At 41.2% G+C, this 72,089-nt stretch overlaps 1 protein-coding gene across 1 annotated transcript; it reads left to right on the top strand.

Moving 5' to 3' along the window:
- Positions 1-13,703: 13,703 nt before the first annotated feature.
- Positions 13,704-64,074, top strand: LOC148026116 (uncharacterized). The gene is made up of 7 exons (XM_087693374.1): positions 13,704-14,999; positions 16,277-16,415; positions 16,889-16,945; positions 17,043-17,134; positions 63,035-63,261; positions 63,418-63,594; positions 63,680-64,074. Exons 1-7 carry the CDS (start codon positions 14,002-14,004, stop codon positions 63,778-63,780), a joined length of 1,791 nt encoding a protein of 596 aa, XP_087549500.1. The 5' UTR covers positions 13,704-14,001; the 3' UTR covers positions 63,781-64,074.
- The last annotated feature ends 8,015 nt before the right edge of the window (positions 64,075-72,089 follow it).

Raw genomic sequence — 72,089 nt, 5'->3', positions numbered from 1 at the left:
CCGCACATGAGACAAGAGAAGAGAAGAGAAGAGAAGAGAAGAGAAGAAGAAAAGAGGAGAAGATGGAGAGCTTCACCTCCAAGATCCCTCACCCTCACACACTCACTCCCTTACACTCCCTCTCTCAAGCACACACAAGCAAGCAAAGAGAATAGAGGAAGAGAAGAAGACGAGTCCACTTTTGCCACACACCAAAGAATGACCTTCTCTATTCACTTTTTGGATTTTATACATGCCCTAAATCCCTTGGGCTCCCATCCCTCTTTTACATGACCGGCCATTGTGGCAAGGTCCTCTTTTCCATTTCCTTCTATTTGCCTTATCTCTTTACCTATGCCCGCCTACCTTTTACAATTTGCATAGGAGGGAGCTTGACGCTTTTTTACAATAGTTTTAGGGGCACCTTGCATTTAAAAATGTGTTTTTGCCTTTGACTTGATTTTTTAGGCCACCCTTGTGCTTTTAGCTATTCTCCATCCTGCTTCTTCTGTTTCATCCGCATTCTTGACTTCTTTTTCTTCCATCCTGCTTCTTCTGTTTCATCCGCATTCTTGACTTCTTTTTCTTCCGTCTCAAACTGAGGTTAACAAACGGGATAGTCCCTACAAAATAGTTAAAATATGTAAAAATAAGTCCACTGCATTATTAGCAATTTTATAGGGCATGAAATTTAACAATAAAGTTAATCTTAATAACATTAAATCTTATTATATATAAGTGTACTAACGAGAGAAATACCCTTGTAGATTTATACAATGTTGATTTGAAACCTGCAAGAGAGGTCGGCCAAACTAGTTGATGGGGTGATTAATCCCCTATTTGGAGCACTCATACCTCGAACAAAGACACTATCAAGGAAGGTTTGTTTGGTAGAGCAAATGGTATATGATGATTGAGCAAGAAGACGGGACATTTGTTTGAGAAATCAAGGCCTTCTACCATCATTGCTTGAGTATTCTGACAAGTATCCTTGTGGGTCTCAATGAAGAAGGTGGGATGGAGCCTTTGGTTCACCCTTTGAATATGTTAAACTTTAATTATCATAGTTATGAATAGAGGCATTGACAAGTATCCTTGTAGGCTTCAATGAAGAAGGTGGGATGGAGCCTTTGGTTCACCCTTTGAATATGCTAAACTTCAATTATCATAGTTATAAATAGAGGCATTGACTATGGCGGGCTATGTAAACCCTTTATGGACCTATACATTGTAATTTGATAGAGCATCAAGGGGTCCTAATAAGAAAGGGAGCATTGGGGTAGTCAGTAGAGATCCCCAGCATAGAGTCATGATGAAATTAGCTACCTACCTTGGGGTAGGATTTACTAATAGTATAGCAGAATATATATCCCTAATAATGGGACTAACATTGCTAAGAGAGGCTGTATTTGCCAATTATTAGTAAAGGGGGATTCCGAGTTGATATTGAATCAATTAAATGGGAGGTACACAATACAGATACACAATCCCAACCTTCATATGTATTATTACACTATTATAGACCTGATCGTAGCCAAGACCATCTACCATTGTTATCCTGGACCCATGGGCTCATTAGACAACATGTGATGTGTATGCCTCTTTCTATATATGTAGGAGATATGGATCATAATTTGATGCACCTAGTTTAGGGCTAGGAGCCCTATTTTCTCCTTAGAATGGAGAATCTTGTTGCATGTTCAGGCCTACTCCAAGGGGGGATGCAATATAAATTGTATTGATTTATTACTTTAGTATAAGAGAGTCAATTGTTTTGGATTTAAATTTTATCTTTTGTTAGGCCAAGAGGGCCATATATTTGGTTGGTGTAGGTGTGTTTGGTGGTTCTTTAGTTTAGTGCTACACTGGACAAGTTTGAAGAAGCACCTAGAGGGAGCCAATTCATGCATGGAAGCTTCTTGTGGCTAGTCTAGGTAGTGTCTTTCCTTTCCGAGTTCATTTCCCTTAAACAAAATGTGTGTGTATTTGTGGGGATGTTTCTTTCTTTGTTGAAAACCAATAGTCAAGGCATGAAGTCCCAAGATTAGGTTAAGTATGTTAGGGGAGGTTGTCCACCTCCTGCAAAGGCATTATCGGACATACACATATATGTCTTAGAGGTGGCCTTGGTGACCCTATCCTCTTCGCCTGCTAGGAAGTTGGTTCTATGAATCCCTACTAGTTGTGAGGTAGCTAGGGAAGCCTGAAAAATAAAAGAAGAACATGATAAATATGTCTGAAATACATACAATATAGAGATGTGTAAAAAGGGATTCTCACCCTTAAAATAAGAACATAAAGAGGACTAATCAAAAGAGCAGATGTTTATCGCCTTGCAAGAGCCTAGTAGATTCCTGGGGGAGACGAGTTAGCCAAGATGCATTGCCTTCGTGGGGGTAGCATCTAGCCAAAAGAAAATAAGAATGGTTGGAGCAAAAGTAAAAAATAGAAGGAAAAAAAGATTTAGTATCCCCTCACAAGAGCTTGGTACGTTCTTAGGTACTAAGACTGGACGTCCTATTCTCCTTGGGTCACAATATGCTCAACTCCTTCCTTTTTACACATCTGAGTACAACATAATGAAGAATAGAGAATGAGAAAAATGGAAAAATATATGAATTCAAGTAGACCATGCTACAGGAGTGCTTGCCTAGTAGAAGTTCCTGCTACAATTGTAGGCAAGTTGATTACCACAGGATGATCTTGTTGATAGATCTTTTAGTTAGTCTGTGCTAGAGCGATTGGTTAGCAACTGGCTCTTTATCTCTTTGTCACATTATGCTTAGCCTATCTCTTCTGGAATTCATGCCTTGATCTTTCTCAAGGGGTAGGGTGAGAGTTGTGTTCTGTGTTATGCTATATATTTTATTTGAAGTAGCTCAATGTTCACTATGTTTTATTTGTATGCAAATCAATCCATGAGTCCAATAGCCTAAGTCACTCTATCCGTGGTTGCAAATGAGAGGTACGACTAGGTGCCAAAACTAAAGCAGAGAATAAAGCATTTGTGGTAAAAATGAAGAGGCACTGGAGTTTGCTAAGCAAAAGTGGGTGGTTGAAATGCATTGGAAGAGTCCATTCATCAATTCAAAGTTTGTTAGACATCCCATTTAGAGAGGCAAAACCTTAGCATCACAAAGCAACTACTTGATCCAAAGGTCAAAAATAGTGTCAAGAGGTCAAGTCGATAGAAAGCAATGCCAAGAACACATCTATGTCTTCAAATCTCAAATCCAAGCTCATTTGCCCCTCCGATATTAAAAAAACCACTTGCTAGCAATAGAAGCAAGTCAATAACATATATTTGTTATTTAGGTAATTAAGAGAGCAAAAGCTCAAAATACTTCATGATTTGGGGGAAGGGGGGGAGGAGGGAGGGTGCATATTTTCAGTGCCCCCTCATTTCCCATGAAATTTGAGAGTTGGCAATTGTTGAAACTACAGGGAGTACTCCTGGCCATGATCTCCTGAATTTCTTCACTTTCGATCGCCACTTGAATCACTCAAAATGATGCACTTTGCAAAAAATTGAAAATCTAGTCTTTCTCTCTCGCCATAGTAGGTGTTCATACGAGCTGAGAGGGAGAAGGAAAAGGGATGCCATGACGTGATATGATGTCAATGCTTGCAAAATTTGTTGATAGTAGCAGGTGGTGAAAAGGGGAAAATGAGATTACATGTGCATGTGAATGATTCACACAATCAATGCTAAGGGAGAGAGTTCATTTGTGTCAATGGTATGGTGATATCGATGGCATGATCAATGAGTCCCACTCCAAGCACGAGACTATTTTCCAATGGAAAAAAAACATTATCATCTTGAATCAATGTGCCATACATATACATGATTGGAAGCTATTGAGATGTGGAAACTTATTGATGTCACTTTTCTCTAAGGCTTGGGTCAGCAACTCTCAATGGGCGTCAAGTTTTCTTTACTAGTTTCTTGTTGATACTATAGCATGCCTTACCCCACTTGGATATAGATTCAAAGTCAAAGAATTGTGCCCATTTTTGCTCAATTGGACACACATTCATGGCCCTTTTCACTTTGTGCATATGTTTTTAGATTGCATTAGCCGGTTTTTCAAAAGTGAACTAAAAGCTAGTGCCAACACCCTTGCCGCGCAAGGGCCCTAAAAGCTAGTGCCAACACCCTTGCCGCGCAAGGGCCTTCCTTCCAACATAAAAAATGTTACGACCTACATGGGTGTTGAGCCTAGCTCTTAAAATAGGATTACAATTGATTGTATGATTACATGACCACATATATTAATTTAAAAATTATTATATGTGCATCATGAATTATGTGGAAGGATTCAAATATTTTTTGTGCCTTACACCTTTGCCAAATTTGTGTTTTTTTGTTTGCCTCCTTATAGTATCCATCTTTGCCAGTTCTACCACTTTTCTCATTTTGTGATTAACATTGTATGTTATACTATTGATTCTACTATCTAACTCTTGCATATCAATTCTTCTTCTTAGCTATCACAAAAAGCATTTTCACTCACTCACACACACACACACACACACACACACACACACACACACACACACACACACACACACACACACACACACATGTAGCCTTTACATGCCATCCTTCATTTCTAGGCCCTTCTCTTTCAACTATGTTGATAGGCATTGTTTTGTCACTTTGCAAACTTTAGTTACAACTTGCAATTGGAACATTAGATTAAATTTCTTTGATCGAAAAAACATTATTGGGTAAATTTACTTATACCTACCTTGCCTACCTTGTACAATAGTATTATAAACTTATTTTGTCTATTTTAAACAAGCCTTTAAAATCTTTTAGCTTCTTAGGAGGTACAAGAACAAACTCCATATGATCAACACATTCCACTATGTAGCAAAAAATGGTTTTGAAAAGTAAACAAACTAATTAGAAAATGATCAACATTAAAACCAAATTTATGTCTAAAGACAACTACCACAATTTAAAAAACAAAGCATGTAAAAAATAGCTTTTCATATTAATCCAAATTTATTTAAACAAAATGGTAGCATTAAATAAAAATAGTAACTAAAGAATTTGTATCGCAAATAACACAATAACATATAAACAAGTCCTTAAATTAGCAACAACATCTTGTTTTTCTCTAACAATCATGTCCTTTTTTCGTTTATATTTTCATCTCAAAACAACACCACTTGAATACTATCAAATATAGAAAATACTTAAGTTACGAAGATGAGTGATTGGTTAACCTCTTTACCATCACAATAACATAATATAAAATTAGCTACCATATTTTTATATGTTGCTATTAATATATTCTTCCATTGTATTGATTTACATTCTTATTGCTTCAAATTACACCAATAATAACAAAATTGTTGCATACACAACAATATGCTTTCCTACTACTAGTCAAATCATATTATATAATTAAGTTACATTAATTATCATAATCATGATAATCATGATATGACAAGTAATCTATATATTTTTGAGAGCTCTACATATCAAAATAATGAATATATCATGGTTATTCAAAAGATCTCATTCCAAAATACAATGGGTATATATTGTGTGAACCTTGACATAGTGGTTGTTTGGTACCCACTTGAGGGGTGGTGTGATGAATGTACAAGCCTTTCTTTGAAAGAGACTAACCAAGAATTTGTCTTTCTCAAATCTTCAAATTTGGTGGAGATGGTCAAGAAATCCTTAGCTAGTCCTCACATTCCATGTTCTCCTTCACAAGAGGAAACAATGTTCACACATCCAGAAGCACCAAATTACATGTAGCAAATGTTGACAACTAAGCTCTATGTTGCATGCGAATGCCACAAACCACACACTCTTGGCCTTTTTGAATTAGAAGCAATACATCATTTGACTTCCAATGTGAGAGTAAGGCCATACTCCTTTGCAATCCTTCTAACAAAGGATGTACTTTCATGGTTGGATTATTTTTTATAATGTGGCATGATACCGTACCCAAATAGACAATGAAAAATCTAATATTGTTGGAAGGCATTGCAACTAGATATGGTAGGTTCAACAACCAAATCATCTAAATGAAAATGAGTAACATTTAAAACAATCCTTGGTAAGGAAATTTCACAAATCAAAGTATTAGGCAATCTTCCCTATAACAATTGAGAAAATATAAACAATTATCAAGAGAAAACACAACTCAGTTTTCCATTAAGTTTAATCAAATAATAGTAAGGGTGGATCCACTGTCTAAATCCTTGAAAATCATTTCTCTATAATTACAGGAAAGGGTTTAGATTATGTCGTCTTGTGCAAGTCTCATTACGGTTTTTGGGCTGAATCTATTAAACCATTTGCTCATTTGATCAATTGATCACCTAGGAAGCCATTGAATGACAAGATTCTTGAAGATGTAGTCTAGCAAGAAACCTCTTATGATCACTTGTGGATCTTTAGCTATGAGGCTTGCATGCATGTCTCTAAGGGCAAGTGAAACAATCTTGATCCTAAATCTAGAAGTGCATTCTTTCGTGCAAATACAAAGTACATTAAGGTGAAATATCACCTGATCAAGTAGGTTCTTGAGGACAAGTGGATTGAGCTTGTCAAGGTTCATATAGATGATAACCTTGTAGATCTTCTCACAAAGAATTTATCTTCTGAGTGCTTTGCACAATGCAAAGTTCCGATGAGCATTGGATAATATCTTCACTAGCTATTCTCCCTTAAAGTTGCATTGGCCTTTGAGCGTGGGAGGTTGTTGGGGTAAAGGATTATGGCCAAGGCTAGGCAGGCACCCCTTGTACTAGTACACAATTTACTATCATGCAAAAGCAAAGATAAAAGAAAAGGAATGAAAAGTCCCCCTAGATGCCTTGTTGATTGGAAAGTTTTTAGCAAGGCCTGCATAGCTATAACTATTGTATATGCATTTTTTATTGGCATATGATTATAGTTCATAGTTTTTAAAAAAGCCATGCTTCTCACATTAGAGATTTGATCATGATACATCATGGGTCATATTTCATGATTAAGAGCATCAAATACACTTTATGTTAGATATGTGGTGGATGAGACAAATGCAGTACAAGGTTTTGAAGCACTACAAAACTTGTGCTAACTACAAACTAGATCAAACTAGATAGGTTGAGTCCCTTTCCTTTTCTTGCAACCTTTTTGTATGCTAATAAGCATAATGGGGGTAGTGGATGGAGTGCCTTAAATTTATGAACCCACTTATCAAAGAGGATCCTCACGAGTCTTTCTTCCCTCAAGTGGTGCTTGTTGCAATTTGATCCTGTCATGACTAGTTGTTCTATGTTAATTGCTTCAGTGAAATGAAGTGTTGTTCAAAAGGACAAGACCATTGTAGGTCCATGCAAGAGCACCTCTTTACAACAAAATTGTACATTAGGGGAAAAGTCGATATTGAATTTCTAAGAATAATGAAGAAAGTACAAAGTTACAAGCTTTGCAAAAATATCCATAGGTTTTCCCAATACATTTTCAAAGTTTAATGCTCGTGTTTATACATGAATATAAGAGGTAAGCAATGGAGTTGTGATATGGGTAGTTTCTAAAGCGTGTTGATTTGATTAGAGGCATGATTGCAAGCCCTTGATTTGCTTGAGATATCAAAGGATGTCTATTTGCTCACCACAATTTTTGTGTATATGGTCTTCGCAATGCACAATTCTCAGAGTGCATGGAGATGCCTTTAAAAAATGTTTGTTATGCCATATTGTCTTATGGAATTATCATAAGGAACGGTAGTTCAACATATTTCTAAAATGTGTTGATTTGATTAGAGGGATGAGTGCAAGCTCATGGTTACCTTGAGATCGCAAAGGATGTCTATTTTCTTACCACAAATTTTGTGAGTATGATCTTTGCAATGCACAATTCTCATAGGGCATGGTGACGCCTTAAAAATATGTTTATTATGATGGCTTTGTCTTTGGCCATGTAAATTGAATAGGATGGTTTGATGAAGTCAAGAGGGGTGCAAGAAATGCATATTGTAAGGTGGTTAATGTTCTCATTTGTTTGTTGGTTGGAAGAATATTGTGAGATGTTTGGTTGTCTTTCATGAGTCTAAATAAGTTGTTTTTTATTAAATAATTTTTGAACTAAACCAAAGAAGCACCCGTTCGCATTAGCTCTAGGGTGACGAACCAATGGTCAAACTAGTTTGACATGTAAGAGCAATTAAAGGTCACTTGCTTTTGATCTCATGTTGTAAAGCAACCTAGAGAAGTCAGTGAAAAGTATATAAATTTGAACATGGAGAAAGAGGGAAAAACAAAAAGTTGGTGAAAGGCTGCCATGTTGATGTTGTCAAATCATTCAGTGCATGTTGCTCCCTACCATATTCACCTAAACCATTTTGGGCCATGCCCTCTTCAATTGCATGCCTTGGTCTTAGGTTTTGTGAACTCTCTAGCCAAAACCTATGAGTTGGCTATCAAGTTCCCCACTTGGCTTGTGAATCTATGTGCCCAGTGGGAATAGGTTCAAAAGTGATCCTCTAAATTATCTATTGTTTGAGAAGTTTTCTTCCATTATAGTGGCCATTAACTTTTGTCAAATTGATGAGTGTTAAACTTAGAGTGGATAGCTTGTTAGTATCTCTGATAGAGCTAGAACAACATAGCATTCCAAGAAAAGAAAAGAAAACACACCACACCCTAAAAATGGTAGGGACTGTCTTTCATTATTTGTGTGATCTTAGTCCAAAAAGTTAAGCTAATATCATCAAACACGAGTAACCACACTTTTGTGTACATGTTTCAAGTAACGACTAAGCTATTTAGTATTGCATCATCAATAGTGAATATTCCACTTTCCAACATATGAGATAAGCAAAGTGAGAGATAAATTCTCTTTGATAGTGAGAATTGTGCAATAGCCACACATCAACCCTCTACTAACAAAAATGATAAAGTGAAGGTCTTGCTCACACTTATGCCTCTAATAAGTAAGTTGTGCATAATTTGTTTGGGATCATTCTAATAGCACATCATCCAAGATAGCTATTTGCTCAAAATTTAGCATGTGCATGCCCTCTAATAATCTCTTTTTTCTATACAAGGGTGAGGTTGCTAGGGGATCATCCTTTACTTGAATGTCAACTATTGTGATATTTAAGGGTTTGAATGAAGTTTGTAGTACATTGTACTCATCTATGGTGATGGCTACATTGGTGTTGAAGCAAGTAAGCTCCTTGAGTCTAGTTATATAGCTACTCATTGGTCTCGAGAGGTCCCATGATTTCATGATTTATACCTCCTGCTAGCTAGCATGGCCTTATGACTTGTGAAGTAAGAGAAACAAACATCATTCGCTATAGAAGTTCTTAGAGTTCATTTCTTTATTATAGTTCGTGTATATTATTATTGTTACGTGCTTTCCTCATTCTTAGTCTTTCAAAGTCTCTTAGTTATTTGTCCACTTCTTGAAAGTGTGTGGCAATCGCAAACTCTAAAGGATACAAATCAATTTGTGTAGGGGATTACTTTTAGTGTCTCTAGTCTGTGATAAAAAAAGTTAAAATGTTCCATCAATGTGACATGTGTTTTCATTTAAAGATAATATTTCTTTTCTTAGGTGCATTAGTGTTATTTGTCCATAGAAGCAATAGGGCTAGATAAGAATCTTCTTGAGTTGTTGTGTGTAGATGAACATGGTTATTGTAGTTTGCTTGAGCCATTCTATTGTGGTTACTTAAGCAAAACACTCCTTTGGAGTGAAAGTTGTTGTGTTGTCCACATTTGCATTCAACAATACAATAACTTGTAGCATTGTATGCATCTATAATAAATCAAATGTAAGCATTGATAGTCCACCATGTTGTTAGCTTCCAATTGAAGTTATGCAAGCATTGACATGTCCATGTGTTGTTACCTTCCAATTAAAATTATTTACAAATATATTCCCTTGGAGATGTATGAAAAAGAGAGCAATGCATGTCCAATTGTGCTTCAAATGCATCAATGTTTTCTTTTGTGAAATCCCTACATTTGATTACCAAATACTAAAGGACAGCTCAACATTATGGCTAAGAGCTGCCATTTTGGCCCAAATATGTTTAGCAACGGTGCATGATTTTTAACAGGATGCAATACCAATTGCATGTTTGGGGCTTTGGTATTTGAATTTTACCCAACTAAATATTGTTACAAATAACTATATCTTAAGTGAATTAGGCTCCAAGCTAGAATTACCTTGGGCTCATAAACACAATCTTCAACTATGTAAAGAAAGGAAAAACTTTGCTTATATCACCTCAAGTACATCATTATATAGCTTTTAGGTTGTGCCTCTACGTTAGTTGGGTTACTTGACTTTTCTCCCATGTAATCTTTTTTTACCCTTGGATCCTAGCACCCCCTCTTCCCAAAAGGGTAGGTAGTATTAATCTATTGCATTACTCTATAAATAGGTCCCCCATAAACCCAAGTCTTTTCTTACCCTATGAGTTACAAGTTGGCCCATAGTTTGTGATAGATTCCTGTGGGTTGTAGACACAATGCATAACAATATAATTTGTCATTGGTTATTAGGAAATGTTGGATTTAAAAGCTACAATTGCATTCATCCACTACTGGTTTTTTGGATTCCTTTTCTATGATGTTTGCTTCATTGCTATGGCATTCTTCTCCATGGCAATTGATTCTTCTACCTTTGAACACTTGCATTTGTTTCTGTGATGACAATTTTCTTCACATCCTATTCAGCCATAGTGATTGCAAATTCTCTTGGAAAATTTTGCGTCTATCTCCAGGCTTTGTTGAGGCTATTATTGATAGATTCTTTTTTTTTTTGCTGCTATTGACATCTTTTGATAGGTGCACTTGAAAAAAAAAACCAATCAATGTTGTTGTTGTGTATTTTAGGAATGCATTGATATCTCTATACCTTTCATTTTATTTACATATTTTGTAATGGAATCCATAAAAATTTAACTTTTAAAGTTTGAAGATCTATCTTTCAGTTCAATTCTTAATACCGATACCAAATGCAATCGAAGGAGTGACAATGCTTTTTTATCCTTCTTGGTCTAATCTAAAGTATTTGAATTAAAGATCTATTATAGATTCTTAATGACACTTCAAAGGCATTTATATATGGATAGAGAAGGTCATTTGCATAGTCACATGTATAAAATGCTTGCCACGGGATTTTACCTTTGGACATTAGGGTGTTTTTGTTGAGTATGTCTTATGAGCTTACAAGGGTGGTTTAGAAGTGCTAGAATACAAATTGGATACCAATGGACTAGAAGGACTTACTTGATTAGTTCAATGTGTATGGGCCTTAACTTTTCTCCCCCTTTAAAAGACTTAAAATACATTGAAAAACACAATAAAAATAAAACTAAAGAGGAAAGATATGACAATCCTTTACATTTTTGTGCCTTGTAACACCCCTTTCTCTAGTAGTACTCCTCCTCCCACTACTATCATTGTAATAACTCATTATGCTATTGTTATTGTTGTTGCTTCTACTTTTCCTACTATTGTTATTGCTCCTCCTCCTCCTCCTCCTCCTCTTGCTATTGTTGCTCCCATTGTTGTTGTTGCTTCTACTGCTATTGTTGTTGCTCCTGCCGCTACTGCTACTGTACTGTTATTGCTACCGCTACTACTATTGCTATTGCTACTACTACTACTACTACTACTACTACTTCTACTATTTTTTACTTTGACAACAATCATAATCACTATTAGTGGAATGGCAGTAGGTGACATAGAGCTAAAGGGGACCAAAATGAAGCTTCCTCCCCCTTTATTATCTTTCTTTTAGCTTGATAGTTGGGAACATGACATGGGGTTTACTTCCACCTTCTAATAGGTAGAACCGATGTATAGTAAGAGATCTAGCACGTGTGTGTGTGAGTTAAGTGCTGAACATATTTTAGCTTCCTAGTGCTAAGAAGCAACATAATAGCATGAACAAGGTTGTAGATGACAATTGGCAACATTTGTTTTCTCTTCTTTTGCTATTATTACAAGAATATTAGCATGCACAACATTGTAGATGTTGTTTCTTATTTTGTAGGTGTCCTCACCAAACAAGAGATTTGTGGCCAATTAGCTTAGATTTTGATTTTACCTCACCTTCATCCTAGATACAACTATGTTACATTAATATGCAAGCAAAAGAGCAAACAAACGAGTATATTAGTAAGGAAGACGAGCTTTGAGTGTGGGACACGTTTACAAGAATGATAACGATGAGGGTGCAAATATTAGATTTAATTACGACAAGGGTCTAAAAGGGAGAAATGGTAAGTAGGGTTTTGAGAAGTGTAGATATGGTGGTGACATGCCTTAAGGTGGATTAGACTCTCAATATGTGATGAAAGCATATGTTGTAGAATGGAGAATGTAGGCATAGAGAATATTGATGCAATTGAACACTAACATTTCTAATTTGAGCAAAAAACTTAAACTAGGCTAGACTCAACTAGCATATGTTGGATATAGCCTAACTAAACACATGATGCATATCGCTACAACTCACGTGAGTTAGCTTTTAACATAGAATTGGATTAGAATCATGAATGCCATCTTGAGTTATGCAAATATAAGAAAAAACATTAGCTGTATTGCCTCAAAGCTTGAACCAAGTATACTATAATCAACTTTCTAGTTGCAACTCGCACAAGCTTACAAAATTCCTTTCCTCACATCCGACATAGTGTCTTTGTTAACCCTTAGTTTCCAACACTTTGAATAGTTTTAAATAGCCATAATTAGGCTTAATTGGATTACATGCTACTGCCTCTTATTTCCACTTGTTGATTGTTGGAGTTAATGCTTTTCCCATTCGTCTCCTTTGACTTTAATGGGTTGTCTTCTCAACCACAATGCTGCATGGGTGTAGAAGGCCCATGGATAAGCATTTAGTATATAATTGTCTAGAGATTGAAATCTAATAATTCACTATGTTTAGAAGTGGATTTGAATTGTTTACCCAATGATTTTCAATCCTTTGCTCTAACTAACTAAGCTATTTGTCGACAAGGGGAGTTGTGGATGGGTGTTGCTTGGGGATCCAAACCACTATAGTAGGTCACTCATGGTAACCTTGAGCGTGAAGAAGATATGCTTCAACCTAATATTGTGAAAATCGTTGAAGTGAATGCTACTTGGGCTGGGTTTCTTTCTTTCTTTATTCTTCTTTGGTGTAATGCCTTAAATGAAGACATCGATAAATAAGGCACAAAAGCCATCATCGTAGTCATTAATGATTGGATCATTCTTTTCCATTCATATTTTGTTATAAACTTTTCGTTTTGAGAAGCTTTGAACTTTCAAAGAGACGCAAGCGATGTTTAGGGCTTGAACTCAAGCATGCATGTACATGGACCCACTCAAATTGGTTGGGCTACAACTCCATCGATTGCGTACACATCAATCCACACACTCGAACTATGACCCCAATGACATTTTCCCTTGAGACTCCTTCCTTTGGTTGCATACACATCCATCCGCACACTCGAACTATGGCTCCAATGACATTTTCCCTTGAGACTCCTTGATCGTTGAGCGGAAGCCTTTGGAGTGTTCATTGAAAACATATTTGATTGATAGAGAAGCCTTAATCTCAAAATTTTGGAAGGATTTTTGAACCAAATTACGAGTAGTTGTCATTTTTTATAACTAAACATTAGTGAGCCTTAGTGAGTTATTATTACCTTGTTCTAGCCTAATTAGGCACTTGTTAATAAAAGTGCTTTAGGGGTATGAAGAGACGTCCAATTTGACTGACGGCCGTCAAGAGAGCGTCTCTCTCTCTCTCTCTCTGTCTCTGTGCGCGCTGTCGATCGCGAGCTCGCGGTCGCCATAGCCAAGCTACAGAATGATTTCTGATCTTCCTCAGTTCGACTGAGCTGCCAATTTTGGCTTCCTTCCATCATGCTTGCGGCAGGAGACCCCTGCTGCCCTTTCCATCTACTTGAACATGGATCCAGGCTCCACCCCAAGCTCCCCCCTCGTTGAGGCCTCTGCTTTGCAGGTCCAGCCCTCCTCCGGGGTCTCGCACGCATGGCCAGCGACGAGGAGTACATCCTGTACGATGTCAGCCCCTCTGCCGCAGCCCTGAGGGCTGAAATTGTAAGGCACGACGGGGGCGGCGCTGGCATACGGCATGATGGAGGTGGCTGCGGGGGTGTGCGGGAGCACAGTGACGAGGCTGAATCCTCGCAGAAGCAGTATAGTGCTGGCGATGGCAGGGACGATTACAGCGAGGAGCAGGATTTCTGCACAGGAAGCTTGGCAGGGGATGACAGGATGCAAGGAAAAAGCCTCGAAATTTTGCACGGAAGCAAGGTCTTGGAAGGGATAGGATTTGCAATGCAGGGGCCAAGTGGCCTGCTGATGGGGATGAATAATGGAGCAGCAGGGGGAGGGGCGGGTGGCGGAGGCATCCGGATGCACAGAAGTAAGAGCAAAAGGAGGGACAGAGAGGAAACCAGCGACGGCGGGACGTATTACAAGAAAGGGAAGAGCAGCTCAGGGGGATTGGGGCGTGGAGAGGGGGATGGAGGGAGCAAGAAGGACAGGGAAGAATGGAGCGATGGTGCAATATCATGCCTGCTGGACGCCTACACCGAGAAATATTTGCAATTGAACCGGGGAAACCTGCGTGGGAGTGATTGGGAAGAGGTGGCCAATGTGGTGAGTGACAGGCTGGATGGCCAGAAGCCAGCCAAAACAGTTGATCAGTGCAAGAACAAGGTGGACTCTTTGAAGAAGAGGTACAAGACAGAGAAAAACAGGTCCAATGGTTCGACCGTTAGCTACTGGCCGTGGTTCAAGAAGGTGGACCAGATTGTAGGAACAGGTCCTAAGCTGTCTGTGTTGTCTGATGATGAGAGGGAAAGGGCCTCTGCTTGTAATAATGGCAACGCTCCGGCCAATCATCACAGTAAACAGCAGCAGCTGCCTTCGCCCCTGCTAAACGCTACATCAATCGGCAACAACAACATCACCATTGTGGCCAATCACGGCAACAGCACTACCCCAGTCTCTGCTAGCAAGAGGTGAGAGGCTCTTTCCCATAGCTTTATGTGTGTGTGCGTCTCTTTCTCTGTGCCTCTCATTGAACATTTGCATTCTCTCTGGAAACGCTAGTGGTAACTGCTAAACGCACTAGCTAGTGTGTTTTTGGCGTTATAGGCACCCTTTCCATGCCCAATTCCAAAAAGCATACAAAAGTGCCCCACGTTTCTCTCTTCGTGAAGAGAAAAGTTTAATAAGCTCAATTCCCCCTTTTCCCCCTTTTTCACTATCTTACGAGGTCCCTCTACAATTTCAGAAACATGCACAGAGAGAATTGCATGCATTTTCTCCAATGTGCTTCCGTTCTCAACTCTATCCCAACAAGTAGCTTCAGATTCTTCTTGTGCAAAACCAGAACCTAATCAGCAACTTTCATGCTACAACCTGTGTAGTTTTTCCAGCTCCATGGTAGCTGCCATGGTGCTGGATATGATATAAACCTTGATAGCAAGTGTGAAATAAAACCTTGATTGCAATTCTCATGGAATAAAAACCATGGAGTAGAAACCACTAATTTTCATGCTATTGATGGTGGGAGAGAAACTATGGTTGATGTGAGGCTCTGCACTGCGTTTAAGTCTATACATTAAGGGAAACCTTAAGAGACAACCATGATTGCTCGTATTAAAGGAAATTGATTCTGTAGGTAATGGACCCTTGCTGGTTGTATGTGGACAACACAATGCAGACATCACAAGAGACAATCTATTGCTGTTTGCACCTTATCTCCAGTCCTGATGTCAATGTTCTTTAAGAAGAAAGTGTCAATGTGTGCTTGAGAGTTGATTTTGGTTAATAGATGCCATGATGCTTCTCTTGAATTGCTTCTTTGAAGATAAAACCCTAGTGCTATGATTTGTAGTATCAATGCATTGCACAGTCTGTTCACAGCTAGGTTTTAAGCAATTGGTTGGGATAAATATTAATCATTGTTAATGTGAGGGTTAAAATATCTTATATGATAAATCTGGTTGCTAGTAGTGTATTCCTGCCCACCTGCCATTATGCACGCCATCAAGCTACTTCAGCCTTTCATGCAATAATATACTGTAGTGGTAGTCAGATGATCAGTATCCTGGAGCTTATCCAAAATGATCCATTTTGTGTTGTTCAACTCATATCCACGTACATACTTCTTTACTTCAATTCATACGACTTTTGTGCAGCTGTAGCACTCCCTACCTTGGTAGGCTTGTTTGACTTATGGTATGCTTTGAATTTGTAGCAAGCTTAATCTTTTCAAGTGGGTTTGTTATAGGTCACAACAAACTGTATCTGCTCCAGTGGGACTTTTGACTACACCAAAAAAGATGTCATCTCGAAGGTGGAAAAGAGTTCTCTTGAAAATTAGTGGAAAGTGCCTTGCAGGCAATCACTCTCAAAATGTAGATCCAGAGGTGAGATTTAAAACTGTTTCAGTTGAGTAAGATCATGTTTTGAAGTGGGTTGTTTTTGAGAAAATTTTTAGGCAGGACATGTTTAGGTTGTTTGTCTAAACCATGAGGTATGTGATAAATAAGATCTAATCTTGTGTATGTAGACAGTGGAGGAAAATATCTATGAAGGATGTGGTCAATCAATATTTTATTCTGCCTAATTAGTGATTGATACTGTGTGATGAGAGTAGAGAATTTCTAGACTCATAGTAATAATTATTATCTTAAGAGGTAGACTGTCGATTCTTACTCCTAAATTGTTGATAAACTGTCCGAATCTTTGACTTCTTCCTCTATTGGATTGGAATACATATTATTTTGTGTGGTGTTGTGTGCACATGATTTTAATTTACTGCTGCACTGTAGGTTTTTCAAGAGAATCTTGGGGTTTTATGTTCATGTTTCTGAAGTGCTTTTTTCATGTTTAAGTTCAGATTGTCTCATTAATTTCAAGGGAGGTGGCTGCCACAGTTTCTCAGCTTGATGTCGAGGTATTTTGGCTCTAGGAACATATTCTATGATTTATTTTTTCAATGTGTGGGGATTGTTGTAGTGGTCTTGACCATTTCAATTTATGCTCACTGTTAGGTGGCAATTGTTGTTGGTGGAGGAAATTTTTTCCATGGGCCGTCTTGGGTTGCACGAGGAGGACTGGACCGTACATCAGCGGATCATATTGGGTAACCTTCTATACACACTGAGGGAGGGAGGAACCAACTAAGTGCATGATGCTGATATGATATCATGTTGTAAGGCAACAATAGTGTTATATCTTTGTTAGATGCAAAAGTTGATACTCCTTGAGACTTTTTATTGCTTATAGAAGCACACTCCAAGTGACAATGCTGTAAATTACACATGAAAATGGATATACAAAGTGTATAGGGGCATATGGTTGAGACATTGTGTTGACACCTCTGGATGAGGTATACAGATAATGTCAGAGTGCAGTGGATGCGGAAATGTATGATCAGACTGAAAGAAAATGAACATGGAGAGAAGGGGAAGAGAGAAAGAGATGGTAGAACACAGAAATCTGCTGTGAATGGACATTGAAATGAAGAAGGCAGATAGGTACAAGGGTGCTGTATGTGTATGTCAGCTGTGTCTCTCCACCTGCACTTGGAAATAAGAAGTGAAAATGACTGGGGAGGGGCTGGACATAAATAGCCCAAAATAATGCATAAAAAATGACAGGTCGGCCAGTTCAGCTTGAAAATTGGCCGACTGTGCAGTTAATGCAGCGAAAATGCTGGTGCTACCACGTGGCCCCTGCCCAGCCTCTGTCCGTACTGCCTGTCTTACCCAGTGTGATCCACACTGCCCAGACTGCTGCATAAACATTAGATGACTGCTGAAAACTGTCCAATCTGCACATGCATATAATCCACAGATCGTCTAGGGTTTGGACAATTCGGGGAGATATGACCCTTTTCTCCACACCTATAACATTCCACCTCTGATCTTTGATCACCGCCAGACTGTCGTCCTCTATAACTTTGAGAGGGAAACTTCCTTGGACCAAAATTAGGACCAAATTCTCTAGGCTTTGGTCCAATATCCTGTGTTGTCATTTTGGATTCTAGCAAGTTGAATCTTGCATTTTCATCCTTCTGTCTTCGTAACTGTGCCCGAGAGTACCTACTATACCATAGTGCATTACCTGTGCTCGTCTAGGGGTTGACTGAATCTCTAACACCCCCTCTTAGATCTTGTTGATGAATAAGTAAACAAAATTTCCAAGTTATCCTTCGTCTTGCAATACACCACATCAATAGTCTCATCCAAGATCTTCTTTCGAATGAAGTGGTATTGTATCTCAATGTGCTTTGACCTAGCATGGAGTAAAGGATTCCGTGTCAAAGCAATGTAACTCTCTTTGTTGCAATGAAGCATAGTAGGACTTGTCTGAGGACAGCCAAGCTCTCCTAACAACCTTTACAGCCACATTGTTTCACATGTGGTAGAAGGTGCCACTCTAAACTCCGTCTATGTAGATGATAGGGCAATTGTGGGCTGCTTCTTACTATAAGAGATAGCACTTGCACCCAAAGTAAGCAATATCATTATATCCTATTGTGGACCTCCTATGATCAACATCTCCAGCTCGGTTTGAATTCGTCCAGCCTTGTAGAACAAAGACTGAATCTTGTGTACTTGCTGGATAATAAACCAAAGACCGCAAAATCCTCATTGTAGCTTTCCAATGAACGAGCTTGGGTTCACTCAAGAATCCGGCAAGTGTACCTAAGGAAAAGACAAATCAATCCGAGTATTTAGGAGCCATATCGAAGGTTCAATCAACTGCTTGTAGTGGGTAGTATCCGCCACTGGTGAATTTGCATGGGCTGTAGTCTTTCAGTTTGGATCCATGGGAGTAGAGATAGTCTTATACCCCTCCATCTCAAAAGTCGTCAAAAGCTCTTGCACATATTGTTCTAGGAGATAAAAATCCCCCTCGGAGCTCGTCAAATCTCATAATCTAAAAAGAAGTGGAGAAGACCAATATTCGTCATCTTAAACATCTCTGTAGTGCCTTTGTAGTGTGCTTGATCTTTTGGGCATGATCATGTTGAGCTTGATGCATCAAGATAAGATCGTACTCGGCTTGTGTAATCTTGTAAGATCGAGGGACTCCATTGTAGTTTGACGACTCTCCGGCTATTTTTGATCTTTGTGGAGCAAGTTGTGAAGGGGAGAGAGTGTGCAATGAAGTGCGAGATCGAGGCGCAAGTTGCAGAGCTGAGAGTTAGAGAGAGTGAACGCAGAGATAGGTGTACCAGATCGTGATGGTACACAAAGAATAAAAGAATGTATTTATATGTTAGGGTACAATAAGGGTGTGTTCACACCCGTATGACTATATACACGGAGACAAAGGGACTTTACACCCAACAACCTCCCACTTAAAGGCCCGAAGTGATACCTTTAAGCTAACCAACTTCCACTAAACGAATGCAATGCTCATGTTGAGCCTTTGCAAGGCACTTAGTAAGAACATCTGCAGGGTTATCTTGGGTTTTGACCTTAGTCAGTGTGACAAGACCATCATCCAAGACCTGTCGAATAAAGTGGTACCGAACATCTATGTGTTTGGTATGTGTATGGAACATCCCATTCTTAGCCAGACATACTGCACTTTGGCTATCACAACCAAGTGCTGAAGTACGTGAAGAAAGACCAAAATCCTTGACGAGACGGCCAAGCCAAATAGCTTCCGTAGAAGCTTCTCTGGCTGAAATATATTCAACTTCTGTAGTACTCAGTGCCACAATTTTCTGCAATCTTGAACACCAAGAGATAGCCCCACGAACCAAAGTAAAAATATACCCACTGGTAGATTTCCTAGTGTCAAGATCTCTTGCCATGTCCGAATCACAAAATCCTTGCAACTCTAGTGTACCCTTTCCATAGCATATACGCTTTTGTTGTGTATCTTTCAAGTATTTAAAGATACATTTCTCTGCTTCCCAATGTGGCTTGCTAGGGTTAGACATGAATCTACTAACAACTCCCACTGCATGAGCAATTTGAGGGCGATCAACAACCATGGCATACAACAAAGACCCACAAGTTGATGCATAAGGTATACCCTTCATGGCACTAGCAACTGTGTCATCCTTAGGGCAATCAACTTTGCTAAGCTTTGTATGTGGCGGTAAAGGCACACTAAGCGGCTTAGCATCAACCATATTAAACTTGTCAAGTACTTTGCTGATGTACTTGTTCTGTGAGAGAAACAATAAACGATGCCCTCTGTCTCTTTTAATGCGCATGCCCAAAATGTGTTCAGCTGCCCCCAAATCTTTCATGGAGAAGGCTGAACTTAGCTGCCTTTTAAGAGTATTCAAAATACTCTGTCCTGCAATCAGCATATCATCCACATATAAAGCCAGTACGATAAGGCTTCCATCATCAGCCCTTTTAGTGTATAAGAAGTGATTTGCATGACCGCGTTTAAATCCATGGTTAAGCATAAAGGTATCAAATTTTTTGTACCATTGTGTAGGGGCTTGTTTCAGCCCATAGAACCTGTGTTTCAGCTTACAAACCAAATGCTCTTTTTCTGGAATAATAAATCCTTCTGGTTGCTTCATGTACAACTCTTCATCCAAGTCACCATGAAGAAAAGCAATCTTCAAATCCATCTGATCCAACTCTAAATCCAAGAATGCAGTGAGAGCAAACAAAACACGGAGTGTAGTCATTTTCACCACTGGTGAAAAGACCTCCTGGAAGTCTATGCCTTCCTTCTGTGTATAGCCCTTAGCAACCAGCCGTGCCTTGTACTTGGGCTTCCCATTAATACATTTCACTTTGTAAACCCATTTATTAGGAATAGCTTTCCTGTCCTTGGGCAAAGATACAAGCTCCCATGTGTTATAGAGACTTCATCTCTTCCTACATAGCAAGCTCCTACTTTCTCTTGTTTTCACATGATTGTGCCTCTTTAAATGTCAAAGGCTCACCCTCATCAGTCAACAAAATGCAATCCAAAGATGGCTGAAACCTCTGTGGCTGCCTTTTGACACGTGTAGACCTTCTTACCCAATGGTCTATATTATTAGGTGGTGGGTCTACATCCTGGGGAATGTGCACACCGTCACTAGGTGGTTGATTTTCAACATTTTCTTGCTGCTGTAATCTGTTTTCAGGATGTTCTTCTTGCTGTTCTACTTCATCCTGTGCATCTATTTGCTGTCCATGAGCTTTTGGCTGTAGCACAATAGGTTGCTACTCATTTCCAGCATCAAAAGGGACAGAACTTTCAGCTAATGGCTGCTGAATGACTGGCTGTTCATATTGAAATTTGACCTTCTTTTTGTCAAGATCACCATGTGTAGCATTTTTCGGTAACTTTGCCTCATTAAATACTACATCTCGGCTGGGTACTATCTTCTTGCCCTGAGGAAGCCAAATTCTATAACCCATCTCTCCCTCATCTCCATATACCATGAAGATGCCCTTGATGGATTTCATGTCTAGTTTGGTCCTTTGTTCTACAGGTATATGCACAAAGGCATCACAACCGAAGACATGCAAATGGTCATATAAAGCAGGTTTGCCAGACCAAACCTTTTCAAGAATGCCATTTTCCAATGCACGATTGGGAGAGCGATTGCATACATGAACTGCAGTTTTAAGAGCCTCTTCCCAAAACTGTTGTGGGAGATTAGCTGTGGACAGCATGCATCTGACTCTCTCACAATGTGTGTGATTAAATCTTTTAGCCTTGCCATTTGATGGAGGATTATAAGGGGCTGTCAACTCCCTTTTAATGCCATGCATCTCACAAAACTTGTTGAATTCATTTGAGACATACTCACTCCCATTATCTATCCTTATGGCTTTCAACTTAAGCCCTTTCTGTGTGGTAACAAAGGCATGAAACTTTTTAAAAACATCCAACACTTCCTTTTTGCTCTTAAGTATATACACCCATGACTTTCTACCGAGATCGTCATTGAAAGTAACAAAGTAGTGTGCACCCCCATACGAATTAACAAGCATAGTACACACATCAAAGTGTACTAAGTCAAGAGCATTAGAATTCTCAAGGACACTAGAGTAATAACGAGACTTTACTTGTTTTCCATATAAGCAATCATTACAAAATTCGAGACTAGAGTCTTTTACATCAAATCTCCCTAAAGAGGAGAGAACTTGAAGGCCTTTCTGGCTCATATGGCCAAGCCTTTTGTGCCAAAACTCCATCTGTGAATGGACTTCAGCCACAACCAAGAACTTGCCAGGTAATGCTTTACAATGCAAGTAGTATAAAGTCCCCCTCTTGCTACCTTTAACAATTAGCATAGAGCCCTTATGGACCTTCCAAGATCCACCACCAAAGGTAGTAAAATACCCTTTAGCATCAAGCTGCCCAATTGATAATAGACTTTTCTTTATGCCAGGTACAAATCTGACATCTTGCAAAATCAGCTCTTGGCCATTTTCAGGGGCCAAGTGAATGGTGCCAACACCCTCTATCTCACATGCATAGTTATTACGGAAGTAAACCATGCTTAGGCAACTTGCAATGTATTCAGAAAATTACTCCAAAGAGGGGGTAACATGAAAAGGGGCACCACTGTCCACTATCCATGATTGTGACAGCCCATCATGAGTTGAAAGTAAGGCACCAATTACCTCCTTTTTGCTGATGTGCCTATCACCTGCTACTGCCATAATATCTGCATCATTACATGAGGCTACAACAAGTATCTCTTCAGTGTCAGGAAGCTCTTCAATGACCACACTAGATGCAACATTTGCCTTTGCAACTTCTTTTGAGGAAGAGCTGTCATCATCTTTCTTATCATCCTTCTTTTTTCTTACCCTGCTGTTTCTTTCTTTCTTGCTCTTTCTTGAAGTAGTGGCAATCGGGCTTTTTATGCCCTTTACACCCACACTGATAGCATGTGACGTCCTGCTATTTGCCCTTGCTTTTGCTTTTGCTTTTCTCTTTACTGGCTGCATTACCTCTCTTTTCAGACCTTTCTCTTACATGGTAAGCTGAGCCACTGCTTTCACCACTAGACTTTCTTCCGATTTCTTCATTAAGTCAAAGCGGGGTTGTTGCTAAGTGACACAACCAAAGATTCCCATCTGTCAGGCAAAGTCATTAATAAGAAAATAGCTTTCAATTTATCATCGAAAGCCGCCAAACCAGTTCTACAACCTACTCAAAACCCCTATGAAAGCATCAAATGCTCAGATGCTGGCTTAGACTCATCCAACTCCATGTTCACAAGTTTACGCATAAGATGCACTTGATTCACAGGAGTTGTATTTTCATAAGTGTCCTTAAGCTTTTTCCATATAGTATAACTTGTATCAAGGCGCTTGATGTTTGTAAGTACATCATCAGACACTGCCATCTTAATGTATGCAATGGCCTTCTTGTTAAGTCTAGCCCAATCCACATCTGTTATAGCTGCAGGCTTAGTCTCCAAGAGAGCATCTTCCACAGTCCTTGAGAAACAAAATGCCTTGTATCCTATCCTTCCACAAGTCAAAGCCAGTGCCATCAAACCTCTTGATTTCAAAGAGGGATTTAGTGTCATTGCTGCTAGAAGCATTTGCAACCATTTTTTTGCAATACACAAAAAATTCAATGCTGCAATTTATGACAGCAAAAATGACTTGAATATTCAGCTGATTTCAGCCCAAATTTATAATCAGCAATACATCAACTCAGTGGGAGCTGTCCAACATGTGTACTGCATATATATGTGCTCGTATCAACTTCTGATACACAAAACACCAAGGAATCTCTGCAATTTCTCCAAAATTGCACAAATGGGAGATAAAAATGTTCAAATCACTCTACTTATGGCAACAAGATTGCTTTAGCAATATTCCCAAAGTTCATTTCATGCATCCACTATGCCAAAATCCGCAGATTTCAGCAAAAGCTCCAAAATTTCACTGACTGATCTACCCTGAAAGCATAAAACGGGAAAAATGAGCAAAATTTCACAAAATTTTACAAAAGCCCCAAATTTCTCAGATCCAAATGTGCACCAATGTCAACCAATTTGACTCAGCTTAACAAAATTTCACAAATACAGCAAAAGCCCCAAAATTTATGGATTCACTGTTGAGAAATTTTACTCAAATGAGCAAAATTTCACTAAATTTGGTGAAATTTCCAATTCAAACGTGCACAATGTTTGTAATTTCTGATGCAGATGTCTTAATTATGCACGAATAACACTCCATCTAAAAAGCCCCAAATTTTTGGGCCTAAAATTACACAAATTTGCGCACTGTGCTTGCGCGTGTGAACACCCAAAGGAGAGAAGATAAAATAACCCAAAATTTCTGATTAAAAAAATGTAAGAGGGGTCTGTTGACCCGCCGTCTAGGTTCGTGACCTGTCAAGCATCACGTCGCTTGCTTGACTGCCGCCTCGTTATGGTTGCGTTGGTGCCTCGTCACTGGCGTGTCACGTTTGGTGCCGGCGTGCGCTGTAGGTCGCAATTGCTAGTTGTGCTGGCGCCCTATTGACTCGTCGTCGTCGCTGGTCTGCAACGTCGTGCTTGCCCAACCAATCGTGGCGCCTGCTAGTTGCCACACGCTTGCTGCCTCACTCCTGTCGCCCACTGTCTGCTAGGACTGCCCTGTCACCTGTCAACCGTTGCTTGTCTTGGACCTGACACTTGTACACGTATCACCTCAACTGTCCACTGTTGTGCAAAAGCAAGCTTCTTCTCTTGTGCAGACTTGATTCACACTTCTTGGGAAGTGTGAACACCGTTACCAATGCTCTGATACCAATTTGAAGGGGAGAGAGTGCGCAATGGAGTGCGAGATTGAGGCGCGAGTTGCAGAGCTGAGAGTTAGAGAAAGTGAATGCAGAGGTAGGTGTACCAGATCATGAGGGTACACAAAGAATAAAAGAATGTATTTATATGTTAGGGTACAAGAAGGGTGTGTTCACACCCGTATGACTATATACGCGGAGACGAAGAGACTTTACACCCAACAAGTTGTGTAACTCTCTTTGACTTGAATCTTGATGTGCTAGGTTTGGGAGCATCAAACTCTCGTGTCTCGAGGACTAAGATAGAGGTAATGAGCTGGAGAGTGTGTTGTACTTCTGTTGGATCTCGAATCGCAGCAAAGCAGTCTCCAAGATGTCAGACAGCAGCAAATGCAGCAGTCGATGTGTTGGATCATTGTCGGATAGGCCGGGGTGAGAGAAAACAGCAAATGCAATTGTTGATGATGATGTGGCAGGCTGATGGCAGAAAAACATAGGTTTGATAATGTGCTAGGTTGATGGCATTAAAAAAACACACGTATGATGGTGTGGTAGTCCATACAACAGCAATAGCAGATCATAAATGCAGCAATTTAGTAGGTCACCAGCTGTAGACGATGTGGCTGATCAGCAAATGTAGCAGAAATCAATGTAAATTGTGTGATGGAGGTTGGAAACAGGTGTCAGATAGATGGAGATAATGTCGGGTAGTCTCGGTTGAGATGTCCTCCCCAAACAGGGTGTGGGCAACAAGCTAGAGCGCTTGAAGCCTTCAAAAATGAGATAGAATAAATGGAGGGCAGCATTCCCATTTATAGAAAGTTTTGGATGCTCAATAATCTAGAATCTCTCTCTGTTTTAACTCTCAAGAAACACTCCCCGTACTAGGGTTTTTTCATTAAGAGCATTTTTGGGATTGTTCAAGGCTAACCAACATGCAATGCATCTATTAGCTCAACAATCAAAAGTGTTTGTGTGCTTTAAAATCTTCTTGGCCTTGGCTGAGAATGATAGTGGATGCAAGCTGATTACACTCCATACCGATTGAAGGGGGGGGGGGGGGGGAATACATGTCACCAGAGTTTAACTCTTTTTTGGCTGAAAGGAACGGTGTGGCTGAAGGAAAAAATTGCACTTTTATGGAAATGGCATGTTGTATGCTTTCACACAATAAGTTTGCCCCAAAGTTTTGGCTTGATGCTGTTATGTGTGTAGTATATATGCTGAATCATAGCCCCACTAAAGCATTGGTTGAATGTACGCCTTATGAGGCTTGGAATGGCCGGAAAGTAATGGTGTGACATATTCGTGTCTTTGGTTGTTTGGAATATGCTTTGGTGCTATAGCCATGAAGGCATAAATTGCAAGACAAGGCTATCAAATGCATTTTTATTGGTTACAGTGCAGAAAGTAAAGGGTACTGCTTGTATCAACCCTCCACCAACAAGATTTTTGTTAGTAAAGATATGTTCTCGCTGAACATGCTAGCCAGCCCTTCACGGACTGCAAAAATCAGCCCAATGCAGGGCCTATGGACATGTTTGACAATTTGTTGCCATTGTTTTGGCAAAGTGCACTTGATTTTGGTCAATTTCAACAACCTATTGAGGGTTTATAGTAGTAAAATGAGCAGCAAACACATATTGAACAACAACTTGATTTTCAGCCCATTGATCAAGGCATTGTTGACGATGAAGTGCCGATGAGAGTTGCTATCCTAGAAGTTAAAACGATCCCTAGGTGGCTGTTAGATACATTACAGGACAATAAAGAGTTTGTTCCACTTCTTGGTAGAACTAGATTAGCGGCTTGCCATGAATAGGGCAACTTGGTCGTGCAAGTACTCGTAGCTATTGCATGCAATGAGGAACCTCTCTCTTTATATGGTGCTTTACAAAATGAATATCGGATAATAGCTATGTAATCAGAATTGCACTCTATTCATAAAAATGGCACATGGAAGCTATGTGACTTGCTTGTTGGCAAGTGTGCTTTAGGCATGAAGTGGATTTACAAATTGAAACATAGATTTGATGGTAGCATTGATTGCTACAAGGCATGTTTTGTTGCCAAAGGGTTTGTTCAATAGTATGGGATCTACTATGATGAGATGTTTGCACCTACTTCTCGTATGAGCACCATTTGCAGTGTCATCGCTTTGGTTGCTCACTTTGATTGGCATGTGCATTGATTGGATGTAAAGACTTCTTTTTTAAATGGTGATTTGTCATGAGGAGTTTTATGTCATACAACCTCTTCACTTTGTTCAAAAAGGCTTAGAAAGCAAAGTGTGCCATTTGCATTAGGCTCTCTATGGTTTAACGTAGGCACCTAGTGACCTAGGACATGGTACGAAAAGATACATGCATACTTGAGTGCTCTTGGCTTGAGTAATTCACACACAGAAAGCACACTTTATATCCATAAAGATGGGGATAATCTCTTGATTCTCATTCTTTATATGGATAACACACTGTTGATTGTGTTAGCTTGCCTATGTTAGTTGTGTTAGTCGGTCATCTCTTGGTTGTGAGCTCCAGTCAGAGTTTGATTGAGAAATAGGAGCTTTGGCTACAAAAGTGTGTTGCATTGTCTACTATAGAAGTAGAGTATGTAGCTGCCTCTGAGGCAGGTAAGGAGGCTTTATGGCTTTCACGTTTGGTGGGAGAGCTTGGCATTACATAGTTACATGTTCTTCATTGTGATAGCGAGAGTGCTATCATGCTAGTACGGAATCCTGTCTTTTATGCAAAGACGAAGCACATACAAGTGAAGTACCACTTCATTAGAGATATACTTGACAGTAAGAGCATTGAGCTTGTCAAAGTGCATATAGATTATAATCTTGCAGACCTTCTCATGAAGGGTCTTCCAGCAGAGCGGTTTGCTCATTGCCGAGAGATGATGGGAGTTGGATAGATATATGTATTTCAGCCTTGTACATACCTAGACTTAGCTGATTATTTTCTCCTCTTAAGGCACATTGCCTTTAGGTGGAAGGTTGTTGGGAATAAAGGGCCCTCGTGCATTTTATGTATACTTGGGTGTGAACACACCCTTAGCACACTTGTACTTTCATATATATATATATATCTATCTAAAAACCTAAAGAGGTACACTCATCATTGTACCCACAAGTCGTGCTCACCCTCTCTCCCTACTCTGCACTTTGTGTGTGAGTGCGTGTGTGTGTGTGTGTGTTGCTAGCAAGCATTGCGTGTCTCGATCCTCATGGCTTTGAGCTTAACATTCTCCACATTTGCATTACAGGATATGATTCCCTATGAGGCTTTCTTTGGTCGAAAGCCTTTCGTGTCTCACTTTTGCATCTTTGGATGTGATGCATTTGTCCATGTGGACAAGAAGAAGAGGAAGATGAAGCTTGACTCGAAGTCGAGGAAGCTTATCTTTATGGGCTATAGTACTACTATACAGGACTATCAACTCTATGACCCGAAGATGCAGAAACTTGAGGTGAGCAGAAATGTGATCTTCGACGAGGCTTTAGTCTCCGAGGATCCTATTGATGGTTATATTCCCGGCCATTCTTCATCCTCGACTGACCCTTCCCTATCCTCAGTTCCTTTGCTTCCTTCCAGTTTGCCTCCTAGCATCCCTTACTTGTCTTCGGCTCCTCCCCCTCCTCCTTCATCCTCTACTCTGGCTTCCCTACCACCTTTGATGGATGTGATTACTACTACTTCGTTGCATACTTTCACCTTTCACCCCTTCAGGCTCTCTATAGATGAGGAGGATTTACCTTCCCTTGTTGAGAGGGGAGTCCCTTTCACAGATGCGCATTATAGATATTGGAGGCTTCTTAGTCTCCCTCGCAGCAAGATGAGCCTATTCGGGTTCCTCGTTGGTATGGACATCTCATGCGAGATTCTTGTGTTTTTCATATTCTTGCTTCTCCTACAGGTCCATGTTGAAGCCTTCCTTCCTTCTGTGGATGGGTGGTAATTCCTTGATTACAACTGAGTTACAGTCGTAAGATTTATTACAAAACTGAGAAATTCAAAATAACTTACAATCTTGGACAATGGACATCTTATTGGCTCCAAAACTAGTGCCCCTTTTGGTATTTCTTTAACTTAATTGAAGAAGAAGTTGATGTACAACGGGATTCTCCCAATCCCTTTCGGGATTCCAACTTCCCTTGCTGTCCAAAATCACTAGCAAGTCTTTAATCTAATTAGCCCCTTGATTCGGACAATTAATTGACCTTCACCCACTTTGATGGAGATGGAAAATGCCCCAAATTCATTGATTTGCTGGTCCCTCTATTTGAATTTGATTGAAGACAGCTTCAGTCTTGTTGAATCCAAGTCTTAGAGCTTCCAATTTTTGGCATGCTTCTCAAGGCTGTTTGCTAAACCCTAATTTCTACTGCAGATTAGGGTTTACAACAAAGAAATCTGAAAAATTTCAGCCATTGGTGATCTCAATGCTGTAAGGAGATGAGAGAGAATGTTGAGGAGAGAGAAAATTCAGACTTTCTTCACGAAGAACTAAAGAAAATTAGTCATTTACTGCTGTTGCCCTGTCTCAACAGCCCGTAGATACTGTCACTTGCTGTTGATTGGTCTTCTTCTGCCCCCTGGCTGCCCAGAAGGCCTTCAATTGCTGCAAATCAAACCAGCAGCTTCCCCTCCCTTTCTCTTATAGGCTGAATGTACTAAAATGTCTCTCTCTAGCCTCTAAAGGCGTTTTTCAGTCTTGTATATGCATTTTTGACAAGTGACAACCTTCCCAAATGGTTTTTCCAGCATTATTCATTACTAAATATTAATTTTCATTCTTTAGATATTGAAAATTAATCTAATAATTATTTTGGTGCCCAAAAAAATAATATTACTGGCCAATAATTAAATTGGCTATAAGCAACTTCCATTCTTGAGTGACTTTGTGCTATCTTTGACCATTAGATTGGTGTTAGGTACCATTAAACGCCACTTCTTTAGTGCCATCAACTGACACTTATGGCCAAATGAATGACCTAGATCAACAATCGGCACTAGATACCTCCAAGTACCTATGTGGCATAACTTATAGCAACTTTTGCCTTTGACATCCCATGATTTCCTTGGGTCCTGGGCTCGTAACTTTATTCTAACCCAAGTTACACCTTACATGTGCAACATTTACTTAACCATGTGATTAAAAATTAATCCACATGTTAAGTGAGATTTCAAATATACATGTCCTCATGACACGTAGATTAGCTCGCTTAAAGGCCCAACAAAATAGTTAACTTTGTGTGAACTTTGCTTATAGATTCTTTATGCGGTGAGTCTACTACCATTGAGGAGGATCTTACATATGATATTTGGTGTTAGGCCATGCATGAGGAGCTGGACTCTATCGAGCATAATCAGACTTGAGAATTGGTTCCATGTCCCCTAAAGCGAAAGGTGATAGCGTTAGAGTTATGATCGTCCCTTGGATAGATTAGGCAGTGTTCATACATTTTCTTGTTAGATAGGCATTCGAGAGTAGCTTGTCAGAGTTTGTGTGTTGCATATGCCACATGGCAGGCCGTACAGTCAACGCAGGAGTGACACGTGGTAGTTGGATTTATTGCAGATCAGATCGCTATGCTAACGTGGCAATTTTGCCATTTTTGGCAAGTTTTTGTTTAGTCGATCAAATCGGCCAAATTTGGCAAGCCGATTGCTAATTGGTTGAGCTATATCTATTGTTATATATAACAGAACTTTAGTACACATTCACAAATGCTCTAGATTGCAGATTTTAGGTTGAGATTGTGTAGAGATTGTGTTGACTGTAGTAGACTTCGAGGTGTGTAGCAAGGTGATATCATTGAGGTGGAGATATGCAAATATACAAACTGCACCCGTATATATATCTGCATTCTTATTCAAAATTTCTTCATTGCAGATCTTGTTCTTTTGTCTCTTCCTTTATCTCCTCTCTGTGTTCACTCTATCTCTTAGTCTCGGTCATACGCTTCCGCACTGTTGCACTTTGACATGGTATTAGAGTAGCATAAGACCAACCGAGTGAGAACCTACTTGAAGAGGAGATTTTGGCGCGACACAAGGTTGCGTTTCCAGCGTTCGAGGGTGAGTGAGAGGGCTGCGCATCAAAATAAGGCGGAGGCGAGTCTGGGCGTGTGGAAAAGGAGCAAAGTTGCTGAAGTTGCTACTGACTTTTTATTGATTGAAGAGGAGAAAGGCTGCATTTTTGGCCTTTAATTGTAGATTTTATGTTTTCATCGCCTTTGGCGAGTGAAGGAGGAGCAGGATGAGTGAAGATGAGCTCTAGCAAGTTGTGTTTTTATAGCAGAGGGGGATGCTTTTGTGTTTTTGCAGGCATTTTATGTGAAGATGTCTTCTGAGGCTGATGTGGAGTTTTAGGCGATTGTGGATCGGAAGGTGCCCATCTTATCGGCTCTTCCATTAGATTAGAAGCTTGATGGCAAGAACTACCACGTCTCGTGAGTTATGATGCTTGCCATCTTGGAGTCCTATGATTTGGCAAAGCTTGTTATGGAGGCCATTGACCATTGTGCATTGAGAGACGAGTCTAAACTTTCTACAGATGGTTGTGTGGAGTTGGCAAAGACTCAGGTGCATTGGGACAAATTGAATGCCTACATCCACTCATTTCTCTTTCTGTCATGCACTATAGTTGTGATTATCCATATAGAGCACTTGATTATCCATATAGAGCACTTGATGGTGGCTCGGGAGATATGGTTCTAGCTCGATCCAATGTACAATCAGATGATCGTTATGGAACACATTTCTTTGGAGGTGCAGATGCGGACTTTGAGTCCCAACAAATTATCTTTGATGTGGGAGTATGTGAACAAGCTTCGCTAGCTCAAGATGCAGGTGCAATGTCATGAGGATATGTATTTTTGAAACCTCACTTAACATGTGGATTAATTTTTAATCACATGATTAAGTAAATGTTGCACATGTGAGGTGTAATTGGGGTTAGAGTAAATTTACAAGCTTGGGACCCAAGAAAATCACGGGATGTCAAAGCCAAAAGTTGCTACAAGTTTGTTGCACAGGTACTTGGTGGTATCTGTTGTCAATTGTTGGCCTAGGTTATTCATTTGGCCATAAGGGTCAGTTGGTGACACTAGAGATGTGGCGTTTAATGGTACCTAATACTGATCTAATGGTCAAAGATGGCATAGAGAGACTCTGGAGTGGAAGATGCCTAGCTAATTTAATTATTGGCCTGTCATATTATTTTTTTGGGCACTGAAATAATTATTAGATTAATTTTCAGTAATTAAAGGCTGAAAATTAATATTTAATGATGGATAATGTTGAAAAAACCATTTGGAAAGGCTGCCACTTGGCAATTGGCCCACATAGGCTGGTAAAAGGTTGAAGAAGAGGAAAAACGAGATGATTCTTGGTGTAGCAAATGTGGGAGAGTTGTGAGCAACCATGGCCAGCCTAGTTTTGAGGAGGCGATTGCATATTTGGACCCTCCACAGCTGGGCTATTGCATCTATGTACAAGGTGACAACTGATTTGGATGTCTCAGCTATATGCAAATAGCATTTAATGCTGTTGTGGCAGGCAGCAGCTGCATGTGACTGATTTTCAGTCATTCTTCGTTACAAAACTTTGAATTTTCTCTCTCTACAGCTTTCTCTCTCATCTCCCAGCCATTTCACAGCCTTGCTCCGAAGATCTCAGCATTTGAACCCTTGGAAGTTGAGAAATTGCAAATTTCTCTACTGTAAACCCTAATTTATAGTAGAAATTAGGGTTTAGCAATAGCCTTGGGAAGCGTGCGAGAAATTGGAAGCTCCAAGACTTGGGGTTTTTTTTAGGGCTGAAGGTGAATTTCAGCTAAATTCAGGTGAAGGACTACCCCACCATTGAATTTGGGGCATTTCCATCGTCTATGAAGTGGGTGAAGGCCAATTAAGTGCCCGAATCAAGGGGCAAAACAGATTGAAGACTTGCTGGTCACTTTGGACAGCAAGGGGAGTTTGGATTGCAAAGGGGATTGGGAGAATCCCATTTGTAAAGCAACTTCTTCTTGAATAAAGCTAAAGAAATACCGAAAGGGCGCCAATTTTGGGGCCAATCGGGCTTGCGTTGTCCAATATCAGTAGGTAAATTTGTATTTTTAGATTTGCATTTATTGTTTGTTGCTGTAATTAAGTTGTAATCATGGATTTATCACCCATCCACAAAAAGAAGGCTTGCATGCAAAATGTGGGGAAGGTGATCACTTTTGAAACACGGCGACAATAATTCTGTCCCAGTTACTACCACAATTCGGTTGCTTCTAGTGTGCCTTGATTGCTTTAGGGTGGATAGAGACTCTTCGGCGGGAGGAGTTGGTTCCTATGTTTTTGGACTAAGAGGAATAGTTGAAGGGACAGAATGCTTTCAAGTCAAAGACATTGACTGGTCAATCTTTTTAAAAGAAGGGGAAGGACCAAAAGGAGGAGGAGAGCAAACCAAAGAAGAATAAGGAGAAAGAGTTGACTTGTGATACCTTTGGTAAGATAGGTCATTGGAAGAAGGATTGCCTTGACAATGACAAGAATGATACCAAGAAGAACAAATCCTCGAAGGATTCAAGAGTGGTGGCTGCTCCCTCATCAACTGCTTTTCTTCACTTGGTAGTGGTTGAGGCATCGACACCTCAGGTTTTGGATGCAGCTTTGGTGGCTCTAGACAGTCGTGAGTGGATCATAGATAGTAGTGCCTCTCAGCACATGACTTCTTCCACAAATGGTGTTGCCCATTTGGGACCTTTGTGTGGGTAGATTCTCATTGGAGATAGCTATTCTGTGCCTTTCTGCTCATAAGATTTGTACTCTTGGCCTTTTGGTGGAGTTTGACAGTGACTCTTTTCGAGTTATTGATTATGGATCAATAACAATCTTTACTACTGGTTACGAGGAGAATGGTATCTACAAGTTGAGGTTCTCTTCAGCCTTGACCTCTCTCCTTCTTGCTTTCCAATCACAATATGAGCTTTGGCATACTTGGTTTGGCCACCTCAACTATGAGTACCTTCGGAAGGTGTCACGAGGATAACTTGTTTGAGATTTGCTGAACATTGGGGTGAGCTAGTAGTTGTGTGTATCTTGCATTCAAGGGAAACAACGTTCTAATGTGATTCCCAGTAAGGCTTCGAGGCGGTTTGTAGCACCGTAGGAGCTTGTTTCCACTGATCTTTGTGGACCTATGCGGACGGAGTCCCATAAGGGGAGTCTTTATTTCATGTTGATTGTTGATAATTTAGTAGGATGACACGGGCTTATGTTTTATAGTTGAAGTCGGAGGCCTTCTCCAACTTTAAGGATTGATTGCTCTTTGAGGAGAACTAATCAAGCCGGAAGTAAAGACCTTGCAATCAGACAAGGGAGGAGAGTTCGTCTCTAACGAGCTTGCTAGATTTTGTGCAAGGCATGGTATTCACCAGGAGTTTGGAAACACAAATACACCTCAGGAGAATGGCATATTGGAGTGGAAAAACAGGAGTGTGATCGAGATGGCTCGCACCATGATGAAGCATTGTAAGACGCCTTAGTGTCTATGGGCCAAGGCTGTGGCTATTGCTGTCCACATCCATCGGTCGCCTACTTTGGCCGTGGTTGGTATGACCCCTTACGAGGCTTATTTTGGAGGCAAGCTAGATGTTTCTTATTTTAGGATCTTTGGATGTGATGCCTATGCTCATATCCCAAAGACTCAGATGGATAAGTTTGAAGTGGCTTTGAAGAAATAGGTGTTTGTAGGCCATAGCTCGCAACGTGAGGGCTACCACTTTTACGACCCCATTAAGGGGGATGTCTGCACGAGTTATGATGTGCGATTTGTGGAGGTTCCAACTTCAGAAGGGGGTGAGGAGCACCCAGTATTTGGAGATCCTAGAGGTGCCAGAGACTATTCCCTTGGAGCTAGTGCTTCTTGAGGATGTTTTTTCTTGAGATGAGGATTCTACTTCACCACTAGCCACCCCGCTTGAGCCTGCCGGTGGATGTTCCAACGACTTTAGCAGATGGAGAGTGATGAGGAGAGATCCGGCCTTCTCCTCGTTGGGCATGTGATACACTCTATGATGTAGGGATTGAGGGGGTGTTTGAGGAGTGGTAGTCGCAAGATGGCTCGCGGTGTTCTCGGAGAAACAAGGCACATTTCACGAAGCTTGTTTGTTTTAACTATTGTTTGATGACTGTAGGATAGGGAGCCTATCTCTGTGAAGGAGACTTTGTAGTCTGAGCGTTGGTTGGTGGACAGCAATGGAGTACGAGTTGGAGGCTATTGAGAGAAATGGCACTTGGTACCCTGTGCCCCGTCCTACTCATTAGAAGGTGATTGGTGTCAAATGGGTCTTCAAGATCAAATACCACAGTGATGGCACTTTGGATAATCACAAGGCCCGCCTTGTTGTTGCTACGCCCATGAGTTTATTTCCATGATACCTTTGCCCCCATTGCTTGTATGGCGACTATTTGAGCTATTCTTGCTTTCGTTGGCCATAGGAGATGGCCGATACATTAGTTGGATGTAAAGTTTGCCTTCTTGAATGGAGACTTGAAGGAGGAGATCTATGTAGAGCAACCTCCTGGCTTTGGATCGCCAGATGGTAAAGTCTACAAGTTGAGGAAGGCCTTGTATGGCGTGAAACATGCTGTGTGTGCGGAACAAGAAGATAGTCTGGTCCCTCCAAGAGAAGTTGGATATTGGCTCTCCAAGGTTGATCCATAGCTTTATGTGCACAATTTTGACGGAGGTCGTGTGTTATTCGTCCTTTATGTGGATGATTTGATTGTGACCGGTGACCATGCCCAGATGGTCGAGCAGACGAAAGTAGCTCTTCATGAGAAGTTCAAGACAATGGATTTGGGATTTCTCCTCTTCTTTCTAGGCCATGAGATCTCCCCGACTCCGAGGGGGATCTTCATCTTCTAGCAACGGTATGTATAGGAGCTCTTGGTTACATTTGAGATGGAGGGCTGTAGGTCTATTTTTGCTCCTATGGATTTGAATTGGATGGTCGCTGCCCACTCAGATTCTCCTTAGGCCAATGCTACTTGCTATCGGCAATTGATTGGGTCTTTGATTTGGCTCCTCAACACTAGTGTTGACTTATGTTTTGCTGAAGGTTTGCTGGCCGGGTTCATGAGTGAGCCCAAGATGGTGCATTGGCTGGTTGCTTAGAGGATATTGTGGTTCCTGAAGTGGACCCCTGATCTAAGGATCTATTATCCAGCAAGTGTAGGTGGTTCAGATCTTGTACTTACTGGTTGGAGTGATTCAGATTGGGTTGGAGATGTGGATCATAGGAGGTCCACAACAAGTTATTGCTTTACCTTGGGTGCAGGTGTTGTTTCTTGGAGCAGTAAGAAACAACCCACAATTGCCTTATCTTTGGCTAAGGTGGAGTATCAGGCGGTGTCTTCTACCTCATGCGAGACAATGTGGCTTTGGAGGTTGTTGGAGGAGCTTTTTTGCCCTAAGCCAGGTCCTACTACTCTTCAGTGTGACAATGAGAGTTGCATTGCCTTGGCACGGACGGAACCCCGTATTCCATGCTCGGACTAAGCACATAGAGATACAATACCACTTCATTCGGGAGAAGCTTTTGGATGGGACCATAGATGTGGAGTATTGCAAGACGGAGGACAATCTTGTAGACTCGTTTAGGAAGGCACTTCCTTAGCCTTTATGTCAACAACATTCCAGATCCCTCAGCCTCATGCCACGTCCAGGATCTGAGAGGGGTTGTTAGAGTTATGATCATCCCTTGGACAGGTTGTGTCAGATTAGGCAGTGTTCATGCATTTTCTTGCCAGACAGGCATTTGAGAGCAGTTTGTTAGAGTTTGTGTGCTGCATATGCCATGTGGTAGGCCATACAGTCAGCGCAGGATTGTCACATGGCAGTCGCATTTATTGCAGATGAGATCACTGTGCTGATGTGGCAGTTTTGCCATTTTTGGTAGGGCTTTGTGCAGTTGACCAAATCTGGCACAGGTCAGCCAGATTTGGCAGGCCAACTGCTATTTTGACTGGGCCATATTTCCTACTATATATAGCAGTCTTCAGCACACATTCACTGTCACAAGACTGTGACAACTATTACCTTTTTGTTGATTTCTTTATTACATACTTTATTTGGTTTTTCTTTTTGGAAGGATCCCTCTTGAAATCTAAATGCCTGAGTTGCATGGCCAGTATGTGAAACAGACAGGAATGTCTAGTGAGTCAAGACTGGACAGTTAAGGTCCAGTATAAGTTTGGAAGAGACTGATGGCACTGTAGATTGACAAGCCTGGAAGAGACTTGTGAAAGTGTATATGGACAAGTGTGTTGAAGAACTCGCCTGGAAGAGACTAGTTCAAAGTGAACATGGACAAATCTCCAAGAGATTAGTCCATGTGGGGTCATCAGTGGAAATTCACTTTCAGTTGAGCTACATTACAAATTTGGATGTAGCCATAGTCTGCAAAGATGGACAGAAGACTAGTGGGGATGCAATGGAAGCAACTCCTAAAATTTAGGGAGTTACTATTTTTGGACCCCAGAATCTATTCGCGTCATTATCTTCGTTTTTGCACGAGGATTAATCCTCTGGTCTGTGCCGAGGTCAAATTTTGCACCGAGGATGTTTTTTGGCATTTTTGCAACCCTCCCTTCCTTTACAGCAAGTTGGGCAATCTGCAAAGATTTCGGATCCAGTAGAGGTCCAGGATAAGGGTAAGCATGCTGCAGATTCAGTGGAAACACCAAGGCAGCTTGCGAAGTCAATGGAGATTCCAAGATTGGTTCCGACTGTCCAGGAACAGGTAGCGGAAACGCTAGTTACATAGGCATTGCCAGTTCAGCTTGCCATTTTACAGCAGCCAAATGTTGGCTTAAATGGACAGGGAAACAGTTTTCAGGCTTTACCACAGGTTTTACCACCGACCTCTGTACATCCTGGGTACTTTGGAGGTGGATCTGTATTTCAGAGTATGGCTGGTTATGTGCCTGGAAACCGGATTTATGTACCAGGAACAGCGTTTGGGGGTACATAGGGTTTTATGCCAAACCCGTGTATGGCAATATAGGCATGTAGCCTGGATTTCAGGGAGTTCAGGGCAGTTTTGGCATGCCACAGGGCACTTTTGGTATGGCTGGTTATCAAAATCAGCAAGCAAGTATTGTGTCTACAAGCCCTGTAGTCAGTGGTCCGGCAACTCCTATGCCACCTGTTAGTGTTCCTATGTTACAGGCATATCCTACGGATCCTTTGATGGCTCATGAGAAACCAAAGCCATACAAGGAAGGTGGTGTAGCCGTACAGTTTGACATCTTTCGAGGATTTGAAGATAGGACTAAGGCTCTCTCTTTCTTACAACAGTTTGATGCCGCATTTGCAGGAGGGAACTTTACAGAGCCTTCTAAGGTTCGGAAAGCTGCCACTTTTCTTAAGGACAATGCTAGTCAGTGGTGGAGTACACTGTTGATGCAAGGACAGGCTCCTGCCACTTGGACTTACTTTAAGCAAGTATTTGCTTCTGCTTGGTTGACCAATGAATTTGAGATCGATGTTATGTCAGCTTGGCACAATTTGGATGCATCTAAATGCAAGGATCTGGAAGACTATAACAAGAAGTTTTGGGAGGCTTTACTTCCAGTCACTTCTTACAGGGTTGTGCCATTGACCGAGCAGATAGAGAAATATTGCTGCGGGTTGCCCAAGGAACTCCGGAATTATTGTACAAAGACAAAGGTCACCACTTTGACTCAGTTAATTGAGAATGCCACTACAGGAAATGCATTATTGTTGGGATAGTCAAGTGGTTTTGGGGGCAGCATTAAACATGACAAACCTAAGAAATTTTCAGCGAAGAAGCCATTTGGTAAACAGGTTTTTCAGATTTCTCAAAGTACAGGTAAACCTTGGCAGTTCAAGAAGAAGCCAGCCAAGTTCTTTGGACAGCAGTCAAAGGACCAGAAGAAACCTTTTGTGCGCAAGTCTCTTGAAGAGAGAAAGCCTTTAATGGCTGAGAGAAAGTGCTTTATCTGTGAGCAGACTGGTCATATTGCGTCTAACTGTCCGGATGAGAATAAGAGATTAGTTGATGATGATAAAGAGGACAGGAAAGGAAAGAAGCCCAAACCTTCAGCAGGTTTAGTGCCTGATATGCTGGGAGACAAGCCACACTCGGATGCTAATGAGCTTTGCAGAGCTTGGGGTAAAGTTAGGGATCAACATGTACTTATTTTCTTTGATCCTGGAGCTAAGGCAAACTTTATCTCACCAGAGTTGTCTTCTACTTTGGGCATTAGAGCAGATGAGATGGGCTACACAGCAGAGGTAGGGTTGGCATGTCCTGGCCACTCAGAGTCTGTGACACCCATTCTTGGAAAGCTGCATCTTCATATATAGTCTTATGTTGATGCAGAATAATTTTATCTCATGCCACTTGAAGGCTGTGATGTCTTGTTGGGAATGCCATGGATGTTCAGAAAGCATGGTGTGTTGGATGCCTTTAACAAGACACTGACTTTGGAACATAGGGGAAAGACTCATGTGCTTGATGTGAAGCTTAAAGGAGAGTCTGTACCTGTTGTATCGGCTTCTACCATTACATCTGTAATAATGAATCATCTTTCTGCGTACTTGATTTTTGCATGTGATGTCAAGGATAATGATGAGTCAAATTTTTCTATGTTAGATAGAGACAAGTTTGCTTTCTTGTCTCAGTTCAGTGATTGTTTTTCTAACTCATTACCATCACAGTTGCCACCAGAGAGGTCTGAGGATCATGCAATAGATTTGGTGCCAGGCAGTAGCCCACCAAATAGACCTCCGTATAGGGTTAGTGCAGCCCAACAGAAAGAGATATTGAGCTAGGTCAATGAGCTGTTAGGAAAAGGGCTGATTTAGCCAAGTTCATCTCCCTTTTGCTCGCCAGTGCTCTTAGTGCAGAAGAAGGATGGCTCTTGGCGCATGTGCATAGATTATCGAGCGTTGAACAAGAGTACCATCAAGAACAGGTTCCCCATTCCAAGAATTGACAACATCCTTGACCGTTTGGAAGGAGTGTCAATTTTCAGCAGGATAGATTTGAAGAGTAGATACCACCAGATCAGGATTAAGCGAGAGGATGTGCATAAGACCGCATTTAGGACCACATTTGGTCTCTATGGGTTCTTGGTAATGCCATTTGGACTTATTAATGCTCCTGCTACGTTTGATCGAATGATGGACATGATTTTTCGTCCATACAGGCAGTTTGTTGGTACATTCTTTGATGACATGATTGTCTTTTCAAAGAATGAACAAGAGCATAGAGAACACTTGAAAGCAGTCTTTGATGAGCTTTGCAGTAATAGGTTGCTTATCAATGGCAAGAAGAGTGAGTTCTTCTTGAAATAAATCCAGTTTCTAGGGCACATAGTGTCAAAGGATGGTGTTCGAATGGATCCTGCTAAGGTTGAAGCAATTAGAACATGGCCAAATTTGAAGACTGTCCATGATGTTAGAAGCTTCTTGGGTTTGTGTTCTTACTACAGGAGGTTCATTCGCAATTTTGCAGAGATTGCTTCACCTTTACATGGTTTACAGAAGAAAGGAGTCTCTTTCCAGTGGACACAGAAAGAGATTTCAGCTTTCAATCTTCTTAAAGAAAAGATGACTTCTAGTCTAGTGATCATTCTGCCAGATCTTAGGAAGTCATTTGTTGTTCAATGTGATGCCTGTGGCAATAGCATTGGTGCAGTGTTAATGCAAGATGTCCGGGTAGTGGCTTATGAAAGCAGAATCTTGCGAGGGCCAGAGAAGACTATGCAGGTCTATGAGAAAGAATTGCTGGCTGTGATTCATGCGCTTTTTTGTTGGAAACACTACCTACTTGGGGTAGATTTTGTTGTCCAGACAGATCATTAGACATTGCGTTATTTCTTAACTTAGACTAAGCTGTCAGAAAAGCATATGCGTTGGGCAAACTTTTTGTCAATGTTCCATTTTCAGGTTGTGCATGTGGAAGGCAAAAAGAATGTTGTGGCTGATGCTTTGTCAAGGAAGCCACAAATTTCAGCTGTGTCAATTCCTTATCATCATGAGCTTGATGATATGAAGGAACAGTATGCTGATGATCAAGATTTTGCAAGGATCTTTGATCAGCTTGTCAATGGATAACATCATGAGCATTATCTTCTCAAGGATGGTTTCATGTTGATGCATGGTAGACTATGTGTGACTATGCCATTGAGACGGAAAGTTATGACAGAGAGTCATTCTCCCCCGAATGCAGGGCATCGTGGTATTGATGCAACAGTCAAAGCAGTAGAGACATTTTTTTATTGGCCTACTTTGAGAAGAGATGTGGATGCTTTTGTGCGGCAGTGTTTGATTTGCCAGAAGGTCAAGTTTGACAGGCAAAAAGCACCAGGGCTTTTACAGCCCTTGCCTATTCCAGATAAACCATGGGAAAGCATAGCTATGGATTTTATCTTTGATCTTCCAAGGACATAGACAGGAAATGATGGGATATGGACTAATATTTGCAGGTTTAGCAAACAGGCTCATTTCATTCCTGTCAGGAAGAAGATAAAACCAGATCAGATGGCATGTTTGTTTATGTGCAATGTCTTCAAGTATCATGGTATGCCACAGTCTATTGTCAGTGACCGTGATCCACGGATGACAAGTCTATTCTGGAGAGGCATATTTGAGAACATGGGCACCACGCTTAAGTTCTCATCGTCATTTCATCCACAGACTGATGGATAGTCAGAAGATGCAAATTCTACTGTCTTGGATTTGCTCAAGTGCTATGTGTCAAAGCACAAGTCAAAGTGGGAGCAGTATTTGCCTTTGGTGGAGTATGCATACAATAATACTGTGCATTCGTCAACAGGCAAAGCCCCTTTTGAAATTGTTGAAGGTGGTAAAAAGGTTCCTCCCATTTTGCATACAAGGAATAAGATCTTTCAGGCAGATCAGTATGTGCAGAGTATGGGTGAAATGTATCAGAAAGCTAAGCATGCCCTTGAAAGGACTCAGGCAAAGCAAAAGAAAGCTGCTGATCATCACCGTCGTGAATTGATATTTTCACTTGGTGATTGGGTACTATTGCGGTTTGAAAAGGCACGCTTACAGAAGCGGAAAGGCAAGGAAAGTCTTTTCACTAAGCTTAGTATGCGATACTATGGGCCTTTTCAAGTAACAGAGAAGATTAGTGATGTCAGCTATAGGCTGAAATTGCCTGACAATTGGAAGATTCATAATGCTTTCCATGTAAGTCTTCTTAGACCCTATGTGGGTGATGTGCGAGAAGATATGCCAGTTGAGGAACAGCCCGAAGTTGAGGAACTTGATGAAATTCTTGTTCCAGAACAGGTATTGGCACACAAGGAAAGGAAAGTGAAAGGCAAGGTTGCTAGAAGGTATTTGGTTAAGTTCAAGAACTATCCAGCTATAGATGCTAAGTGGATGGACGAAGGTGAACTTGCAGAGTCGCCTAATGTGTTGGAACTTTGTGCAAATGATCATTAAGACTGCTGCAAAATGACTGTTCAGCAATACATCAACTCAATGGAAGCTACCCAACGTATGTACTGCTGCTTGTGTGACCAAGTACTTCTGATACACAAGAGAAGCCAAAATTCTCTGCAATTTCTTCAATGTTTCATAAGTGGGAATGGATCTCACTGCTTACAGCACCAAAATTAAACCAACAGTGTTTCCAATGTACATTTCAGACATCATTTTTGCCAAAATTCTAAAATATCAGTAAAACCCCCAAATTTCTACTGACAAATCTGAACGGATTGCATCAGTACATCATCCCGACCATCAAGTGCGGGCAAATGTTACAGAAGTTTCACGAATTCTGCAAAAGCCCCAAATTTCGGGGTCGAGGAGTGCACAAATTTCCAAGGAATTGGCTTAGTCAAGCAAAAATTTTACTTGCATCTGAAAATTCCCAAAATTTCTGAGACTCAATTTGTGGTTCAGGAATCATTGAAACTTGTGTCCGGCACCAAATCCGGGAAAAGCCCCAAATTTTAAGGAGCAGATGTGCACAGATTTGTATTCTGTGCTTGCTCGTGCGAACCCGAAAGAGGGTAAATAAAATGAATTGAAATTTTGATTTTTAAAGAAAATAGGGGCCTTTTACCTGCCCGTCTGATAGACATCAGTTCGTGCAGACCCGCGACGTGCGACCTCAAAAGATCAGCCATTGGTCCCGCTGGACCCCGTCAACTCCTTGCCTCATGTCGCGAGCAGTTCCCCCTCATGAGCAGTCCCTGTCTGCTTGCTTGCTTCTCATCTGTTTGCTCGCCTGCTTCTCGCATGTCTGCTCGTGCGCTTCTCGCATGTCTGCTCGCGCGCTTCTCGCTTGTGGCTCGGCTGCTTCTTGCCTGTGGCCTGGTCATGCTCCTGTGTTAACTGCAGGAGTCACCTTAGTCTCCCCTGTCTGTGTGTCACTTGGGTCTGACAATTGTTGTTGTCCTGTTGAGCTTGCAACTGACAACTACTGCCTGTGGCCTGCATGAACCAATCAGCTCTGATATCAGCAAAGATAGAGCAGAGATAGAGAATCGTGTTAGAGTGTACCAGTGTGTTGCACGGTACACAAATAATAAAAATATATTTATATGTTAGGGTACTTGTAAAGGGTGTGTTCACACCCGTAAGTTTATACACGCGGGAGTTTACAGCCAACAAAACATGGTAATCATCCAAAGACTGTTGTAAACAAAGCCAAGTATGGGTACCAAAAACATAGTGGACATCCAAAGGAGGTTGTAATAGGGGCTTCACAAAGTGTATATAGAGGTTGCTGTACCAAGTTACATGAGGAGTTTACAAGCTTATGAAAAAGGAGCATTAGAGCAAGGTTATACAAAGCTTCAATAAAGTCTATCAAAAAATTGGGAATAGAAGGACTGGTGAGGATTGCCCTTTTGCTCTTGATGGTCGTCTTCTTATTCTTATTTTTCTTTTTCTTTTGCTCCATGGTCTTCTTCTTCCTTCAAAGCTACAAGATAGGCCTTTTGAGACCTCTTCTTGGCATGACAGAACTTCTCAGTATTTATTGGGGAGTTTGTTCAGAAACAATGTGACTTGATCATCTGAGGACTTGGGAGTCCTCATAGTGGAGAATTCGGTAAGAAGTCGCCGATACTCAGCCAACTTTTTTAAGTTTTTGCGGTCAGTGATTTTAAAGAGTTGGAGTCCATAGTTAAGATTTATAGGAAGGCCCTATCCCGAGCCGCATAGCGGTCAATCAAGTGTGCCCATCTCTCTGACGCTAAGTCAAAATGCTGAACTTGAGAATGAAACTCAGGTAATAAGCCGTGTATCAGCTCGATAATAGCGGAGGCATTCTTAGCCTTCCATGAGTGGACAACCTTGTATGGAACAAGTGCGGGATCAGGTTGGGGTTCCAACCCCTGCACAAGATCCCATAGGTTTTGAGAGTCAAGGATATGTCTCATCAAGTTTGACTAAGTGGTAAAGTTTAACTTGTTAAGACGAGCCTTATCATTGAAAGCATGCTTGGCAGAAGATGAGGTGGAACCATGAGGTGTTGGAAAAGTGGGATAAGATGGAGGTGGAGGGTAAGATGGTGGTGTTGGATATGTCTGATAGGAAGAATGAGGGGAAAAAGGTGGGTAGGCAGAAATAGACTGGGAGCGTTGAGTGAGTGCCGATTGATGCGGAGGCACTAGAACATGAATGTTTCCATAAGGTGCCAATGGAGGTGGAGGCACTGGGACACGAAAGCCCCTATCCAAAGCTGTGGGGCACAACAACATGACTAGGAGGTCCACCAGGTAATGCTATAGAGGCAAGCTGCGGTACCAACTATTGTAGTCAAGAAGACACAATCCAGAATCCAGTGTGGAAGGGGAAGTGGGAGAATCTAGATTGATGGGGAATGGGCATTGGAGACCTTTCCCATCGTAATGACGTAGTCGGAATTCGTTAACAGGCTTTGGTAGCAACTTGCCTTGTAAGTTGGTTAGATAAAACAAATTAGTGTTGGAGTCATGAAATACCCAGAAAGGACCACTCCATTGGAATTTTGGCTTGCCGGGGAGTCTCCCTATTCAGGTTTTGAAAACCAGGACGAGTTGGCCCTTGCAAAACAATGGATTCTTGGACAGTTGGTCGACTTGGTGTTTCTGTTGAGCTTGGACTTCGGATAGGATGTAGGTGTTGCTTGTGTGGTGTTCTTTAAATTGGGTGATGGCTTCCATCTGGAATGGGAGTGATTCCTCCGAAATGAGCCGATCTTGTACTGCTAGTCGAAAACTGGGGACTGCAAATTCCAGTGGTGTAATGGCTTCCAACCCAAAGGCTAGCTTATAGGGAGTCATACTAGTTGCAACCTTGAAAGATGTTCGGAAAGCCCAAAGTACGGCTGGCAGCTTAGTATCCCAATCTTTCCGGTTCTAATATGCCAATTTGGTTAGAATGTTGTACAGAACTTTGTTTGTGTATTTTGCTAAACCTTTTACTTGCGGATAGTAAGGAGATGACTTTTTATATACAATTAGAAAGAATGAGGTGAGCTCTTTGATAACTTTATTTACAAAGTGTGTACCTTAGTCATTGACCAATTTGGTATTGTTCGGTAGAGCGTAGGCTTCTACCCATTGGGTGCAGCAGTTGGTTGCCATCAATATGTACTTGTTGTGGGTTTAGGTAGCGGTCGAGAGATGGGACCAACAAAGTTCAATCCCCACTTCTAGAAATGTTCGAGGGATAGGATTGGCTGGAGTGGTAAGCAATCTTTGGCATAGGTCTGTTGCATCCAGATTGAAACATCATTTGGTTTCAAAGGAATCCTGTGCTGATAGAATCGGGGATCCAGTCCCTTCATATCTGAATACTTCCATGCGAACACATCCTCAAACTCGGTCAACAAACTGATGAGTTGCTGTTGGAAATATGGCCACAGTTTGGAAGGGATCTGGACCGATTTGGTCTTTTCTGGACTAAGATATGCAGTGTCCGATTCATCCTCTTTAACTTTTGTGACTTTCTGCATCTATGCTTCAAACTCGTGCTCTTGACTCAGGATTTCACAGATGTCTGTATCAACAATCCAGCTAGTGACGGTGTTGCCTTCGGTGCAATCTGGGACTAGAATTCCGAAAGTGTTTGGACTGTTGTTTTGTTTTGCTCTTCTGGGGTCAAAGATTGCAGACTCTGGGGTTGCATGTATTGTTCATTGATTTGGAGAACATTAATGAGACATCAGGGTTGCAAGTCAGCATTAGTCTTCAGGAACTCATTTTCTTCATCATCACTTAATCCTTTGACCATATTGACTATTGCGGCAACAATTGGTTGGTGATGTGGTGCAGGCGGGGTAACATTGGTCGAGAAGACCATTACCTTGTGCTGGTTTCTTCAGATAGTCAGTTTATCCCAATTTTGACTTGGCGTAGGTCTTCCCAATAGCAGGTGGTAATCTTTGCCAACATGCTCCATGTTCAAAACTACTAGAGCTATTAGAAACTGCACAGTGGCAATTTTTAGAAATACTGACCGAATGATGCTTGGAGGTTGTACTCTTTGCTGATATGCCATCCGTACTAGAAAAGGGGTAGGTTCCCACTGCATCAATCCTAGTTGTTGGCAAGTCGAGAGATTCACCCCTGATCGGCAAGATGTTTTGGATGATATTCACCCTTGATCGGCAAGATGTTTTGGATGATTTGGTCTTTGCACCGCAAACAAAAATTACCGAAATGGTTGGGTCAGATAGGGGGCTTGCCGGCACTGGTTGGTGCTGAATTCTCCTTATTGTTTCCTTTAGGGCTTGGCTGTCATGGTTGTTACTTTTGGTTTTGGTAGTACTGGATGATTATGTTGTATAATCTTCAAGAGATGATCTTTGAAAGTTGGGACTAGGTTGAGTAAGTCACTAGTGGGATAATAATGTTGACAGGACTCTATCCGGTTGATGCTTCGGATGAGATTGGAAAAATTGAAGTGATTGGCATGTTCCCTTCTGCTATTGCGGGATTCACCTCTGTCTTTTGACTTCCATTGCCACCGGGGTTAGCATCCGGGGTGTTGTTCTGTCTTTGTCTGGGATGATCCTTCGGATTTTCTTTCGACCTTTTTCGAGGTTATCTTTTGGAATATGGCTTTTCTACTTGCGAGGATGAGGTTTTGGCGGCTTCCCTCTTTGACTTCTAGGACTACAGCTTGGGTTCTTTACTCCACTTGGTTGTGGGTCTTCTCATGCCACTTGTTTGTTTTTCTCTTGTGCATGGTAACCGTGGAACATGTTTTGCTGGCACACGAAATGGTTGAAACAGCTGAAACGTTTCGCTAAAACGTGGAACGCCCAGAGTGAAATGGTTGTGACTAAAACAAGATTTTTAAATGAAAACAATTGTTTTCTTGTGCTTTTTTGAGAGTTTTTAAACATTGCATATATGATAGAAATCATTTATTAACATGAAATGGTTTATATGGTATAAATGTGTAAGTTACAACTCAATATTTATAAAGAAAACTATATCACATACATTGTTCAATTGTTTTACTTGAGACTTGTCATAACTCTATAGAAACAGAATTTGTATCCTTTTTCATCAATTTGTCTATATAATGATTTATTAAATTTGTTTCCTTTGCACTAATTAGATATAAAGAAAAGTGCATTGGAGCTGGCCACTGATGAGTGGTCACATGTTATGGTGGACCCACGCGGTGGGTTAGAGAAAATATAGTTCACACTTCCACCTATATGGCCCGATTGGGTGCTTGTGACCAGAACTTACGCATATCAGGGTTAGACTCGCACACAGAAAGGATTGATGCCTTGAAGTGTGGGCTAGATCCGCCAGAACGGACAGTTACAATCAACAAGATGGCATGATCATGAAATGCTTGTACAATGTGCATGTGTGGGCTGAAAGCTTGAAATGCACATTTCTTTGCATAGGAAAGTCACATGAAGATTCTGATACCGTTTTTGCGATGTATACGGAAAAAGCTTTCATATGACACCCATATTGGAGGGTCCCTAAATTTTAGGAGATCCCTAAATTTTAGGAGTCTCGAATTAGCCTAAAAATGCTAGTCCTAAAAAAATAGGGATGTCATTCTAAAAATAGTAAATTTTGTACTCTGACTGTGCTTACTAAATTTGGTTGTTTCTATTCTTGACAGTATTCAGCCCAAAAAGGAAGCCCATCTTCAACCCTCAATCTTGTCTCCATTACTTTTACATTTTCACGGTTGTAATTTTGTGAGTAATTTTCATTTTCAGCTTTAAGTGTTCATTCTCTTTTATATTAAATCTCGAAAACAAGCGAATATCGTAATTGTTAAGCATACTACGTTGTTCGGGGAGTTTACAAGACTTGTCCAAAGGTAAAACGTTTTGGGGTGAAACACAATGTTTTAAGGGTGAAACATTTCACAGTTACCTTGCTCTTGTGGTGGGTGTGATGTATTAAAGGCCAAATCCGGTTGCGGTTTGTTGAACTTCGCATACTTCAAATGTATGCTCAAGTTGGGAGTGCATTGGCTTGTTGTTGGGTGGGGATGTGTCCTCCCACTGTGTTGGCAAGTGGCCTTCCTGCATACAAAAGAAAGTGTTTAGAAAAGGGTCGGAGATTCCCTTCGACCTCTTCCACTTTGACCATGCCCACCATGCAATTGCCGGGTTGTTGGTAGTCTTGATCGGTATACACCACGGTCGGTGTAGAAACCGAATTCGTATGGAGGTTGGTCCATTGGCTAGAGTTGGTTGCTTTGCCATCCTTTGGGATGGGCCATCTTGAACTTGCTATTGTATCGGTAATACTTAGTGTTGTGTGTGGCGACATTGCTAATGTTGCACCATTTTTGGTTCAGGCCACATTTAACCTGGACACGGTCGGGATTGTTGCATTGTGTGCATTGGAGATTTCTAACCTCATTCTTCTTGGTTTTGGCTACCATTTTCTTTCCTTTGTCTTTCTTCTTGCTCTTTTGTTTCTTTCTTTCTTCCTCCTCCTCAGAATCAGACTCTATGCTGGTTGAAGCTACTTCTAGGTCAGAATCAGAAGTTGATTCATTGTTGTCTTTGGTTAAGTTGCAAGATTTATTTCCTTTTCTTGACTTCTCTTTCAACAGGAATTGCTCTAACCTAAGAGCTTTCTTATAAAACGGGTCAATGTTGTTGCCGAATAGATCACCAGAAGCAAAGGCTTTTCGAATAGGTTTATTGAAACCTTGGACATACAGGGTGTTCAACATTTCATCCTTCAGTTGCGCATTCGGATCAATGCGACTGTTCAATATTGTGAACTTGATGGTGTATGCGTGAACTGGTATGTCACCTTGCTTGAGGTGGTGGAGTCTTTCAAGTTTTTATGCATCTGTTCGGTTTGGTTGGAACCGGATACGCAAGGTATTTAGGGCTTCATTCCATGATGGCCAGCCGTGTTTTGCAGCTAGCCAGGTTGCTGCCTTCTTCTGCATGGAGGATGCGAAGACAAGAACCTTGTGAGCCTTATTAACTTGACTAGGGTAATTGATTGTGTACAACACATCAAATTGTGGGATAAAAGTATTTGTGCTTTCATTGGAAGATCTCGAGAACTTTGGGATGGAAATACTAGGATGGTGTGACATTGAAATCGGGAGGATAATGGGTGAAGTTGGGATTATTGGTGGGATACCTACTGGGTTGAGGGAAGCTAAAAATTGACTTGTTAGATTTAATGGTGTATCAAGTGGAAAGATAGAAGGGTTCGGTTCGCTCCCAATTGGGGGAATGGAGCGCAAATGACGCTTTTGGAATTCCGGGGTAGTTTGTTGCGTCTTGACTATGGCCTCATTGAGGAATGGGACAGCCTTAGGTGGTATTATTTGGCGTTGTCGAGATTGGGATTGCCGTGTATCGGTTTCCAAGCACAACCGCTAGAGGGATGACAATGGGCACACTCAAAATCGACACAGATAGACACAAACCATCACTTTTGACGTTCAAAGCTTGGATTGAAGAGCGAGACATAATCACAGCACCGGAAATCAAACACAGAAATGTACTCAAGACTAAATCCGAAGTGTATTGTTGGAATGAAAGTTGATACATCAATCGGTGGCCAAATGGTCATAGCATAGTTCTCTGAGAGAATAGAGACTAGACAATTGATGGCCACAATGACCAAGGCATTAGTCTTGTTGAACTCAATGACTAAGGACAATACAATATAAACTCTATTGTGAGAGAGCACTCAGGAAGACTGGAAGAAAGACTTCGGACGGATATGGCATCGAGCAAGAGAACTTCTTGTTGCTTGGCCTCTAGAATTGAGAGTATACTCGAATAAGTACCACCATACTTCGCTCCCTACTGTTATATAGGTTGTTGCTTGTGGTAGGACCTCTTTGCCCATGTGCCATGTTAGGCGGCTGGACATTCTCTTTGCCCATGTGCTATACTCAGTTACCTTTACTCCTCTGCTCCCATCAGCTCTTCAATGCGCTGTTGGCTGCTTGTGTTTAATGTGGCCACTACCTTTAACATGGGCTATGTTGAAGGATGAGACTGTAGGTGCCCATGGGAATAGGCGGCGTTTCTAGAAAGCATTGGTGATTGGGTAGTGCGTTGGCAAATCTTGCGGGGACAGGCAGCAGTGTTTCAATGGCCGGCAACAGTGGCCTTGATGGCAGTGATAGTGGTGCAGGCTTCTCTTTGAGTTGGATGCGTGGCTTCAACAAAACCTTAGTTGAGTTGAGGAACTCACAGATTCTCCTCCTCTTCCTCGTGTGTACAAAGACTAGTGGTAGCAAGACATCGGGCGGAGTGGCACCGGCTAGCGGTGGTTAATGGAACCTGCACGCGAGCTTCTCTGATACCAAAGTTGAGAAAAGCACTAGCATTGGAGAGGAGAGAAATGAGAGACAACGACAGTGAGGGAGCTGAAGCAAGAGAGTAGTGTGTACTTGCTGAACTTTAAAGATAGAGTGAAAGTACAACCAACTAACTAGAGTTAGGCTAACTTACTTTAGTCCTTAGTGTCGCTACTTTAATATCAAAGGAACTAGGTACACACACACAAACACACACTCTCTCTATACAATGACACTTGTTAAAGTGTCCATACCTCATGAATTACATGGGTATTGCCTAGAATTGGCAAATTCTAGCATTCAGATGCAAGATTGCAAGCTTGTCTCTACTCCAGTTGAGATAGGACATAGGTTTATGCTTGAGGATGTAAGAGGTCCATTTGATGCGTCTCTTTATTAACAAGATGTTGGCTGCTTATTGTATTTGTGTAATACACAACCGGATATTGAGCTTGAGGTCTCTCAGCTGGCACACTTTATGCATACCTTGGTGCTATACATTGACAAGCAGTTAAACATGTCTTTGGTTATCTCAAAGGCACTTAGACCTTGGGTCCATTTTATCCTAAAGACACTTCTCTTTGCTTGCATGCATTGACAGACAATGATTGGATTGGTTGTTTTGACATGAGGGTGTCCGCTAGTGGTAATTGTTGCATGCTTGGTGATTCGTGTATTTCTTGGTTGATCAAGAAGTAGTCTACAATGGCTACATCTATCTGTGAAGTTGAATACAAGGCAACATTTACAGCTTCATTGGAATGTGTATGACTCAGACGCCTTTTGGTCGATCTTAGTGTGGGATAGAGTCACCCACTCCTATCTATATTGATAGTCAGAGAGCCATGGTAGTTGTGAGGAATCTAGTTTTTCAATGTTCACACTAAGCACATTGAGGTACATTATCATAATGTCAAAGAGAGGTTGCATGTAGGGGAGATTGACTTGGCTACGTCCCTACATAGGACAATTTGTTACTTGGCATATGTGTTTGCAAAAGCTCTCTCTAGAGAGAAGTTTGAAGCCTTTTGCAAGACTCTAGGCTTGATACCATCTGTGCATATGTTCACATCATTTACTCGAGGGGGCTTTGTTGCACTTATCATGTTCCTCCTAATTTTTGGTGTGAATGCTCCCTTATCCATAGGCATTTTTTATCTTCTAGTTGGAGAAGGTTTTTTTCCCCGCATGAACACCCGCCAATGGGTGTGGTACTGTTCATTGTGAGTGTGTGTGCGTGCACATGAAGTTGAACCCTAACCTAACAATCATGGTTGGAGTGCAAGAGCAAAAGAGAAACAATCAGATGCGAGCATTCGGTTTGTCCCAATGTGCTTGTACCTTCACCAACTCAGCTTTCTCATTAGTAGGAGGTTTGGATACATTACGGGCTTCAGGATGGTTTATGGCCTTAGTAACGGCTCCAAAATGGCAAGCATCATTACTCGCTAGATGCGGTAATTCTCCCCATCGAGCTTTTGATCTTCAAGAAGAGCCAATAACACGGGGACCTTGTAATCCATAATAGCATGAAACTCCATGTCAAGCTCAAAATACATTGTTACTTTAACTTGCACAAAAACAAGGGCAGCCCCCTCTGACTCCGAATACGCAACTTGCTATGGCCTCCTCAAATCGTTCCGAGCTTGTTTCAATTGCCAGATGAGATGAAAACACAAGATCTGCACCAAAAGGCTGAAAACACAGCCTTTTCCCTTCATGAACGGCAAAAACCTGCAAAAAATCAGCAAATTCACTCCTTTTCCACACATTAATTGTTCGTCTCAGCCTTGTGTCAATGCACAAGAAAATGGGTAATTGTGCACGAGAGTACTAATTGTGAAGTGAGTGATGCGCTGCGGAGATGCAATGTCTGGCGATGAAATGTCAGGTAAAGAGCAAAACACGTGAGCAACAGCAGCGAGTGAGAGCGAGAGATGCAAGATGTTCTTCGGTACAATTGGAGTGTGTACCACTTTAGGTTTTTAGATAGATATATATGAAAGTACAAGTGTGCTAAGGGTGCGTTCACACCCGTGCACATATAAAAGGCACGATGGCCCTTTATTCCCAACAACCTCCCACCTAAAGGCAATGTGCCTTAAGAGGAGAAAATAATCAGCTAAGTCTAAGTATGTACAAAGCTGAAATACATATATCTATCCAACTCCCATCATCTGTCGGCAATGAGCAAACCGCTCTGCTGGAAGACCCTTCGTGAGAAGATCTGCAGGATTATCATCTGTATGCACTTTGACAAGCTCAATGCTCTTGCTGTCAAGTACATCTTTGATGAAGTGATACTTCACCTGTATGTGCTTCGTGTTTGCATGAAAGACGGGATTCCGTGCTAGCATGATAGCACTCTGACTATCACAATGAAGAACGGGTAACTCTGTAATGCCAAGATCTCCCACCAGACGTGAAAGCCATAAAGCCTCCTTGCATGCCTCAGTAGCAGCCACATACTCTGCCTCTGTAGTAGACAATGCAACACACTTCTGTAGCCTGGAGATCCAAGAGACTGCTCCTCCTGTGAAGGTAAACACATACCCAGAAGTGGACTTTCTACAGTCCGCATGACCAGCATAGTCTGCATCCGTAAAGCCAACGACAGATGCCTTCTGCTTTCCAAAGCAGATGCACAAATCACTTGTGCCTTTGAGGTATCTCATAATACCTTTCACTGCTTTCCAATGCTTTTTGCCAGGGTTTGCCATATATCTGCTAACCACTCCCACTGCAAAGGCAATGTCAGGACGTGTAGCAACCATAGCATACATCAAGCTGCCAACAGCTGAAGCATATGGAATCTTGGCCATTTCAGCCTTCTCATCATCAGATGTAGGGCTGTCCTCTGCACTGAGTTTCACATATGGAGGCAATGGAACACCAATTGGTTTCCCCCCCTCCATATTGAAACGCTGCAAAACCTTAGAGACATACTCCTGTTGAGATAGAAAGAGTAATCCTTTGGATCTATCTCTGAGTATTCGCATGCCAAGAATGTGATTTGCATCACCAAGATCCTTCATGTCAAAGTTGCCATGAAGACTTTGCTTCAACAAATCCAAGGCATGAGTATCCCTACCAGCAATCAGCATGTCATCAACATACAGAACCAAGATAATTAGGCTGCCATTTGCGGCCTTCTTGGTGTACAAGCAGTGATCCACTTGACTTCTTTGAAAACCTTGAGACTGCATAAATGTATCAAACTTATGATACCATTCTCTTGGTGCTTGCTTCAGCCCATACAAACTCCGTTTGAGCTTACATACCATCTTCTCTTTGCCTTTAGCCACAAACCCTTCAGGCTGCTGCATATATATGTCTTCATGCAGATCACCATGTAAAAATGCAGTCTTTACATCCATCTGTATGAGCTCCATATCTTCAGCTGCAACCAAGCCCAAAATGGTTCTCAATGTAGTCATTTTGACTACAGGAGAGAAGATCTCATCAAAATCAACTCCATGTTCCTGCTTGTACCCCTTAGCAACCAATCTGGCTTTGTACTTTGGCAAGGAACCAGAAGTGACCTTCATCTTATAAACCCATTTGCATGGAAGCGTTTTCTGCCCTTTAGGCAACTGCACCAAGTCCCAAGTGCCGTTTTTCTCAAGAGATTCCATCTCTGACAGCATGGCTTTATACAATTTCTTGCTGTCCTGTCTGTCCATTGCTTCCTTGAAGCATGACGGCTCACCACAGTCAGTGATCATGACATAATCAGCCACATTATTTGCACCAGGAACGAATCTGTCGGGCTGTCTAGTAGCCCTAGACGATCTCCTAACCCAATGATCATTGTTTGCTGGCTGTTCAGCCTGCATATTATCATTTACAGCTTGCTGTCCTGGGATTTCAGCCTGCAAATCAACATTAACAGCTTGCTGTCCTGGCTGTTCCTGCACATTTAGTGGCTCATCATTATGGGCAATGGCTGGCTGATCATTTCCAGCATCATTTTCTGCATTCGCAGGTTCATTTACAGCAGGTATTTGCTGCTGTACAGCGGGCACATTTTGCTGTCCAAAAGGTACTTCTTCCCGGAATACAACCCTACGAACCTCCTCAGTCTTTTCGGGCTGTTTATGCATGCGACCTTCCCGGAAGATAACATCATTGCTGCGCACTGTTTTCCTTTTCACGGGATCCCACAATCTATACCCCATTTCACCCTCGTCACCATATCCTAGGAATATGCATTTACAGGACTTTGGCTCAAGTTTGCTGCGGTCTTCCTTACGAATGTGCACAAAAGCCTCGCAGTCAAACACTCGTAAATGAGCATAAGAAGGTGGCTTGCCCGACCACGCTTCCTGAGGGACTCCCCCCCCCAAAGACCTGTTTGGTGACCGATTGATCAAGTGAACGGCTGTCATAACAGCCTCTGCCCAAAAACCATGGAGTAATGCAGCATGAGACAGCATAGTACGGACTTTATCCTGTATAGTCCTGTTCATACGCTCTGCAACTCCATTCTGGGGTGGATTATGAGGGGCAGTGAGCTCCCTTTTTATCCCTTTGCTGTCACAAAATGCTTGAAAGGCCTTGGACACATATTCCCCACCATTATCAGAGCGAAGACACTTAAGTGTCTTATCAGTCTGATTTTCAACCAATGCCAATAAGTTTTTAAACTTGTCAAGTACTTCATCCTTGCTACGAATGGGGTAAACCCATACCTTCCGTGTAGCATCATCGACAAAGGTGACAAAGTACTTCTTCCCCCCCAAAGACAATCCTGGGATCTGACATACATCTGAATGTACTAACTCTAGAGGTGAAGATTTCAAAGAAAGAGATTTCTTATGAGATGTCTGCGCATGCTTACCATAGATACAATGATCACAATGCTCAAAATCAGCATAACAGAGACAAGGCAAGTAACCCAAACGAGAAAGAACTTTCATTCCTGTTTGACTCATGTGTCCTAACCGGCCATGCCACAAAGAAACACTTGGCTGCTCGGTTACTGCGACAACATGGTCACGCACACTAGATACATGAAGAGGATACAGAGTATCACTCTTTGAACCCCTGGCAATGACTCTAGATCCTGTACTGATCTTCCATTTTCCATCGCCAAATGTGGTATGATAACCATCATCATCTAGCTGCCCAGTACTGATTAAGCTCTTCTTGAGCTCAGGTACATGACGAACATTCTGAAGAGTAAAGACAGAACCATGCTGAAACTGAAGCTGCACACTGCCAATGCCTGCAATATCACATGCTGAGTTGTCCCCGAGATGGACAACACCATGTCGACCGCCTGTATAATCGGAAAACCAATCTCTGTAAGGGGTGACATGAAAGGAGGCACCCGAATCTAAAATCCAGGTATGCATGTCATCAGCCGAATCGGCAACCAATGCATGGGCATCAAAACATGAAGACACGAAGAGTACATCGTTCCTACTGTCACTGTCCTGAGTGACTACATTCACCTCTTCGATCTTGACGCTGCTCTTCTTGGGCTGGCTCTCTTTCTTCTCTTCCTTGCTGTCCTCTGTCTTCTTGCCTTTCCCTTTCTCTTTCTTCCACTTGTAATAGTCACGTTTGAAGTGACCCTTCTTGGCACAGTGGTGGCATTCCACATTCTTGCCGCGAGACATGCTGCGACCCTTGCCATCAGATTTTCCCTTCTGCTGTGATCTGCCCTTGGTATGCAAGGCACTAGACGACTTACTTGATGCATTATTTTGCCTATTCATCTCTTCCATAAGCAAAGAGCTTTCCACGTCAGAATACATAAGCATAGCATTCGAGTTACTCAAGGCAGTCCTGAATGTATCCCAACTCTCTGGTAGAGTGCAAAGCAGAAAGGTAGCTTTAAACTCGTCATCAATGACAAACTTCAAAGCAACCAGCTGGCTGAAAATTGAGTTGAATTCACTCAGATGATTTGACATAGCAGTTCCTTCTTTCATCCGCAAATCCATAAGCTTTTTTAGCCAATACACCTTACTAGCTGCACTCTTCTGAGCATACAATTCCTCCAGTCTAGTCCAAATGGCATAGGCAGTGTCCAAACCCTCTATGTTAAACTGCAGAGCATCAGAGACAGATAGCTCAATGGTCGAGCGTGCAAGCTCGTTCAACTCATCCCAGTCATCTTGTTCCACATCTGCGGGCTTTACCCCTTTGGCCTTGATCGGCTTAGCCTGCTTCTTCTGCAACAGGATATTGTAGCATTGCTTTTGCCACACTGCAAAATTATGTGCACCCTCAAGTTTCTTGATGTGCATAAGATGGCTGCTATCGCTGCTGCCAGCCATGATTTTCAGTCCAAAATATGACCACAAATTCAGCAAATGCAGGCCCAAACTGTCAAACAAGTGACCAAGGTACAAACAAGTACCAACCAGCAATAAGTACCAGTTAAAAGCAGAAATTTCAGATCTGCAAATCAATTTTCAGAAGCACCAAATGTTGTGCTACAGCACTCCACAACTGATGACAGCTGTTCCAAGGCAAATACATCACATTACATGAGAAGTCCCAAATTTTAGCTGCAATTTCTGCTGTACATGCACCCACGGGCATAAAATTTGACCCGCACGGTCAAAAGCCCCAAAGTTTTGTGCTCAAAACATCAACCATACATCTGCACTGTCTCTGACATGCATAGAGTAGACCAATTTTGCCAAAATGAAGCAATTTCAGCAAAACCCCCAAAATTTTCAAGTGTCGGGCGTCCAAGTTGCATGAAATTAAACCCACATGTACATAAAATGACCAATTTGCGCACAAATTTTGCTCAAACAGCAAAAGCCCCAAATTGCACGGGGTCCAATGTGCATCAATGTCAAGAAATTGGGTCAATTTCAGCCCAATTTTAACATGTACATGAAAAGCCCCAAATTTCGGAGGCAAAATGTCACAAATTCCTGCAATTTCTGAGACAGAATCTCACTGTGTGTCTTGCTCGTGTCAAATCCGGACAAATCCCCAAATTTGTGGCTCAAATCTGCCCAAAACACAGAACTGTGCTTACACGCGCGAACTCCCGTCAGTGGGCAAAGGGGGCAGCTTGCAGTAAACCTTTGAAAATTTAAAAAATTTTGCAAGAGAAATTTGACGAAAACTGTCGCGTAATGTGACGACTGCTGCGTTTTGACCTACCGCCAGCGTTTTGACCTGCCGCCAGCTGCACGTGGCCTGGAAAGTCACGAACTGACCTGGCGTGACCTGCGTGACCAGCGCCTGTGCAAAACACGTCACTTCTGATCTGCGCCTGACCTGCACGCTGCCTGGAACTGCACGCCTGACTGCACACTGTCCAAGAACAGTGACGAGCTGACCAGAAAATGACTGACTGACCTGCGCGCAACCTGGGAAATGTTGCCTGGCTGAAAAACGTGACCTGTGGACTGCGAGAAGCACGAACACCTTAACCGAAGCTCTGCACGGACTGCGAGAAGCGCGAACACCTTAGCCGAAGCTCTGATACCAGTTTGAAGTGAGTGATGCGCTGCGGAGATGCAATGTCCGGCGATGAAATGTCAGGTAAAGAGCAAAACACGTGAGCAACAGCAGCGAGTGAGAGCGAGAGATGCAAGATGTTCTTCGGTACAATTGGAGTGTGTACCACTTTAGGTTTTTAGATAGATATATATGAAAGTACAAGTGTGCTAAGGGTGCGTTCACACCCGTGCACATATAAAAGGCACGATGGCCCTTTATTCCCAACAAATTGTATAATAGTACATTGCTTGTGCTCGTCTAGGGGATGATTGAATCTCTAACAATGTATATGTATTAGGATATATGATTGAGACATGACCTTGATAACCTAGTATGATGGGGTTGTCAGAATAGGGTGCAACGATGGATATACTAGACTGCACAAACACAAGAGGAACGAGAAACACTATGAAGAATAAAAGAACTTAGAAGAGAAATGCTTGGGCAATGGATCCATATACCAAGACAAGAGACTACACAAACTCAGATAGTGGTCAATGGCAGTGGGCGTTGACTCCCTTTCTTCAATAGGGCCTGTAGATGTGGTGTATGCTAAGTGAGATGGAGGGAGAACTTGGCCTATAAATAAAGCATAATCATGCATAGGTCGACCAACACAAATAGGGGCCATAAATGTCAATCAGCTAGCAAGAACGCAACTCAGCCATAAAAAAGTTGGCGCTAACGTAATAGACAGCCACTTTGGCACTAAGACAATAAACAGCCCACTAAAATAAACCTAGACTCATACATGAGGTGTGCATATTGTTGATGCCCTTAATACAATATACAATGATAATGACTCATCGTAGTGCATATAACAATGACCATTAGAATGGACCATGGATAACCAAGCAATGGATGATCAAGCCACCAACAAGGTGCCTCGGAAAGAACTTGATGTTGATATTGATCATACTAGTCTTGAAAACATAAAGTAGTCACAGTAGCTCTCAATGCTTGTTACAAAAAACTTTGCAAAAAGCACATCATGACCATGGATTCCTGGTCTCTGGCTAGACCACAGAAGTGAGCTTGGACTAGGAGCAAAGCTTGCTCTCTGCCAAGAAAAACAACTCATCATGAACCTAGGTGTAAATCTAGTTCCAAGATTTTAAAACTTGCTAGACTTCATCAATGTGGAAGGAAAGCCCCTCTTTGGTCCTTTGCACCCCTGTATATGGATGAGGCTCGGAGGCCTCATCTCCACAACCTTCTCACACTCCCTCTTTGGCATTGGACAATTGTGAAGGATGACCAAACCACCAAGGCTTATAGGCAGTAGAGGAGGTTGGCATGGCGTTTCCCTTCCTTGTAGAAGATGAGCCTCTGGAAGGGTAGATTACATGCGCTGAAGTTGACTTGTATTTGTGTCACCCGAAGAAGAAAAGACTAGATCATATCCACAGGCCGGAACTGGAAGTTTGTAGGTGACCATAGAGGACACTGCTCGAATGGTCGACAGAGCCTCATACAACATCTGTACCTTCTCCTACACTTTTGAAGCCCTTCGCGAGGAGCTAACTGTTGGAAGGACCTCTCTAGAATGCATTTGAGAAGAGCTGAATAAGCATGAGTATCGTTTGTCTCCCAAGCTAGAACTGCCTCCTTGTAGTTGTTGGGGTCCCAATTTGCTAGAATAGGATCTAGCATGTGGGGACACATGACAGCTCTTGAAACAACATACCATAGGCACTTCTGCCCAAACCATGCTTTTGTCAGGGTACTTTAGGTGAGACAGTTAGAACCTTTAAGCTTATCATCAATTGAACAATAGGGAGGTGCCATTGTAGAGGATAGGAATAGAAGGTGAAGAAAAAGAGAGAGAGAGAGAGAGAGAGAGAGAGAGAGAGAGAGAATTGCTAAGACTTAGCCCAAGAAGTACTTTGCAAGAGTTCACATGGTGTAAAAGAAGAGCTGATCAAAGAAAACGACTGCTGCAAAATAGCATAGAGTTCAAACAAGAGAACCAGTCGCAGCCTGCACAGGATGAAACACAGATTTGGCTGTGTGTGTGTGTAGCACACTGGCAGCCTGAAAACAATGTTGCCCACTCTAGAAAGGGTTACAAACCTGAAAACGCAGATGCAGCTGAGCAAAACACTGAGAAAACCAGGTCAAAGGATTACCCAGCCGTGCAACATACACAGTAACTGAAAACGCAGGCTGCTGTTCTGGAAAGGGTTACAAACCTGAAAATTCAGATGCAGCTGAGCAAAACGTAGAGAAATCCAGGTCAAAGGATTGCCCGGCCGTGCAACATACACAGTAACTGAAAACGCAGGCTGCTGCTCTGGAAAGGGTCACAAACCTGAAAATGCAGATGGAGCTGAGCAAAACATAGAGAAATCCAGGTAAAGAAGTCTCCCAGCCCTGCAACAGACACACCAACTGAAAACGCAGTCTCAAATGACAGAAAACAGGTCGATCTGTTAGGGAATGACATCACCCAGGTAGGACAACAGTCGTAAGCAATGCAGAACAGTCCAATCAGCCAGCATTAAATGCAGCTGTCCAGCCTGTAGAGGAAGTCGATCAGCAAAACGCTGAGGGATGCTGTCAAAATGTAGGATCTTGGGGCTGGAAACTGGCTGAAAATCTGCAACAGATAGTTGCCTAAGCTGAAGAACACTTGCAGCAGGTTAGGACAGGTCCAGTCAGCAGCAGTCAGTGTAAAATGCAGACTTGTTGCAGAAGAAATCAACGCTATACGGCCTAACACGGACTTTTGATACCATGTTAGAAGTGGGTGAAATGATGGAAGTGTGAGAATCTGCTGTAATAGATTGCACAACATGAGATAAGAGAAAAGAGAAACACTGTGAAGAAAAATGAACATTGCAAAGAGAACTCAAAAGAAAAGAGATGCTTGAGAACTGGAATTCATATACTGAGATGAGACAATAGAGAAACAAGAGTGAGTCATTGGCTGTGTGGGCGTTGGCACCAGCTCCCTCTTTCCAATGGAACCTATTGTAGGAGTATACAGAATGAATCACTGAGGAGGGAGCTCTTGGCCTACAAATCGGCCAAAAGTATGAACAGGTCGGCCAGCATTAATGAGGCATCATTAATGCAGTCGGCCAGCAAATAATGTGCTAGAAAGCCACAATCAGGAGCCCAAAAAACTGGTGACAACATCAAACTTTGGTATAATTGTGCCCAGCCACCAAGAGCATGCACAAACTCACACATGAATTGACAATATCAACTAACAAACACACCTCATCAAGCATCATTTTTATGCTCATTGCTGTTTCTCTAAGGCCCCCGAACTGCTGGCGACTGTACAGGATGCGTTTCAGCCAGGCCGGCAGCTTTCAGGGCTGTTTGATCAGTTTCACCCTGTGGATTAGGCTTGATTTGTTGTATTTCAACCTTCTTGCCTTTGAAGCTCTTTGTTCCTCATTGCTGACATAATCAGATATGCTGTACAGCAGCCAGGAAGGCCCTAAATAGGCTGAAATAATCTCTCTAGGTTGCTTTCTCCACTAGCGGCAGCATTTATGTATTTATTGCAGGTTTCTTCAAGGATACAGATGGCAGACTAGTATGACTGGGGCATGGAGTGGCTCAAATGGTATCAATTGCCAAAGATCCACTAGAAATGGAACAAGTATGTGAAGTAGAATGTATGTTGTTTTTGTAAGGAGTGAACCTTAAGAAGTTTCCATGTCACTCAACTCCTGGAAACTTTTGGCATGATCAAAGATTCGATGTGGAATGAACCACTAGAAGCCTTGTGACTAGAGTTTTGTCATGATTTAAAGACCTGCATGTGTAGATGAAAAATTGTACTCCACAATCCATGGACATGATGAAGCTTTTCAACTAAGAACACGAAAGGCAGAGGGATGTTGTACTATATAATATAATAACTCATTTGTCTCCTTTGGGAGAAATCATATTACTAAATTAATTTAACATATTTTCTATTGGAGTTAGAAGATATCTAGATAGCAGTATGTTAAGAGTTGGCCATTGATGAGTGGTAATAGGTTAGTCAGAACTCGGGTATATGTTATAACAGGGTGTGGTGGACACCTACTTTGATGGCTGTCCCGAAGAGTTTTTGGCTGGGGATTGCCTCGAACCACATTCAGGAAATGGTGCAAACGTGGGGGGTCAGTAGCTAAGCATTGGCAGGTTTTTGCTGTAGTTTGGGTGATTCTTGTGATAGAGGCTCTAGAGAGCTTCATAAAAGCTGTAATGGCAAACATGCAAGAGCTGACAAGGAGAATTAGAGGAGAAGGCAAAGTGGCTATGATGTATCACAGGCTTTGGTCAAGTCTTGTTGCATGAGAGGAAAACAAGATCCCATGTGTGGTAGCTGCAGTTGAGACCTCACCAACAAACCAACACAAACCCAAACGTGGGTGGGGCGGTCTGGGGATTGCTTCAAACCACATTCATGAAAGGGTGCAAACGTGGGGGTCAGTAGCTAAGCATTGGCAGGTTTTTGCTGTAGTTTGGGTGATTCTTGTGATAAGAGGCTCTAGAGAGCTTCATAAAAGCTGTAATAGCAAACATGCAAGAGCTGACAAGGAAAATTAGAGAAGGCAAAGTGGCTATGATGTATCACAGGCTTTGGTCAAGTCTTGTTGCATGAGAGGAAAACAAGATCTCATGTGTGGAAGCTGCAGTTGGGACCTCACCAACAAACCAACACAAACCCCCACCCCCCCATGCGCTGCCCGACCAAAAGAATAAGATCCCATGTAGGAGAGAAGCTAAGCAACACACACACCCCACCCCCACCCACCCACCACCACTCAGTTCATATATGTTGTGGCTAACTTGGGCTGGAGAAAGTATGCTATTGTTTGTAATTGAATTGCCATGTATAGATAAGACCCGACCGATCTATTTTGTGTGCATGTGCAATACCAACTCACTCAACTGGGGTGTCTGTTTGCGTGCTGGAATTTTTCATGTCTAAATTGTTGTGGCTGACCTATGTTACATTCAAGCACGGTTTCAATTGATGCAATATCTGTGTGCAGAATGATGGCAACCGTTATGAATGCTATCTTTCTCCAAGCATCACTTGAGAGTGTTGGGGTAGAGACACGGGTTCAAACTGCGTTTAAGCTAGAAGAAATAGCTGAGCCATACATCAGACGCAGGGCTATTAGACATTTGGAAAAGGGCAGAGTGGTTTTGTTTGGTGCTGGAATTGGGAATTCTTATTTCTCTACGGACACAGCTGCTGCTCTTCGGGCAGCTGAGAGTAAGGTTCTAGCTTAAGTTTTCATTGATTAAGTGATGCTTTATTGTTGTGCCATTCAAAGATAATGGGCCACTGATTTTGGAAGGATGTCTTCATTGTTACTTGAAGAAATTTATGTAATACCCTTCTTCTAACAGTTAGTACACTTGTTCACAGTTAACGCAGAGGTTGTTTTAAAGGCCACGAATGTTGATGGCATATATGATAGTGATCCCAAGATCAATCCAGGTGCTGTTCTCCTAGAGCATCTTTCATATCGAGATGCTGCAGTAAAAGAACTAACTATGATAGATATCACAGCAGTGTCCTTTTGCCAAGAATATGCAATTCCTGGTAAGTTCATGTTGTGATGCGTTAGTTTCTGGCTAGTTTCTTACTCATATTTAAAATATCTTATGGTTATTTTGTTTTTGCCTAGTTGTCATTTTTAACCTACATGAACCGGGAAATATATCGAGAGCTCTGTGTGGGGAAAGAATTGGCACTATAATTGATCAGACAGGACCCCTTTATCAATGAGGACTGAAGCTGTTACAGATTGAAACGGTATGTTGCTGTGGAATAAAATATTGAGCAAGTGCAGACTGTATCCTCAAAGGAAGCCTTCACATTGGTGTAACTCTGGCCATATTAAAATCAATCACTTTGGATCATATTTAACATTTCATTGCCTTCGAGGAAGGCCATTCTCAGCAGGTCAAATCCCACTTTGTACAGGTGTTGAAAAGGAGTACCCGGGTCAAATTGTAAGAGAAATGAGTGATATTGTGCTCCTTTGTACAAATATATCAGTACATTTTTATGTCTTGTGCATATGTGCTATCTTACCTTGATTAGCTTCTCAGCGTAAAGATTTTTCCAAGGATGCTGCAACGAGAGCTATGCTTTGTGGCAGCACACTGGAAATCCTGGCTGTAGTCGGCACACTTAAGATAGAGGGCACATTATTGTTCATGGCTAGTAACTAATTTTGATATTTCAAAATGAACGTTTATTTAAATGAAATGGTACAAACCAGAATAGTTGAAATGCGATCACGGATCATGCAGCAAGCCACATTTGCAGATCACATATTTAAAAACAGAGTAATCTTGCTGTGTGTTACACTTCGGATCTGTTCACAAGTAGACACGTGTGGAACTTGCATGCAGACTAAGCATCTAACTATTTTCTTCTTGAAGTTAGCATGTTTATACCATTGCCTACATATACAAATTGAATTTGGGTTCCAGATGTTGTCTATTGTCAATTGTGTAGGGCTTAGTAAATGTAGGGATCAGGTAGACTCCATAAATTACCTGGTTCGCATCTGCAAGTTATTATACATATTTGTTTATGATCCCCACTTGTGGATTACATTGTGGTGTTAAGTCTGTCTACTTGGTCACTACTTTTATTGTGGTCATACAGTACTCATGTTGCAATGTTGAAAACTTTCTCGAATGAGATGAACCTTCATGCAGGCATCAAAAGTAGACACTACCAAAAAATGATCCCCACTCATGGATTACATTGTGGTGTTCCTTTGTCTATTTGGTCACTATTTTATTATGTTCATACAATACTTTGTGTTGCAATGTTGAAAATTTTCACAAAATGAGATGAATCCTCATGCAAGTATCAAAAGTAGAAACCATCAATTGTGCTGCTGAAGCCTAAGCCAAATGGGTATTAATGCTATTTTGATGATCAAAAAATGGGTTTGCCTTCCAAGTGGGAAGTCATGAACATGTGTATACAAGTAAAGTAGTCTTAGGTATGGAATAGACTGTCTATTATCCATATATTTTATATACAGTCAACAACCTCATTAGTCTCTTTGATGACAGCTTGCTTAATGTCAATGCAAGGCTGCATGTACTTAATAAAATATTTGTTCAAAGAATGTGGAGATTCCAAGTAAAACTTTCAAATTACAAGTGTTTAATTCTTTTGATGAGCAGTATGGTGAGTGTTTGCCTAGACAAAGCCATGGTGTTTGGTGAGCATGATATACAACAGAGGGAGTTCTCATTAAGAGAGATGAAGAGAAGCTATTACCACATGTATAGAAAATCACAATGAAGGATATCATGGATTACCACATAAGAACAAAAGATTGCACCGAAGGAATGAAACCATGAGGCTTGTTTGCCATGCCCTTTAGAGTGGGGGCATAGTGCCAAGGAGTGTTAAGTAACTTTGCGACCAAACAATCAATTGGCTGATGTTAATACTATTATTGACAGAAATAATTCAATATTAGAATGATCTTTGTTGAGGATACGGACATACATACCTACATACATATGTAACTTTGCGAGACTAAACGATCAATTGATTGACGTTAATACTATTATTGAGAGAAATAATTCAATATTAGAATGATCTTTGTCGAGGACACACACACACACATACATACAAATAGACTAACAAATTTGTTCGAACATTGACCAAAATTGCTCACTAAAGTTGCTAAACAAAACCAATTGCTTGCGACTCCAAATGCGTTTCGCCAAAAGCTTGTGGAGCAAGCTAAAGTTGGAACTTGCTTAGGAAGAGCTAAACACAACTTACATCCCATAGGAAGGTCGAAGTTGATTGGACTACAATGTATTACTCTCATCAGAGGAGACTCAAATAAAAATTTATAGGAGGAGAAAATGCTAGAACTTGTAGTGATTTGACTCAAGAGATTGAAAAAGACAAGGTTTAGAAAAGATGGAAGGAAACATTGACAAATCCTAGAGCTACAAATGCAAGATGACATGCATAACCTAACACTCAATAAGAACAAAATATACCTACAAGAATAAAGATAAAAGCACATCCTAGAGCATATTTCATCTTGTAGGAAGAGAGAAAGAGATTCATCAACTAGTGCCTAACTTCTTAGTTGTTGCACTTACATAGTGGACTAGAGATTCCAACTTTTGTATCTGTTAGTTTTGAACACTTAAACATCAACTAGAAATTGAAAACATTCCCATCTAGCAACTTATTTGCAAGATAATCCAACTAGTAGACCTAGAAATGAACCATGGACTAGTATACAAAATAAAGATCCTAGGAGATCTCATAAGGCTTCTAAGAGTCCATCGAAAACTTCAAAAACAAGATAAGCCAACTAGTAGACCTAGAAAGGATGGTGACAAAATGATCCCAAGAGGACATCTCCTAAAATTTCTAAGACTCCATCCAAAACTTCAAAAATGCAATAGTTTAATATTAGGCAACTCATTGATGAAGCCACACTAGACAAATTACAAACTCTTCAGACCTAAGGCAAGGACACACTCCATTGATTGCTAGAATTAAATGTGGCCACAAAAACAAAAACATGCACAACCTAGCGCTCAATAAGAGCGAAACATACCAACAAGACTAAAGATGAAAGCACCTCCTAGAGCATATTTCATCTTGTGGGAAGTGTATACTTCCAACTTATTGACAAGATAATCCAACTAGTAGACCTAGAAATGAACCATGGATTAGTAGATAGAATGTTGGCAAAAAGATCCCAAGAGAACATCCCATAAGACTTCTAAGAGTCCATCCAAAACCTCAAAAACAAGATAGTGAACCAATGACTAGTAGATAGGATAGTGAGAGATCCTAGTCCATCCAAAACTTAAAAAATAGTGTAGTTTGATATTAGCCAACTCATTGATGAAGCCATACAAGACAAAATACAAACTCTTTAGACCCAAGGCAAGGACATCGTCTATTGATTGCTAGAATTAGATGTGACCTAAAAAGGAATGAGACAAAATGCAACGAGAGATTGAAGGAATTAAGAGGTTAATTTTGAACCTAGGAGCAATGGGATCATCAAATGATTCCCCCTCAAACTTAGTGCAATGTCGAATTTTGTATAACTCCAACTTTTTGCGAGTATGGTTACACATAGCCAATATCTTGTTGATAGGACTAGGTAGAATGCATGGAACTCAAGAGCAAGCCAAAATCACCCTTATTGTTAGACCCCCCATTTGTAAAGTTGTAGCTTTTTTATAAATGAAGTATAGAATGTGAAGATAATACGTATAGCTTTATAGAGAAATTTGAGCAAGCTTGTGAGGCCAATGACATCACATTTGACTTGAGAAAAGTGCAAGCCTTTGGACTGTGCTTAGGTGAGAAGGGAAAACTTGGTTTACAAGTTTGGATGCTACAAAAAAGTTGCATTCTCTACGGTGAAGCTTGATATGGGGACAACTTGCATTGTATGGTTAATGAATATAGAGTAGGAGGAAGGAGAAAGTATGAGAGATTATGTGGCCAAAGTGTAGAGTCTTTACTAGAGAATCCCACTTGTAGAAAGATTAAGTCTAAAGGTTATGACTAAGGACTTTACTAAAGGCGTTGAGACGAGATGATTTACAAAGCTATGTCTCGTAACTCAACCCTAGATTGGTCCAATATCAATGAGGTACTAAATGAGGCAATTAGAATTGATGACCTCTTCAAGGAGAGAAGCAAAGATAGGACACATGAACACAAGAATTCCAATTCAGCTAAAGTAGTGATGAAATCAATGTGATACAAGAACTCTCTATTACTTTTCAACAACAACACTTTGAGCACTCAAAGGTTATGGAAGTTGTGAAGTTCCACTTGCCTGTCGAGTGTCCTTAGACCTAATCAAGTGTGCCCCAATTGCAACCACTTTAGCCACAACACATCCTATCATTGAGCCCCTACAAGACTCATATACCTTGCTATATGTGCAAGTATTGGATCCTAACAAGGGCGTAGTATCATGTGCAAGATCATTGCCCTTTTTTATTTCGAGGCGCGCGCACGCACGCGCACACGCACACATAGAGAGAGAGAGAGAGAGAGAGAGAGAGAGAGAGAGAGAGAGAGAGAGAGAGAGAGAGAGAGAGAGAGAGAGAGAGAGAGAGAGAGAGAGAGAGAGAGAGAGAGAGAGAGAGAGAGAGAGAGAATGTCTTCTGAGGCCAGAATCGACATATGAGACAAAACCATGTACAATGTTGATCGTCACTAGACATCAAAGTGTGATGTGTTCAAAGATGGTCAATGATATATTGTAAAAGAAGCTATAGTGGTGTACAAGACAAAATAGTGCTCATATAGGCATATGACATGAGGATGAGGTAATACATGTTTGGCTATGTGACTGAATGATACTTGTTTGAGGCCAAAATCGGCATATGAGACAAAACCATGTACAATGTTGATCGTCACTAGACATCAAAGTGTGATGTGTTCAAAGATGGTCAATGATATATTGTAAAAGAAGCTATAGTGGTGTACAATACAAAATAGTGCTCATATAGGGAAATGACATGAGGATGAGGTAATACATGTTTGGCTATGTTACTGAATGATACTCATATATCTAGTTTGACCTAGTTAGGATCAATGGGGTAGAGTATGTGATACATCCAAGATGAAATAGTATGGGGATAGCATCTAGACTGGGCCCTCAACTTTGTTAGTTCTTGCTCATGTCGCTAGGGTAGATCTACCTCATTTGTCTCTAATGTAGCATATGTGTGTGATATATATTCGTGGGTGGCATGCTGCTCTGGTCTCATTGGCTCTTTGGACTATCACCCCTCTTTGTGTAGGTACTGTATGTGTGGTCACTATTTGGAAGAAATTAACAAGCTATGATTGATGTCCCCCTCTATGTGTAGTGGTAGCTTGTAGTGATGTGCAGAGCCTTTGAATCTCAACGAGGAATTGGCCCAAGTGGCGTTGGTGTTGGGACTCCATGACTAGTTTGAGGGAGGTGTCTTCTCCAAATAACATGGGGTATCTACCTTGAACTATACTATAGGCTTTGCATTTGTAGATGTAGTATGAGGAGCATTCCACCTCCTCCTAGCATTATCTGTAGATTTTCTTAGCTTTGCAGATGTGGGCTACCCTTGTAGTCTCGATCTCAAGTTGGTGAGAGGAGACCTTGAGCTGGCTAATGGCTACCCACCTCTCATGTTGCACATATATATCTAGGTATCTAGATTTCTCAATGAAACCACCGATTGTAGTCTTCATGAAGTGGTCTTTGTACTACATCTTCAAGGGAAGGGGTTGACTAGGTGAAATCCATGTATGCTATATATACAATTGGTAAAGGTCCTCCTTCAACACGATCAAATTTCTCTCTATGTGAGAGAGGTGTACGAAGGGGGAGTCACGGTCATACTTAAAGGGGGGGAGATTTTAGTGTTGATCTCATATCTTGTAAGCCATTACTTGACTTGTGCATACCATGAAGTCTCCTGTCTTGCCTAAGCTAGTTGCCCAAAGGCCTTGAAGGTTCTCCTATGTAGTCTATCTAGGTGCATGTCACATATTGTATGTATGAAGTTGATGGTCAAAAAAAGGGCCTCCATCATTACAATGGATGTGACAAACTTGACTCTAATAATCTCATGTGGGATTGATAATTTGCTGTGGATCATCTGTGAGAGCATGATGATCCGTGTTCCGTTCATTTGTTTCCATGGTTATGTAGCCAAGCTAGGGGTCCAAATAGGTGCACTATACATCATGGTTGATGTGACCAGTGTATCAAATAGCCATCTCCATGTAGAGGTTCATGGAAATGTGCCTCATGGTACTATCTCTCCATCATCTGATTGCATTCAAATGAGGCTTTCTAGGTATCTATATAAATTGACTATTAAGACCAACAAGATAGCTCAAGTTTGGCCTTGTGATAGTCATATAAATCGAACTCCCTACTATTCTCCTAAACACAGTAGGGTTTTATATCTCATCCCCACCATCAACACTCAACATCACATTTTACTCCAATGCATTGAAAGAGGCTTACACATTGTCATACTATACTTAGATAACATATCCAAGCCATACTATCTTTGGGACAAATATATACCATCATCACATTTGATCACCTCAATACTAAGAAAGTACGTCAGCTCACCCAAATCCTTTATCTCAAAATTCTTCTTCAAAAGGTTATTGATTTTATCAATCCTATTGTCACTATCACTTGAAATAAATAAGTCATCCACATAGATGACTATGATGACCAAACTTGCATCTCCCTTTCTTACATAAAGTGAGTGATCAACATCAAAAACATCAAAGATAATGTTGACAAGGTACTCTCTGATCTTGTCAGACCATGCTCTAGGTGCTTGCTTTAGCCCATAGAGCATATTCTTTAACTTGCACATATGTGGGATGCTCCATTAGGGCCAAAAATGCTTCAAAAATGGCACTTGTAAGAAAGTGGTTAAGTTGCTAATTAGTTGAGGTTTAGGAAGAATAAAACCTCTAAATTTGGTTGTCCAGATGTGATTAATGAGAGAATATTTGGTTCATTGAAGAGGTCGGCCATTAATTGCCCTCATCTTTTAATCCAGGTCAGGGGTCACCTTTTCGGCCGTTTATTGTCTTGGAACTCGAGAGATTTTGTATTTTCGAGATTTTCGTACGAACTTCGCATTTGTTTGCTCCCGCGTTTTCTTTCTACACACTATTCTCTTTTACCATTCCTTTTGTTGCACTTGCTTCCTATCACTGTGAGATTCTTGCTCGGTTCATTTGCTAGAATGTCTAGCAATATTACTTCAAATAACACAGGCGCAAGCACACGTAAATACAAGCTATCTATTCAGCTAGATCCGACTTACACATCTTGGAGAAGTATACATCATCGAGTATTGATAGATGAGATTGAAGCCAACAGGTTGCGAACACAAGGAATGAAGCATATAGATTTGTGGGTGGATGGAAATATCTATCCCAGGGATCCTTCTACAGGTAAACCACCTCCTTTTTTGAATGTCCATGACTATATAAGATATGCTGGAGAAGGTTACAATTGAATGCTTGGCTACTGTATGAGGTTATACTCTACATCTTACACATATATAGCTCAAGTGCACGAAATGAAAAAAGCACTAGAAACTACACAAACAAATATTTTAGAGTTGAGAAGTCAGATTGATATTTTGAAAAATGTTAACAATTCATTGCAGGATAAGCTAACACGCTTGAGAGAAACTCCAGTAGGATTTAGAGAGAGGAAGAGACCATTAAAAAATATAACCAGCTTGTGTGAGAGAGCAAAGAAAAGGAGACTAAATCTTACAAAGAAATATGTCTCTAACATACTAGGCATAAATATCCGAGAGAATGAGGAAAGAATCAAACTTTTGAAGGAAACCATGAATAAGAAAGATATTTTGAGGATTCTTAAGTCACCAGAAAATGTGGATTTGAGAGGTCCAACTCTGAGAGAGTTAGTGAAGGATTTAAAAGGCACAGTGAAAGCAAATGAAATCGTAGAGACATGTGATACTGTGGGTATAAGTCGAAAAGGTTATCGTGCTATCTCTGGATTATGGTTTAAAAATCTTAAACGCAATAGGGTAACTATATTTGGATTGCCCCGAGCCCTTGCAGTTTCGACTGTAAGAATTTCCATGAATCGCAAGATTCCACATGTTTTTGGAGATTACATTCACATCGAAAGGTCTATGTCCTATGAAAAACAAAAAAAACATGCAATTTTTGATTACAATGAGTTTAACAATATATGGGTTGATCTAAAAAAGGTGCAAATTGCAATGGTTCACATGTATAAAATCACAGTAGAAGAAAGTTATGGTGTTCTAAAGTTTGCCTTGAAGTTGGATGAAGCACAGATTCAAAAGGGACAGAAGATGGAAAGAATTAGCATTTGCCTCATGAACATGGCATTGGACCATGGCAATGGCGAGGGCAAAGCTCCATTGCATAAGATCCAATCCGAGATGGAGATTTGGTGGATTGGTGCAGCCCAGGTACCAATTGAAAATCATCAAACGTTGAAATGGTTGTTCAACCATACAGGTATTCCA

Source organism: Lygodium microphyllum, chromosome 14 (assembly GCF_053477565.2).
Source record: "Lygodium microphyllum isolate KBCC chromosome 14, Lygodium_microphyllum_v1.1.10, whole genome shotgun sequence".
NCBI lineage: Eukaryota > Viridiplantae > Streptophyta > Polypodiopsida > Schizaeales > Lygodiaceae > Lygodium > Lygodium microphyllum.
Note: the sequence above shows the minus strand (reverse complement) of the source record. Positions and strands in the feature narration are given on the sequence as shown.

Bases quoted from the DNA above. Each gene is read 5' to 3' on its own strand.
- LOC148026116 (XM_087693374.1), top strand. From the start codon at position 14,002: ATGGCCAGCGACGAGGAGTACATCCTGTACGATGTCAGCCCCTCTGCC. The intron at 17,135-63,034 runs GTAACCTTCTAT...ATCTGTGTGCAG, and splicing joins ACATCAGCGGATCATATTGG to AATGATGGCAACCGTTATGA. The intron at 63,262-63,417 runs GTAAGGTTCTAG...ACTTGTTCACAG, and splicing joins TGCTCTTCGGGCAGCTGAGA to TTAACGCAGAGGTTGTTTTA.